Source organism: Cnephaeus nilssonii (genome assembly GCF_951640355.1).
Source record: "Cnephaeus nilssonii genome assembly, chromosome: 7".
Classification (NCBI taxonomy): domain Eukaryota; kingdom Metazoa; phylum Chordata; class Mammalia; order Chiroptera; family Vespertilionidae; genus Cnephaeus; species Cnephaeus nilssonii.
The window spans coordinates 36,859,887-36,921,469 of NC_137078.1; the positions used below are offsets into that span (position 1 = coordinate 36,859,887).

The window sequence follows — 61,583 nt, forward strand, 5'->3', positions numbered from 1 at the left end:
GAGAGAAACATCGATCAGCTGCCTCCTGCACACCTTCCACTGGGGATGTGCCTGCAACCAAGGTACATGCCCTTGACCGGAATTGAACCTGGGACCTTCCAGTCTGCAGGCCAACGCTCCATCCACTGAGCCAAACCGGTTAGGGCAAGAGAAATGACAAATTTATTCAATATACTTAGGAATCCTAAGAAAGTTCTTATAAAGTATATGCAAAGACCTACAGAGTCATTTTTCTAATTTTGTGGCTCTCATGTAATAGCAGTTTGCAACCATTTAAAAAATATAAATGCCAAGCAGTTTGGGGCAATGCAGAAGAAGAAGAAAATGAAGGTTACTCAAGGTGCCGAGGTGACAACATGAGGTCCCCTGAGGAAGTTAACAATGAAGCCCAGCAGATGGTAGAAAAGCAAGAAGTTGAAGCTACTCCCTCAACAATGTTTCTAGCTATGCTAGCATTGGTTAGCTTCCAGTCTTCTATAAAGTTTTGCTCAGCCAAGTCTGAGGACTCTGAGTAAATGTACACCAGCTGCAAAAGAAACTTTCATTTTGTAGCTGTAAATGTTAACATGACTGTAGTTTGATTTATCTCTTATTGCTGTGTTGCATTGGCATTGTTTTGTTATTATTTTAATAGCCAGAGTTTTGTTCTTGACATTCAAGTTTTAAAATGTTAATATGTTTGTAGTTTGGTTTTTTGCATTGGCATTGTTTTGTTATTGTTTTAATAACCAGAGCTTTGTTCTTGATATTTAAGTTTTACTTTTATTATAGTAGCTTAAAAAAAACCAGGGGGAGATGTAGGGAGCAGATATAGGGTCAAGCCTCAGACTGACCTATGGCAGGGCCACAAACAAGTCCCATCTTGGAGGGCAGAGCCCTCTTAGCATATTTAAGTTTAACCTTATAGCCTGCACTAGTTCCTTCCTAGGTAGCTAATGGGCTGTGGGTGGTACTACAAGTGCTGCCAAAACAAGGTGAAACTCACAAGAACATTGTAACCATGTTGACCACTTCCTTGTTTTGCTTTGACTATAAAATAAAGCCTCGGCTTGCAGGCTGGATCTTTTCGGTGTCCTCATTCAGGCACAGCAGATCCACCAAGCCCCAGCTGTATTCTCTTGTCTGTTTTCTTTAATCCTTTACCGTCCCTGCTCAGGTCCACCCTTGGCCATGCTGGCATGTCACAATTTAGAAGAGAGCTGAAAATTGAGTTATATGTGTTTGTAGGAGAGGATGTAGTTCAGAACAAAGGAATCTAGGCAGGTAAAGGGACATGGGAGATTTGAAAAGTGGTGAGGACAATGAATTTATACTTCATTGAGGTTCAAGAGCATTTATGTAGGGTTGTAGAAGAAGGGCTCACAATACAAAAAAGAAACTGTTGGGCAAAGAATTGAATTTGTAATGGCAAGTTTCATATGTGGAAATGTTATTTTTAACTACAAAATTTTACCCTGTGTTGTAGTTAGGGTTCTACAAACAAACAAATAAAAAACCCCAGAACCAAAAGGATGTGTGTATATATATAGAAAGAAATTTATTGAAAGGAATTGGCTCAAATAATTATGGAGGTTATCAAGTCCAAAACCTGCAAGGTGGGCCATCAAGCCCAGGAGAGCTTATGTTCCATTTCTAGTCTGAAGGACAGGAAGAGCCAAAGTTGCACATGAAGTTCAAAGTCTATTAGAGATTTTAGTATACAGGTTACAAATAAATGCAACCTGAAACTCCCACCCAGATAAAAATATAAAGCATTACTTGAATCCCAATAATTTTTCTACTTCTCCTTACCCATGATTAACTACTACTCTGACTTCTATCACCAAGCAAAGTTTAGTCTGTCTTAACTTAATATAACACAACTTCATGTACTCTTTTCTGAGTTCTTTGCTTAATGTTTTGTTTGTGACAGTCATCCCTGTTGCACACAAAAGTTCATTCTTTTCATTGCTCTACAAAACATTTCTCAGCCCTAGCACACTTGACATTTTGGGCTGCAAATTTTTTTGTATGGGGCTATCTTGGGCATTGTAGGATGTTTAACAGGCAGCCCTGGCCTCTAAATACAAGATGCCACAGCATCTGTACTTCTAAATAACACAGTTGTGACAACCAAATATGTTTCCAGTCATTACTAAATGTCAGCTGGGGGCAAATCACCATCTTTAGGAGCTATTGATATGGAATCATTAAAATCATGTCTTTATTCTGTCACATCCCAATCTCATAATAAGTATTTCAGAGTCTAAGCAGACATAAGAGCTGAGAAAAGTATGGAAGAAGGGGTCACTTAACAATGCCTGAGGAAGATGTCTTCTTTATCTCAAAACAGTTTAACCTGCCTGACTCTCTGTGGAAAAGTTAAAAGCAGCATGATCCAAACCACTGACTCACTTATAATTTATCAGGTCTCAGTTGTTGTAGCTTTATTAATGAGTAAGGAAGTATGTACTACTTTGTTAAAAACTTTAATGTTTTTTTATTTTGTTGTTAATCCTCTCCTGAGGTTATTTTTTTTCCCATTGATTTTTTAGGGATAGTGGAAGAGAAAGGGAAAGACAGAAAGAAACATTAACGTGAGAGAAACACATGGATTGGTTGGCTCCTGTAGGAGTCCTGACCAGGACCTGGGCCAAGGAGGAGCCTGACACCCAGAAAGTGGCCTTTATCAGAATGGAATCTGGTAGTCCAATGTTCTATCCACAAAGCAACACTGCCAAGGGCAATTTTTTATTTTTATTTAGAATGATAGTAAGTAAATAATTCAATTCAGAGTAAATTCCAAATCCTCAATGTTAACACAAAGCAAATTTTAGCACAACCTAAAAAGTTCCTTGGTTTTGCATAATACATTTCTTACTTAGAGACAGTGGTTTTGTTTGAATGACAGAAAAATCAAAGGCAAACCTAGCACAGATGGTGATGGTGATGATAATGATAATGATAATTGTGATAACAAGGATGATAGAAACAAATATAGTATTAACAAGAGCGCACCTTCATCAGTTCATGTTATCTGTATTGTTGATGAATTTTGATATATTTTCAAGGTTAAAATGCAGAAAAAACTCAAATATAATCATGGATGACTTCAAATGGGTACTTTTAAACATGACTGCATCAATCACTCAATGCATATATACTCACCACTGACCATGGCCAAGCATTGGGGAGGCTTTGAGGATTCTATGATATGCACAGCAGACATGGTCCCTGTGCTCATGCATTGTTTTTATTTCAGAAGGAAGACATTAAAACAAGTTATACAAACAAATGTAATATTTGAATGCCTAATAGGCATTGTAAAGGAATCATACAGAGGGCTATGAGTAAGTGTAGGAAGGAGACTGAATTTGGACTACTAATTCAGTAATCCTTCCTTGGAAAAATAAGGTTAAGATAAACTTTTGGTTAAACACATCTGGGAAAAATGTGAGGGAAGAGAGTTTCAGACAGAGGAGAGTTTGTGTACAAAAGTCCTATTTGGTGAAGTGTTGGGTGTGTTTGGTATCTGAAGCTGAGATAACATATGATGAGGCGAGGGGCAGGCAGGAGTCAGAATATGTAGGATCTTGCAGCATTGTATGAAGAATGCAAGCTTTTAATGCTTTAGGACTGTGTAGAAAAAAAGTGACAGGACAAATTGTTTTAATAAACTCATTGTGACTACTGTGTAAATATGAATTAGGACTGCCAAAACTGATTATTCCTGGTCATGCATTTGGACCTAAAAATAGGCCAACTGGCAGCTTCTTAAAATCACCAGCCTGTTTGTTAAAGATTTATAATGCTGAAAACAAATAAAGAAATAATACATACATAGATAAATAATAACAAAGTGCCATACATTTGCTCTGAAAATGACAATGAAAGTTGTTGGAACTCTTAAATAATGATTTTTTTCTTTCTCCTTTCCAATTTTACCCCTTTATTGTCATTCTCCCTCCCACAGCTTTAGTAAAATATAATTGACTATATATATATATATATATATATATATATATATATATATATATATATATACACACACACACACACACACCAGTGTGTGGTGAACAGTAATTAGGTTTTAAAATGATGTAATCTAAAGGTTTCCCAGCAAGAAAAAGCAATCTTGTAAGTCAATTAAGGCCACTGGAAATGGCATTTCCTGGAAACGTAATTCAGATGAAACTGAAAGCAGGGAAGAGCGACTTTTATCACAGGTTCATTTCCAAAAAAACAGCTGCCTTTCTGTAGGAACAATTCTTGAGCCTGGTTTTGACAATCTAAATTCATTGCAGAGGATATAGAAGATGTCAGCAGAAATTCACAGATCTACTCCCAGGACCAAACTTGAATTACAACTAAAATACAAAAAAACCAACCAACCAACCAACCAACCAAACAAACAAACAAAAAAAACACCACCAACAACAAAAAACAACCCACCCAGAATAATCAACAGAAGACTACCTGGAGAGAAATCTGATAACCAAGGACAGAAAGTGGAGACCACATAGAGACTGGTAGAAAAGTGGAGGCATGAAAGAGCTGGCCAGGCTCCCACAGATAGCAACTGAAGTTCCAGAGAGTTGTCTCAGCTGTGGGGGTTTGCCACTGAGAACTCTGGGGTCAAATCCCCAAGCTGGGCCCCCCAGCAGAGAGCACCAATATTGAGAAAGGTGCCCACATAACATCTGGCTGTGAAAAACAGCAGGGTTGCTCTCTGCCAAGGAAAGTTGGCTGGAGATGCAGGCAACCTCTTAAAGGGCCAATACACAACATCTTGAGTGCAGCCATTCACATTGGGCTCTGGCAGAGGGAGGGCAAGTAGACTGGAACTGTACGAATGTAATTCATGGTTGGGGAATTTGAGGTTAGAGTTCAGAAGGCAGACATCATGGTTTCATGTGTTCAGTCATTCCCTCATGCTATAGAGGTCATCTTTCTCAGGTAAACTTTTACTATCCTACCATATTTGTCTGGGGGGAAAACAGTTGACCCATCCTATTGAAAAATCCCTTGTTCCACCCTGTGGTTTCTGGGGAACATTAAAAGACTGTGAATAATAATTAACATCCAGGTAGAAGCAGTTGTTCCTTCCTGTTGGAAAACCTATCACCCAAAGGTTGTGATGATTGTTTGAGCCTACTCCAGAGGAATCCAATCATTCTGTAGGCAGAGGTGGTTCTCTAGAGGCTTTGAGGCTTTGCCTGATCTAATTAGTCAGAAACATCAGTTTGGGTCCTTGCCACAAACACCATCCTAGACTGTTCAGTGAATAAAAGCCAGTGGAAACCCAAGCACCTGTAGCTGACACCTATGGGACCAGCTTTGTCGGGGAAGGAAGTACAGCTCAGAACAGGGTCAATCAAAGTGTGAGATTCAAGGCAGACTCAGCCTCTGGGCTAAGGAATCCATGAGAATTTGACAACTGGCACAATGATACTGGGATTGAACCTCACTGGCAGCAAGTCAAAGAGGACAACCATGCCACACATGGGACATCAACAATAAAGTCCCAATTACAACAGGAGAGCCCAAACCACACACACAAGGGGATTCCTAGAGCATCCAGCTCAGATGAACAAAGAGACCACATCACTGAACCCCTCAAAACACCTACAAAAGGCAATCCTACAAAAACTGGGAGGCTTAGCAGTTCTATCTTATACATGGAAATAAATACAAAGAGAGCTAAAATGGGGAGACAAAGAAACAATCCCCAAATGAGAGAAAAGAGGAATCTACAGAGAAAGAACTAAATGAGATAGAAGCAAGTAACTTATCAGACATAGAGTTCAAAACAATGGTTTAAAAGATGCTTAAGAAACACAGTGCAAATTACAACAGCATGAAAAGGGAATTAAAGGCCATTAACAAGAACCATACTGAAATCAAGAATGACATATCTGACATGAAGGACACACTGAAAGGGATTAAAAGTAGATTGAATGAAACAGAGGACTGAATCAGTGATTTGGAAGACAAGGTAGAAATAAATACCCAATTAGAGCAGCAAAAAGAAAAATGCATTAAAAAGCAGGAAGATAGCTAAAGGGGCTTCTGGGATAACATGAAACATAACAACATCCATATTATAGGAATAACAGATGGGGAAGAGGATGAGCAAGGAACAGAGAACCAGTTTAAAGAAATAATGACAGAAAACTTCCCCAACCTAGTGAAGGAAATTTTAACAAAATTTCAGGAGGCACAGAGAGTGCCAAACAAGATGAACTCAGAGACCCACACCTAGACACATCATAATTAGAATGGCAAATGTTGAAGACAAAGAAAGAATCTTAAGGACAACAAGACACACAGAGAGAAAATTACATACAAAGAAGTTCCCATTAGAATTTCAACTGACTTAATCCAGAGAAAAACTTCAGGCCAGAAGGGAGTGGTATGAATAAGGTGACCAGATTTTAACATTGGTAAAGCGGGACACCATTGACGGGGAGGGAAGGGGGGGTTCTTTTTTTTTTTTTAATATATTTTATTGATTTTTTACAGAGAGGAAGAGAGAGGGATAGAGAGTTAGAAACATCGATGAGAGAGAAACATCGATCAGCTGCCTCTTGCACACCCCCTACTGGGGATGTGCCCGCAACCAAGGTACATGCCCTTGACCTGATCGAACCCGGGACCCTTGAGTCCGCAGGCCGACGCTCTATCCACTGAGCCAAACCGGTTTCGGCCCGGGGGGCGGGGGGGGGTTCTTGATTAAAAATTTGGTCTATATTGTAATCGCTTTTGGTTTTTTTAATAAAAGGAAATTCACTTCTTAGATCATCGTTGAATTTGCATCCTCTTTTCTTACTCATTATATTAAAAATCTAAAAAAAAATAATTTAAAATTATATTATAAATTATTATATACATATTGCTTAAAAACACAGTAATTAGGTACATAATTACATGAACATATTTTATTGTTACTTTATAAATTAAATTAATTTGATTGTTATAAAGTAACTATATTTTAAAAATTATTTTAATCCTATATTTCTTTCTAAATAATAATAATACTAACTTGTTTTATTTTTCCTCTGAATTTGCTGTAACGTAAGTCGTAAGTGTCACTTTCAAGGCCGGCGCTAGACTTTTTGCCGCCACTATAAAATATAAATAATACGAGTACTGTCTGCTAAATTCAAGAAAATTTATGTATTTATGAAATAAATAAATAAATAAATAAATAAATTACTTACCTAAATTATCTGAATAGCTGATTTGTAATGACATCACTTGTTTAACTAGCTTACTAGCACGCAGTATGATGTGTATCGTCTGAGAGACAGTTACAAAATGTTTTCGTCGTTGCCAATCCCAAAAAAATGCTATTGTTCATTAAGTCTAAACAATGGTGGTCGAATTTTAACAACTGATCAACAATGCGAACTTTGATAAGCAGTTCTCGATAATCAGTTCTCAACAATTATTTGTTATTATTAAAGTTTAACATTATAAAATTAACAAAAATAATATAAAACTCATATCCTGGCTAAATAGCCACATGGCCGCCGAAAACCATATATTCCCTTCCCGTTCTCCCACCGTTCCCTAGCTTGTCGTGCATTCTTTCCAAACATCGGGACTTTTTTAAAACGCGGCGGGACGTGGGACAAATTGTTAAAAATCGGGACTGTCCCGCCAAAAGCGGGACGTCTGGTCACCTTAGGTATGAAGTACTCTAAGTAATTGAAAGCAAGGGCCTAAATCCAAGACTACTGTATCCAGTGAGGCTATCATTTAAAATTGAAGGCAAAGTAAAATCTTTTCAGACATAAAAAGATTAAAGGGGTACATTACCTCCAAATCATCAATGCAAGAAATGTTAAAGGGACTGCTTTAAGAAGAAGAAAAGGACAGAGAGAGGATCATAGGTATAAAGAAAATACAAATGGTAATAAAAAATACCTATCAATAATAGCCTTAAAGGTAAATGGATCAAATGCTCAAGTCAAAAGACATAGAAAGAATGAATAGATAAGAAAACACGATCCATATATATGCTGTCTACAAGAGTCCCACCTCAGAACCAAAGATATACACAGACTGGGAGGGAAGGGATGGAAAAATATATTCCATGCAAATGGAAAGGAAAAGAAGATTGGAGTAGCAATACTTATGTCAGACAAAATAGACTTCAAAACAATGGCTATAACAAGAGACAAAGAAGGCCACTTCATAATACTAACAGGAAAGATTCAACAAGAAAATATAACCGTTGTAAACATATATGCATCCAATATAGGAACACCCAAGTACTTAAAAACACTCTTGATGGACTTTAAGACAGCAATACAATCATAGTGGGGTCTTTAACACCCCACTGACAATACTGGATAGATCTTACAGACAAAAATCAACAAGGAAGCAGAGACCTTAAATTTCACACTAGATCAGATGGATCTAATTGATATTTATAGAACATTGCACCCTAAATCACCAGAATATACATTCTTCTCAAGTGTACATGGAACATTTTCAAAGATAGACCACATATTAGGGCACAAAACAAGTCAATAAAAATTCAAGGAGATTGATAAAATACCAAGCATCTTCTCAGATCACGATGGCATAAAGTTAGAAATTAAGTACAATAAAAAAAACTCCAAACACTCAAATACATGGAGACTAAATAGCATGTTATTAAACAATGAATAGATTGCTAATGAGATCAAGCAAGAAATTAAAAACTTCCTGGAAACAAATGAAAATGAACACACAACCACCAAAACCTTATGCAAAAGCAGTCCTGAGAGGGAAGTTCATAGCACTACAGGCCTACCTCAAGCTACAAGAAAGAACACTAATAAACTATCTAATGCTACAACTAAATGAATTCAAAAGAGAAGAACAAGAAAAGCCCAGAGGAAGTAGAAGGAAGGAAATAATAACAATCAGAATGGAAATACATTACATAGAGAGTAAAAAATACAGTATAAAAAATCAATATATCTTAGAGGTGATTCTTTGAAAAGATTGCAAGATTGATGAACCCCTAGCCAGACTCATCAAGAAACACAGAGAGAAGAACCAAATAAATAAAATTGAAAATGAAAGAGGCAATATAACAATGGTACCACATAAATACAAAAGATTGTAAGCAAATACTATGAACAACTATATGCCAACAAACTGGACAAGCTGGGTGAAATGGACAAATTCCTATAAAGGTAAATCTTCCAAAATTCTTTCTGAATTCTTTCTGATTCAATCAGGAAGTATCAGGAAACCTGAATAGGTCAATAACAATTGATGAAATTGAAGCAATAATTAAAAATCTTCCAGCAAACAAAAGTCCTGAACTGGATGGATTTACAGGTGAATTTTACCAAATATTCAAAGAAAAATTATCACCCATCCTCCTCAAACTATTCCAAAAAAATTCAAGAGAAAGGAATACTTCTAAGCTCTTTTTGGAAGTCAGAATTATCCGGATTCCAAAACCAGATAAAGACACTACATAGAAAGAGAATTACAGGCCAATATCCCTGATGGACACAGATGCTAAAATCCTCAACAAAATATTTGCAAATAGGTTCCAGATCCATATTAAAAAGAGTACATGTCATGATCAATTGGGATTTTTTTCCAAGGATACAAGGATGGCACAATATTTGCAAATCAATAAATGTGATACATCACATAAACAAATTGAAAGATAAAAACCATATGATCATATCAATAGATACAGAAAAAACATTCAACAAAATCCAGCACCCTTTTTTTGCTTTATTGATTAAGGTGTTACTATGTGTCCTTATCCCCCAATTGCCACTTCCACGCCCCCACTCATGCCCTCACCCACCTGTTGTCTGTGTCCATTGGTTAGGCTTATATGCATGCATACAGTCCTTTGATTGATGCATGATTCTTTTCAAAGAATCACCTCTAGGATATATTGATCTTTTGTACTGTATTTTTTACTCTCCCTCTTACACCCTCCGTCCCCTACCTTCCCTCTGAGGTTTGATGGTCTGATTGATGCTTCTCTGTTTCTGGATCTGTTTTGATCATCAGTTTATGTTATTCATTATATTCCACAAATGAGTGAGATCATGTTATATTTATCTTTCTCTGACTGGCTTATTTCACTTAGCATAATGCTCTCCAGTTCCACCCATGTTGTTGCAAATGGTAAGAATTCCTTCTTTTATACAGAGGTGTAGTATTCCATTGTGTAGATGTACCACAGTTTTTTAATCCACTCATCTGGTGATGGGCATATAAGCTGTTCCCAAATCTTAGCTATTGTAAATTGTGCTGCTATGAACATAGGGGCACATATATCCTTTCTGATTGGTGTTTCTAGTTTCTTGGGGTGTATTCCTAGAAATGGGATCACTGGGTCAAATGGGAGTTCCATTTTTAGTTTTTTTTTGAAGAAACTCCATACTGTTCTCCACAGTGGCTGCACTAGTCTGCATTCCCATCAGCATTGCATGAGGGTTCCTTTTTCTCTGCATCCTCGCCAGCACTTGTCTTTGTTGATTTGTTGATGATAGCCATTCTTACAGGTGTGAGATGGTAGTATTTTCTTTGCTACTTCATAACTGTAATTTTGCTACTGTTATGAATCGTAATGTAAATATCTGTGTTTTCCAATGGTCTTAGGCTCTACAGCAGCGGTTCTCAACCCACAGGTTAACAATAGCAAAATTACAGTTATAAAGTAGTAACAAAAGTAATTTTATGGTTGGGGGTCACCACAACATGAGGAACTGTATTAAAGGGTTGTGGCATTAGAAAGGTTGAGAACCACTGATCTAAGTGTTGTGTCACGTGGGGGCTGCTCTGCATGTGGCAGCGGCTCCTCACGTGGCAGCTGCTCCTTGAGCAGTCATGGCAGCAGCTGCTCCTTAGTTGGTGGTGGCTCCTCTGATGGGCTCTGCTCTCATCAGTGGTGGTTCCTCCTGCTGGGGCAGGGGGGAAGGCTGCTCATGCAGCTGCTACTCCTCAGATGGGGCCAGCACCCTTTTTTGATTAAAAAAACTCTGATTATTAGGAATAGAGGTATTATAACTGAACGTAATAAAGACCATACCTGGTATATGACAAACCTACAGCCAACATAATACTCAATGGGCTATATGATAAACCTACTGCCAACATAATACTCAATGGGCTATATGATAAACCTACTGCCAACATAATACTCAATGGAAAAACTTAAACACTGGAATAAAACAAGGTTGTCCGCTTTCACCACTCTTATTCAACATAGTACTGGAAATCCTAGCCACAGCAATCAGACAAGAAGAAGAGACAACAGGCATACAAATTGGAAAGGAGGAACTAAAACTCTCATTATTCACAGATGACATGATTATGTACATAGAAACTCTAAAGACTCTGTAGTAAACTATTAGACTTACTAAATGAATTTGGCAAGATGGCAGGATACAAAATCAACATCCACAAATTGATGGCATTTTTATACACCAATAATGAATTCTTAGGAAGTGCTGTGGGACATTTATACTATGAAACACTATGCAGCTGTAAAAAACAGGGATCTCTTATCCTTTAGGATAGCATAAATGGACTTGGAAAATATTATGCTAAGTGAAATAATCCAAACTGTGGAAGACAAATATCATATGATCTCACTTATTTGTGAAATCTAATGAACAAAATAGATTGACCAACAAAATAAGACCTTCGAGTGTCCCCCCCACAACCCATGTGGTTCAGGGTTCAGGTTCAGGGTTCAGGCTCTGGAGGAGGCCGCACACAAATGAAAGAGACTAGACAAGAAAATATGAATTTGGGAATTGGGGGCCAGGCGGAAGCCCAACTCAAGGGGAAGGACTCCACTTTGCTCTGGCCTTGCTATCCCTTTTATTCAGGTTATGGGATACACCCATAGCCCTTAGGGCAGGCAATTCCAGTAATAGCTCCATGATAGCCAATTAGCAAGGATTTACATGAGACTAAAAGGTGGAAGTTGCTTTAGCTACCATTGTCTCAGCTAAACAGTGGGTGCTTGGCTCTGACCTTTCAGAGCTTCAAGGTTGACCATCCTTCCGGGTTCCTTGTCCACACCTCTCTGCTAGTGAAGACAATGGGCGGCTTCCAACAAAGACCTAAAGCATGGAGGCATGGAACAGACGGACATACCTCAATGTGGGGTCGGGGTAATGAGAAGAGATAAACCAAAGAATTTATATACTTATATGCATAGCCCATGGATATGGGCAATAGGTAGTGAAGACCTTGGGGGTAGAAAGGGGCTGGGAGGAGGGGCCAAAAGTGAGGGTGGAAATGGGTGATTTTGGTAATACTATCAACAATAACAAATATATTTTTTAAAAAAGAAAAAAGTGTTTGCAGACTGCAACCTATAGGCCAAATCTAGCTTGATACTTCTTTTTGTAAATGAAATTTTATTAGAACACAGACAAAACACACACAAACTATAGCAGAATGTATAAAAGTGTTCAGACAATAAAAGCACTCTCCCTAATGTGCTTTGCACTCTCTCTTTGAATCTACATTCTTCCACTAGGGTCCACTTATATTTCTTGAACAAAAAAATTCATGAAATATGCAACTGCTGCTTGTTTGGGAACTTGACTGCAACTCCAGAGAGCTATGGGGTATTTAATTTACACTGTATGCGCCTGTCCTCCTGTGGTACATTTTACCACAGAGTTTACAAAACAAAAGTGGGCACTATTTGCACATTCAGAATTGTTCACATACAGCCTCCTTCTTTCTTATAGCAGAATAGGTATTGGGATACCATTTTACAAAAAGATTTAAAAAATGTTTATTATTTTAACATTTGACCCCCAATTCCCTTTTTAGAAATTATTTTAGAGAGCGTCGAAGGAAGAGGGAGAGAGAGAGAAACATCAATGTGAGAGAGAAACACTTAAGCCCACCAGGACCAGGGATCAAACCCACAACCTGGTTATGTGCCCTGACTGGTAATTGAAACCACAACTGTTCTGTGCATGGGATGACAGTCAAACCAGCTGAGCCATCCTGGCCAGGGCTGACTCCCAATTCTTGATAGACAAGAAGATGTGTGTTTGTAAAAATTCATTAATATGTCTATTGAAGCAGAGGGGAGAATATAAGGATGTAAGTGTCAGCAGAAACCTCAATAATAAAAATTGGTGCCCAGTTGCTTTGTTAGAGAAAGTTTAGTTGCTCTAAATGCAGGGTAGTGTGTTAAGGATAGACTAGGGTAGGGGGAGGAAAGAGGAACCAGCAAGGCAAAAGGGGCTGGGCTTCGGTGGGATGAAGAGCTGTGATGGGCAAAGAAATCATAGGGCAAAAGATGTTCTCCCCCATTTTCAATAAAATCTATTACACTCACATAAGCTTTTTGGGTAGTCTTGCATTTGGCAACGAGGTTATAGGAGATGATATATACAGTTCTATGTCTGATTGAAGTGCCATCCAGGAGAGGTCATTTCTGCAAAAGTCATGCTGTGAGGAATGAGACAGCGACACACCATAGTCTCAGCTAGTCCTTGAAATTCCCCAAATGTCACGAGAAATAATGGGAATCATTCCTTGGTCTGCTTTGCCCTTTAGGATGCCAGGTAATTGGAGACATATGTTTGAATTTGAGAAAGTGGTTTTTATTCCAATGAATAACCTAAGCAGAATGAAGTCTATCATGAAGTAGCAAACAAGAGCTTTGAGAGTGAACTCCTAGGTAAGGGAATGGAGGTTCAGCCACATAGTTTTGGACTATTCCAAGTTCATAACTATGTCTCATGTGTTCAGACAGAGTGTCTTAGAGCCCGAGTTCCCAGCACAAAATTTGCTCTGAGATAAAAACTAGAGAATGCACTACAGATTATGTGCTGCCAAAAACTAAGGATATTCCTATAGATAGTAAAAAAAACGAAAGCAGTATAAATGTGCTTGAGTGGGTAAAGCCAAATATTATAACTGTGGTAAAAATGTGGCCATTCAAGAATACACAAACCCATACAATTGACACACTTACTTATTTTACGAGCTAAAGAATACCCTGAGAAGGGTTAATGAAAATATCAAAGTTACAATTTAAACTTAAGATTGTCTTCAAAACATACATTTTTGCCCTACTATTTAGCTGCACAGTCAAATCTCCCTTCCCAAATGTCTCCCATCTTGAACAATTTGGTTCTTGAACAAGCTGTTCATGGAAAAAATAATTCGGTCATTGGACAAAACTTTTATGCTGATACATCAGCTTAACAAAAAAGTGTCTCTCAGGACACAAACAAAGGAGAAAATCTGAGTCAGTTTACTGCTAAACCTTGTGTTGTTAATATCTCAGGAAATTGTGCTGTGAATATTTTGTGTATGTGTGTGTTTTTTTCTTTTCTTTTTTCTTCTTTTTGCTTTGGTTGCTGATGAAATGGATAATTAGCACAATTTTAAAATACTAAGCGGCCATCAAGAGTGCCAATGTTGTTAAGGGTGTTAAAGAAACAATGATCACAGGTAACTGAAGAGGTAGGAAAACTGTTGTTGATTTGGATAAATTAAAAGCAGTTAGCATTTTGGAGGAGTGATACGTGAAAAAGTGAAGTTGTCACAACCTGACCTCCTGAAAGACCCCTGGGACCAGTATTGAAAGTGATGGATTTAAGGCTAGTAGGGGCTGGTTCGATAAATTTAAGAAAATAAGTACTTGTTTATAGATTAAACAGTACATTAGACCTGTACTGTATAGAAGAAAGGTTATAACGAGGAATCATTTGGGAGTCTGGAATGAATCAATTCAATTTACATTATTTCTAAAGGGAAAAAAATGATTTGGTTTTTGAACAAACCACTTCTTGAACAGCATTCAGGAATGAATTAACTTTGAGAACCAAGGTCGCACTGAATATAGTACAGCTGGTCTAGTGAAAGAACAAATGAGTGAATGAAAAGTGACTCCTAAATCCCTCTAAAGACACCATCTTCTTCATTCTTATAGCACATCCAATAAAGGTTGATTCAGTAGGCTTTTATTCCTTTACATTCCAAGGAGAAGTCTGGCATTAGCTCCTGGAAGATAACCTTGAATCCCTTGGAATATCCTGTCTAATAAGAATTTTTTGAATATGTGGAGGCTTTGGCCATACCAGGTAGTTTATGCTGACAATGTGATTTGCAGTGAAAGTCTAGGTAAACTATTTCAGTTTGACTTCGAAAGGGACTGGAGTCCACACAATTAAATTCAGCCACTGAGCCCTCCATGCCTACTTGACTGCCTCCAATTATAATACTGGATACCAGGGCTTGGGTGAACTGCCCTGGTTAGCAATATCCCATACATGTTGTCACACACGTGATTCTGGGAGGATTGGATGCTGTCTGTACAACTCTCCTGGGAGAAGACAACTGGAGGTCTGTGCCTGGTCTCTCCTGGACTCGAGCCTATGCACCTTTTGCTGGTTTTAATTTGTTGAATTTCACTCTTATGAATTGTCCTTTTGCATAAAACCTTCCTAGAGCTCTGAGTGTCCTTGTAGTAAATCATTGAAATGGAGGGCTGGTCTTGGGGACTCTTGAGTCTAGTTGATTTTCCAAATGATTCACTGAAACATGGGAAAGTCATGGTTTGGGAAAAAACCATGAATGAATGGAAGTGACTAGGATGGTCTCAATGTGTCCCAATGAATAGGGCCTTACTCCTCATTATCTATAAATTGTAAATATAAAAATTTAACAGGGTTCTTTGCTATAACCATCAGAGACTTCTGAAATAAATTCATCCCATCTTCAAAGTCCCAGATTTGACTTGATATAAAATATGATATGATGAAAGTTCTAAATTTTGCTGCATTTGTTTCTAGATCTGTCTGCATCACCCTACAAAGCACAGAAGAAAATTCTTCTTTGACCCAACATGGAGTTTGATAATCAGTTTTCCCTATAGGGTCAGCATTCCATATATTTTAGAAGTAGGTGGTTAAACAACCTCAATTAGGATTGAGAATTCATTAGCATCAAACCAACATTTCCTCTCAAAGAGCATCATGTGAGTAAAATATATTACAGGGATAGTTTTCAGGCCTGGATTATTAACAATCTCTTCCCATGCCCAATGAAAAGATGCTGAGGAAATCTTAGGAAGGTTCAAATCCTAAGTCCAAATATATGCAAATATTGGGAATAAGCATAAATGCTTAGCCACTGATATTAAATACAAACCCCAAATCTTGATAATTAAAGATTTTTAAAAGCCAAAGGAACTGCTTTATGAAGACTTTAGAATGAAATCTGAAGAGTAAAGGACCAGAAATATAAACTACAAAAAAGGGATCGAAAGAACTAAGCAATGAAAGCTCAGTGTTGGCAACTTCCCCAATGAAGTTGGCAGTGTATTCTGTATGGGACTATATTGTACTGCTAGGATAGTTATTGTAGAGAAAACATTTATGAGCAGGCTTTAGAATTCCTGTTAAGGAATTTTTAATAGTATAATTTTGTGGCTAACTTTTGAAGTATATGTGTCATGCTTTTTATTTTTTTCATTCAAAGAAAGTTTTAAAAATAAAATGTAATTTCTAAAAGCTATAAGGATCTGTAATACAGAAAATAAATTGCATGTTGAGGAAATAATTAATATAAAGAAATGAGAACCAAGTTAAAAGATACAGTGGAAGAAAGACTGAATTTGCAGTATCATAAAAATAAATAAAATACCTTAGACTAAAATAGTCAAGCTGTAGGTAATATGTGAAGAAATGTTAAAATGTTACTGAAAAAAAGATAGACATAAATATGTCAATCTTTATAAGTGAATGAATGCATTTATTTATTTTTATTTTTAAAATATATATTTTTTATTTTTTACAGAGAGGAAGGGGGAGGGATAGAGAGTTAGAAACATTGATGAGAGAGAAACATTAATCAGCTGCTTCCTGCACACCTCTTACTGGGGATGTGCCCACAACCAAGGTACATGCCCTTGACTGGAATCAAACCTGGGACCCTTCAGTCTGCAGGCAGACACTCTATCCACTAAACCAAACTGGTTAGGGTGAATGAATGCATTTAATATATTTGAAATAAATATGGCACAAAGATTTGTTTGGAAGTAGAAATACTTAATTTAAACTAAGTATGGAAACACTAAAAGCAAGAAACTCTGATGGAATTTTGAAACAAAGATGATAAATGTGGGAGGACACACAGTAATCACATAATAAAACATTCCAACAATTAACACAAAGGTACTGACCCATAAATATTTAAAGAGCAACAAAATAGACTTGAAACTTCAGAAGAGGACTCAAATTCATAAGAGAATTCAGTACATGATGGACTTGGTGTTTTGAATTATGGAATATTCAGTAAATAGTATCTGGAGAACAGGTAGCCATATGAAAAAATACAAAGTTGGAGATTCTTTTATAACTTTTAACAAAAATAAAAGTTTTTATTTATTTTTATTTTTCATGTTGCACCAGACAGATCATGGTGCAACATGAAAATGTGAACTCAAAACAAAGATGCTACCTGAGCTTAAAACAATAGTATTGTAGCCCAGTCAGCATGGCTCAGTGGTTGAGTATTGACCTATGAACCAGGAGGTCATGGGTTCAATTCCCGGTCAGGGCACATGCCTGGGTTCAGTGCTTGATGTCCAGTGGGGGGCATGCAGGAGGCAGCCAATCAATGATTCTCTCTCATCATTGATATTTCTATCTCTATCTCCCCCTCTCCCTTTCTCTTTGATATCAATCAATAAAAATATATATTAAAAATAGTATTGCAGTAAAGAGGAACCATTGAACTGTGACATTAAATAAAGACATAAAATAAAAGGTTAATAAATTCACCTACATAAAATTATGAAATTCTTTGTGAGAATACTAGAGGACTGGTGCATGAAAATTCATGAACTGGGAGGAAGGGACTCCCTCAGCCCAACCTGCCCCCTCTCACAATCCAGAAGACCTCAGGGGATGTCCTCCTCTGTGGGGGGTGACTGGGCTGATCAGGGGAAGGCACTGCCCTCATCACCCTGCTGCTGCTGCCACTGCTGGCCTCTGCAGCTGCCAGCCCTCAGGCATCATTTCTTAGTGTTGGCCCTGCCCCCGGCCCACTGGTGGTTGGGGAGCAATCTGGGGCCAGGCCAGCTGGTAGAGGGGCTGTGGGAGGTTGAGGCACAGCAGGTTGAACCCTGTCCAGCCTCTGTAGAGGTGTGGCACTGGGATGAGGCCCGCTGCTGCCTCTATGGCTGCCTCTGTGGAAGGGGCAGCATTGAGACCAGGCTGTGCCATGGCCTATCCCGCGCTACCTCTGCTGAAGGGGGCATGGCACCACCTTCTCCTGTGGCACTACCTCTTGGAAAGGGGTTGCGGTGCTGGACCAACCCGCAGCACTGCCCACCTCTCCCGTGTGCCCTCTGCAAAAGGGGCCATGGCGCTGGACTGGCCTACGCCCCCCCTCTCCCGTGCCACAGCCTCTCCCACCCCTTAGCACTAGCAGCCACCATGGCTGCTGGCCCCCAGCCCTTGCAGTCACTGTGGCTTTGTCTGGAAGGACATCCAGAAGACGTCTGGTCTAATTAACATATTACCCTTTTATTAGTATAGATATAAGCAAAACAAAAATACACATATCATGTGAAGAAAATATTTTGTAATCTATGTCAGGCAAGAAGATAATTTCCTTATGTTCTAAAGAGCCCCCCCCCCCTTTCTCTCTCTCTCTCTCTCTCTCTCTCTCTCTCTCTCTCTCTCTCTATATATATATATATATATATATATATATATATATATATATATACATTCTATATCATAAAAGGCTAATATGCAAATTGACTGAATGGCAGAACAACTGATCGCTATCCTGTGCACTGACCACCAAGGAGCTGATGCTTAACGCAGGAGCTGCCCCCTGGTGGTCAGTGCACCAGAAGCCAGGCTCAAGTTGGCGAGGGCAGTGGGGGTGGCGGGATTGGGCTTAAGCCATCAGTCAGACATTCCCTGAGGGCTCCCAAACTGTGAGAGGGTGCAGGCAGGGCTGAGGGATCCCCCTGAGTGCATGAATTTTGTGCATCAGGCCTCTAGTATATATATAACTTCCCTGGGACCTTTTTACCCAATATCCACTCCATCCTGATCCAAGATAGTCACCATAATGACTTTTCTCATCAAAGACTAAGTTTGTCTATTTGCAATTTTCTCAAGGAGGGGAGTGTGGGACTAGATTAATCAAAGATCTTATATGGACATCAACAATAGGGTGGTGAAGGTCTGAGGTGGGGCAGGAACCAAGTGGAGGGGGCAATGGAAGGGAAAGGGGGACATTGTAATGCTCTCAACAATAAAGATTAAATAAAATGAAACTTTTCTTGTCTAAGAATTTCCACTAGTCCACCAAGCTGAGTACACTTGGTGCCAAATAAATACACTTTCAACAACAAAGTGATTGGTCATTTTTTTCTGGAGTTAAAATAATAAAACATGCAAACATTTCATTTCAGTTAAATCAAATCTTATTAACCTCCATCAGTTTAAGAACTCATTTTAATAATTCTTCCTTTACCAATATTACACTTTTTGACTTATAATTATAGAATATATTTTTAAAATATACTTTTAAAAATAGAATCCAACTGGCTTTTATTTGACACAGAACACAATAGGACTGCAGGAATAGAAAATTGAAAAGACAAAGCAGAAAAGACCAGGTTCTATCTAACTTATTATTAAGTAACAGAAGGGAAAGTTATTAAATGAATAACAACACAGTTGAGCTTGATGGAAGAATATTCTTTGTCTAGTGCCCATACTTCTGGAATTCCCACTCTCCGTTGTCCAGTGGACGCATGTGCCATGTTTTGAGCCCAGAGAGATGTAGTGGAGGTGAAAAGCATGATGACAGACTCCCCACGCATGGGTGCACTCTTCAGAAGAGGCAGAGGCCTGGTGAGCCTGCATTCTATAAAGATCCACAATGTGGTTCCTGCAGATGGCACAGTTATCAACCACAGTATCCCAGGCCCAGAGGGCTACCGCATCCCACTTTTTCACTTCAAAGCACTTCTTGCCGGTGTGCTGTGGGTGCCACTCAGGGTGTCCACTCCCATTGTTGTTGTCATGTTGGAAACACATGGTCTGTCCAAAGATATTTTTTCTTGCAATTAATTTCCCACCATGGAAGCTTGTAAAAGACTCCAAATGTATTTATCTTCAATGATAATAATATTAATGAATTAAAAATAAGTTAATAAGCATTAAATATGATAAATAATACTAAAATAACAACAATGATAAAATATTAACTCTAAGGCTAAAAGAATTATCTAGAATTATATTCTTCAAAGTCTAGACTCATATTTTATTATTGTAGCCTCCTGGAACAAATAAGAAGAATAACAATAAAGAAAAAAGAGAGAGAACGTTAGGGCAGGCTCTTGGATCCAGTTGATAAGAAAGGACGCTCCCTGAGAGGGTAGATAATAGCATTACTGGCCTACCTCAAAACACAAAAAACCTGTAAAAATTATTTAAATCTACAACTTAAAGAGTTAGAATGAGAGCAGCAAGAAAAGCCTAGAGTGAGCATTAAGAAGAAAATAATAAAGATCAGAGTGGAAATAAATGACATAGAGACAAAAAAAAAAAATACAAAAGATCAATGAAAACAAGAGCTGGTTCTTTGAAAGGATGAACAAGATTGATGAACCTCTAGCCAGGCTCACCAAGAAGCAAAGAGGACCCAAATGAACAAAATCAGAAATGAACAAAATAACAACAGACCCCACATAAATACAAAGGATTATAAAAAAAAAATACTATGAGCAACTCTATTACAATAAAACTGGTCAACCTAGAAGAACTGGACATATTCCTAGAAAAATACTGAGAAGGAAAACCCCTATTTTGTAAAACTACTGTTTGGAATTCTCTGCTGTTGTTTTAGACAGACTCTTATTCTAAAAAATAACCTTGCTTTAGCCTGCTTGAATAATGAGGAAGATAAACTTAGCTGCCTGACCTTGTAGACCAGACACTAGATATGTTCATAATCTCAATGCCATGCCAGGTGTACTTTTTAATTGGATAGAACTGTGTTGTTTTCAAGGCCAGCAGCGAGATAACCACTAAGTGCACATAGGGCTGGCTCCTTAATAAAAAGGGAAGTTCTGCGTGGAGCTTTGCTTAGAATTTGAATTCATTTTCTCTAAGCCCACCATGGTGAATAAAGTGGACCTCCAAACTCTCCTCCTGCACTGTTTTATTGTTCCAAATCTCTGTAACAATACAACCTTTCAAAACTCAATCAGGAAGCAACTAAAAATCTCAATAGGCCAATAACTAAGGAGGAAATTGAAGCAGTCATCACAAAACTCCCAGCAAACAAAAGCCCTGGACCAGATGGCTTCACAGGAGAGTTTTACCAACCATTCAAAGAAGCACTAAAATCTATCCTCTTCAGACTATTTCAAACAATTCAAGAGGAACCCTTCCAAGCTCATTCTATGAATCCAGCATTAACCTAATCTCAAAACCAGAAAAAGACACTACATAGAAAGAGAATTACAGGCCAATATCTCTAATGAACATAGATGGTAAAATCCTCAACAAAATTCTAGCAAATGGGATCCAGCATTACATTAGAAAGATCATACACCATGACCAAGTGGGATTTATTCCATGGATGCAAGTCTGGTACAACATCCGCAAATCAATAAATGTGATACATCACATAAACAAATTGAGAGATAAAATCACGTAATCCTATCAATTGATGCAAAAAAAATGCATTTGACAAAATCCAACACAATTTCTTGATAAAAACTCACAGCAAAGTGGGAATAGAAGGATCATATCTCAACATAATAAGAGCCTTATATGACAAACCTACAGCCAACATCATACTCAATGGGTGAAAACTAAAACCATTTTCCCTAAGAACAGGAAGAAGACATGGATGCCCACTTTCACCACTCCTGTTCGACATAGTGCTGGAAAAGAAGAAGAAGAAGAAAGAAGAAGAAGAAGGAGGAGAAGAAGGAGGAGGAGGAGGAGGAGGAGGAGGAGGAGGAGGAGAAGAAGAAGAAGAAGAAGAAGAAGAATCATCCAATTGGAAAAGAAGTAAAACTGTCATTATTACCAGATGACATGATATTGTACATAGAAAACCCTAAAGACTCCATCAAAAAACTAATAGACTTAAATGAATTTGGCAATGTAGCAGGATACAAAATTAACACTCAGTTTTATACATCAATAATGAACTCACAGAAAGAGAAACTAAAAAAAAAAAATCCCATTTACCATTGTACCAAAAATAATTAAGATACCTAGGAATAAACTTAACGAAAGAAACTATACTCAGAAAACTAGGACATTGAAAAAGAGATGGAGGAAGACAAAAACAAGTGGAAGAATATACCGTGTTCATGGATTAGTAGAATCAGCATCATTAAAATGTCTATACTACCCAAAGCAATCTATAGATTCAATGCACTCCTATTAAAAAAAGAATGGCAAATTTCACAGATCTACAACAAACCCTCCAAAATTTCACATGGAATAAAAAAAGATCCCAAATAGCCACAGCAATCCTGAGAAAGAAGAACTAAGTTGGAGGGATCACAATACCAGGTATCAAGCTATATTACCAAGTCACAGTTCTCAAAACTGCCTGGTACTGGCATAAGAACAGACATATAGATCAATGCAACAGAACAGAGAAACCAGAAATCGACCAAAGCCATTATGCTCAATTAATATTTGACAAAGGAGATAAGAGCATACAATGGAGTCAAGATAGTCTCTTCAATAAATGATGTTGGGAAAATTAGACAGATACATGCAAAAAAATGAAACTAGACCACCAACTCACACCATACACAAAAATAAATTCAAAATGGATAAAAGACTTAAATGTAAGCCATGAAATCATAAAAATCTTAGAAGGATCTATAGGCAGCAAAATATCAAACATATTGGTGAAAGTGGAATTAACATTTTAATGTCTTTGAAACCAAATCAGAATATTCTAGGCAGAGAAAAATAGGCAATGAAACTAACCTAAAGTTGTTCTAATAACACAACTCCCACCTATATCCATCCAGAAGACAATAGGTGTTAACAACAAAAAAAAAATACTTTGATTACACAGTTTTTTAAAAATAGTCTAACAGAGTGGAATCCTTTATAATTACATATTTTTTCTGAATTATTATTCAGATGAAAATGCAAATATGGGGAATGAAACTTAATAGACAAAAAAAAACACACCAGAAAACAGATAATATCTGTGGCACTTGTCAACTTTTAAAAACTTGTTGATGGTTATGACTTCTTTGTTCATTTTGAATGTTCACTTTTGAGTTTGTATTTTTATATTGTTTCACTGAAAGAAACACTCAAAATATAAACTCAGGACCCTTACAGTCCCCCCCCAGAGCCACCACAAAGAAAAACAACACACAACAGTAAGTGGGAGAATATGCTACAAAATACTAGGGTCTATCTCCTAATAGGAAAAATAGGAGTTTTATGCACAGAGTTATTGATAATGAAGAAGGATAAATTAATAATAAGTTTTTTAAAATGCCAGAAATGAAAAGGCAGTCTTAGCATAAAATTACAACAACAATAAGAAAAACCTCAGTGCCTTTCCACAGTACTTCTGAGAGGCACGCTGCAGACCTGTCAGCCTGCTGTTGCTGGCTCACATTCAGCCCTGCAGCGCCCTGTTGGCTGTGGGGTCAGGAAGACACAAGCCCCTAGAGGGGGAGGTGCCAGCCAGGGATTCCCAAGCGGGTGTGGGGAAATGTCGTCCACCCTGCATGCCTTCGCGGGGAGGGAGAGAGGGGATGAAAATCCAACACGGGACTTCCCAGAAAACGATGTGTCCTTTCGGTTTCGGTTTTTCCCAATCCCACTGAAAACTGCTTCGCGATCATATTCGGCTTCATTTTCAGCTCCTAAAGAGAACTGTGAGCACCCTGCGGAGCCAGACTCCGGAGGAGCAAGGCAGCAAGAGGCAAGAACTTATCCGCTGTCTGCCGCTTAGGAGACAGGTAACTTCGCTCAGAGACTTGGATTTCCTTCACATGTTCCTTAGGTAACATCAACAAGAACAATGCATGCTCCAGCTCAGCACACCTGGCTCTGGAGGCAAAGGCTCCCCCCTGTCAGCCCTGGAGGCAGCTGGCCGATGGTGGGGGCAGAGGAGGGGTGGCCCGCGGGGCTATAAGCTGGAGGCAGCTCAGCCCCTCTGTTTGGATGGAAGGCTGATGCAAAGTGGCAGCGGGCACAGCTTGTTCCTGGGATGTCCTGCTCCCTCTATGGCACCCTCCCAGGCTGCACAAAGAGCCCTGCCTGGGAGAAGGAGGGGTGCACCCTACATCACCTTCTAGAAGGGGCTGAAGTCCTTTCTCTGACTGAGGAACCAAACCTGTCCTTTCCTAAGAAGCTCTGGTTGCAGTCACTTCCCCCATCTTCCCCTCCCCATCTCAGACATTTCCCTGATGTCTGTGGGACATTGAAAAAACAGAGGGAAGATGATCCTTAACATACAATTTAAACATGAAAACATTCTTTATTGCATTCACTGTATTTAGTATTCCAAAGATTCTATAAAGTGGTATTTAGATGAAAGAATTCATTCTCACATATCTTAATCAACTATTAAAAATACCTATAAGGTCTAAGCCAGGTTTTTATTCTGTAGTTTACAAATGTTTAGACCCTACCAAAAAATTACATCAATTATTGTTTTTAGGTTCAGTTGTTTTGCTGAGTCCTCTGTAAGAATGAAAACAAAATTCCTCAGCTTTTTTTTTTTTTTTAACTTCTGTAAACTAGCAACAGAAAAGTGGGAGGAGGAGAGGGAGCAAGGAGGAGTGGGAAGGACCTGGGAGCTTGTTCTGGGACACACTGACCCGAGGAGCTGTGGGACAGAAGTTCAAGTTCAACTTTCTTTTGCAAGCAACTTGGTCCTGAGCTTAAACCTCTCACTTTCTGATTCAAAATGGACTGAGGAATGGGAGGTATGAACGAACACCCGTAGCTTGTAGCCTGGACTGCAGGGCTCAGCTGCTGGCTTTAGCTTCCCCATTAGGGGCAGTGGTAGTTGTGGGGTGACAGTTTAGTAGCACTTCACATAACCAGGACAGCAGCAAGTGGAGCAGAGAATGTGGCTGCATGGAGAGATGAGAGATTAGGGTCTCCTGGCTGCTTAATGGGATGGGGTGGGGCATAGAGGCAGCTTCTTCATGCATGAGCTCAGTGTTCCTCATTGTAATATGCACTAGGTTGGACTTATGGTCCTATTCTAATTCCACATTAGATTCACTGCGTACACAGCATTTAAAATTTTACATTTTTAGTTTATTTATTTATTTTTCTAAAGAGCAGACCTGTTGTCTGTGTCCATTAGTTAGGCTTATATGCATGCCTCTCAGAGCCAAGTCTGCTCTTTATTTATTGGATGGAAATTGGGATGCCTTTATTTATTGGATGGAAAAAGAGAAAGAGGGAGGGAGGAAGGAAGGAAGGAAGGAATGGAGGGAGGGAGGGAGGGAGGGAGGGGGAGGGAGGGAGGGAGGGAGGGAGGGAGGGGGAGGGAGGGAGGGAGGGAGGGAGGGAGGGAGGGAGGGAGGGAGGGAGGAAGGAAGGAAGGAAGGAAGGAAGGAAGGAAGGAAGGAAGGAAGGAAGGAAGAAAGAAAGAAAGAAAGAAAGAAAGAAAGAAAGAAAGAAAGAAAGAAAGAAAGAAAGAAAGAAAGAAAGAAAGGGCCAGACACAGATGGGCTGCCTTATGATTGTGGCCTCACCCCCAGCTCCCAGTCACATCCTTAAAGGTTGGGAAAGGAGCATGCTGTCCCCTGACAAGGCTATAATTCACTCCTCAGGCTCAAACTTGCTTAGGACACCGCCCAGCAGCCATGTCCAGGAATTATGCAGACTCACTTGATATTTTTACATGGATAGTTTTTATTTATTTATAGAGTTTGTTTTATTTATCTTTTTTTTCTTTATTGATTAAGGTATTACTTTGTGTCCTTATCCCCCAATTGCCACCTCCACGCCCCCACTCATGCCCTCACCCACCTGTTGTCTGTGTCCATTAGTTAGGCTTATATGCATGCCTTATATGTCAGTCCTTTGATTGATCTCTCCCTCTTACACCCTCTGTCCCCTACCTTCCCTCTGAGGTTTGATGGTCTGATCGATGCTTCTCTGTCTCTGGATCAATTTTTGTTCATCAGTTTATGTTGTTCATTATATTCCACAAATGAGTGAGATCATGTTATATTTATCTTTCTCTGACTGACTTATTTCGCTTAGCATAGTGCTCTCCAGGTCCATCCATGCTGTTGCAAATGGTAGGAGTTCCTTCCTTTTTATAGCAGCATTGCATTCCATTGCGTAGATGTACCACTGGTTTTTTCTAAAGTTTTACATATATCTCCTTTTCCCCCAATTGACCCCCTCCCCCATCCCTTCCAGCCCGGGCAAGCTCCCACCACCCCAGTGTCTGTGTCCATTGGTTATGCTAATATGCATGCATATAAGTCCTTTGGTTGCTCTCTAACCCCCCTCCCCTAATATTTGTCTCTAGATCTATCTATTCTTGTTCATCAAATTATGTTGATCATTATATCCTACATATGAATGAGATCATGTGATATTTATGTTTCTCCGACTGGCTTATTTTGCTTAGCATAATGCCCTCCAGTTCCATCCGTGTTGTTGTAAATGATAAAAGTTCCTTCTTTTTAATAGCGTCATAGTATTCCATTGTATAGATGTACCACAGTTTTTTAATACACTCATCTGTTGATGGGCACTTAGGCTGTTTCCAAATCTTAGCTATTGTAAATTATGCTGCTATGAACATAGGGGTGCATATATCCTTTCTGATTGGTGTTTCTAGTTTCTTGGGATATATTCCTAGAAGTGGGATCACTGGGTCAAATGGGAGTTCCATTTTTAGTTTTTCGAGAAAACTCCATGCTATTCTCCACAGTGGCTGCCCCAGTCTGCATTCCTACCAGCAGTGCATGAGGGTTCCTTTTTCTCTGCATCCTTGCCAGCACTTGTCCTTTGTTGATTTGTTGATGATAACCATTCTGACAGGTGTGAGATGGTACCTCATTGACATTTTGAACTGCATCACTCAGATGATTAGTGACTTTGAGCATGTTTTCATATATCTCCTGGCCTCCTGTATGTCCTCTTTCGAAAAGTGTCTATTTAGGTCTGATGGTCATTTTTTTATTGGATTGTTTAACTTCCCTTTGCTAAGTTGTATGAGTTCCCTGTAAATGTTGGAGATTAAACCCTTGTCAGAGATAACATTGGCTAATATGTTCTTCCATGCATTGGATTTTCTTGTTGTTTTGTTAATGGTTTCTTTTGCTGTGCAGAAGCTTTTTATTTTGATGTAGTCCCATTTGTTTATTTTGTCTTTAGTTTCCATTGCCCTAAGGGTTGCATCTGTGAAGATAATGCTTGGCCATATGTCTGAGATTTTGCTGCCTATGGATTTCTCTAAGATTTTTATGATTTCCCATCTTACGTTTAAGTCCTTTATCTATTTTGAGTTTATTTTTGTGCACGGTGTAAGTTGGTGGTCTAGTTTAATTTTTTTTGCATGTATCTGTCCAATTTTCCCAACACCATTTATTGAAGTGACTATCTTGACTCCATTGTATGTCCTTGCCTCCTTTGTCAAATATTAATTAAGCATAGTGGTTTGGGTCGATTTCTGGTTTCTCTATTCTATTCCATTGGTCTATATGCCTGTTCTTGTGCCAGTACCAGGCCATTTTGAGAACAGTGGCTTTGTAATATAGCTTGATATCTGGTATTGAGATCCCTCCTAGTTTGTTCTTTCTCAGGATTGCTGAAGTTTTCAGGGTTTTATTTAATTCTAGATGAATTTTTGGATAATTTGTTCTAGGTCTGTGAAATATGCCATTGGTACTTTAAATGGGAGTGCATTGGGTAGTATGAACATGTTAATGATATTGATTCTATCAATCCATGAACATGGTATGTTGTTCCCTCTATGTTTTCCTCTGTCTCTTTTTCCAGTGTCCTGTAGTTTTCTGAGTATAGGTCTTTTACCTCCTTAGTTAACTTTATTCCGAGGTATCTTAATTTTGTTGGTGCAATGGTAAATGGAGGTTTTTTTTTTTAACCTCTCTTCCTGTAAGTTCACTATTGGTGTATAAAAATGCCATAAATTTTGGGTGTTAATTTTGTATCCTGCTACATTGCTGAATTCATTGATTAAGTCTAATAATTTTTGATGGAGTCTTTAAGTTTTTCTATGTACAGTATCATGTCATTTTCGAATAATGACAATTTTACTTCTTCTTTTCCAATTTGGATGCCTTTTATTTCATCCTTTTCACTGATCGCTATGGCTAGCACTTCCAGCACTATGTCGAAGAGGAGTGGTGAATGTGGGCATCCCTGTCTTTTCCTGTTCTTAGGTGAAATGGTTTTAATTTTTGCCCATTGAGTATGATGTTGGCTGTAGGTTTGTCATATAACGCTTTTATTAGGTTGATCTATGATCCCTCTATTCCCTTTGCTGAGAGTTATTATCAAGAAAGGGTGTTGAATTTTGTCAAATGCTTTTTCTGCATCAATTGATAGGACTATGTGATTTTTATTTCTCAATTTTTTATGTGATATATCATTTTTATTGATTTTCAGATATTGTACCATCCTTGCATCCCTGGGATAAATTCTACTTGGTCATGGTGTATGATCTTTCTGATATAATGCTGGATCCGATTTGATAGAATTTTGTTGAGGATTTTGGCATTTATGTTCATGAGGGATATTGGCCTGTAATTCTCTTTCTTTGTGTTGTCTTTATCTGGTTTTGGTATTAGGGTAATGCTGGCTTCATAGAAAGAGCTTGGAAGTGTTCCTTCCTCTGAATTGTTTCAAATAATCTGAGGAGCATAGGTTTTATTTCTTCTTTGAATGTTTGGTAAAACTCTCCTGTGAAGCTGTCTGGTCCCGTGCTTTTGTTTGCTGGAAGGTTTTTGATGACTGGTTCAATTTCCTTCATAATTATTGGCCTATTGAGATTTTTAGATTCTTCCTGATTGAGTTTTGGAAGGTTGCATTTTTCTAGGAATATGTCCATTTCTTCTAGGTTGTCTAGTTTTTTTAATAGAGTTGTTAATAGTATTTTTTTGCAATCCTTTGTATTTCTGTGGGGTCTGTTGTTATTTTGCCTCTTTCATTTCTGATTTTGTTTATTTGGGTTCTCTCTCTTTGCTTCTTGGTGAGCATGGCTAGAGGTTTATCAATCTTGTTCATCCTTTCAAAGAACCAGCTCTTGTTTTCATGGATCATTTGTATTTTTGTATTTTTTTTGTCTCTATGTCATTTATTTCTGCTCTGATCCTTCCTTCTGCTCACTCTGGGCTTTTCTTGTTTCTCTCTTTCTAATTCTTTAAGTTGTAGAATTAGATAATTTATTACCAGTTTTACTTGTTTTTTTATTTTTATTTATTTATTTTTTTTAGGTAGGCCTGTAGAGCTGTCACCTTCCCTCTCATGACTGCTTTCACTGTGTCCATAGATTATGGGTTTTTGTGTTTTCATTTGTTTCCAGGATGTTTTTTACTTCTTCTTTGATCTCTTTGGTAACCCAATCATTGTTTAATAGCATGCTATTCAACCTCCAAGTGTTTGAAATTTTTTGATTGTTTTATTGTAGTTTATTTCTAATATTATGCTATTGTGGTCTGTGAAGATGCTTGATCTGATTTAAATCTTCTTGAATTTGGAGACTTTGCCTGTGACCCAATATGTGGTCTATCTTTGAAAATGTCCCATGTGCACTTGAGAAGAACGTATATTCCATTCCTTTCTGGCCTGATGTGTTTCTGTTGAGAAATCATTTGATAGTCTAATGGGGGATCCTTTGTAACTTTCTGTCTCTCTCTTGCAGCCTTTAAGATTCTCTCTTTGTCTGAACGTTTGCCATCATAATTACGTTGAGTCTTGGTGTGGGTCTTTTTGGGTTCATCTTCTTTTGGATTCTCTGTGCTTCTGTGACCTTTTTCTTCCCTAAATCAGGGAAGTTTTCTGATATTATTACTTCAAATAGTTTGCTAACCCTTGTTCCTCTTCTTGTCATTCTGACACCCCTATTATTTGTATGTTACTTTGTTTCATGTTGTCCCAAAGCTCTCTTAGGCTCTCCTCCTGGCCTTTAATTTTTCTCTCCAATTGTTTGGGTGTGTTTTGCTGCTCTATTTTCTAATTTGCTAATTCACACCTCTGCTTCTCCTAGTCTACTATTGAAACTTTCCATAGTGTTTTTTTTTTTTTTATTGTAGCTATATTACTCTTTATTTCCTCTAGAGTCTTACATAAGTTGCTGATTTTTTCAATCACAAGGATATTTTTAACAGGACATGGAGGTTGCAAAAATTGGGAGGAGTTCTTGTTATTCTTTATTGACAGTTTTATTAATATACACTTTTTATTGGCTTATAACATCAATCTATTTTTAAATTTTGATGCACACTTAATTTTGAAAAACAAAATAGATATCACATGACTCAGTTTCTCTAAACAGGGAATGACTGTTAAACTTATGGCCTTAATGATTTTGAAAACTTATAAGAAAGGAGAAAAATCAAAAGTTGTGTTTCTTCTGGAGCCCCAAACTCCTTCAGTCCCTTCAGTATCGTAAATGGAGCCATAGATATTACATTTTATTGGTCTGTCATATGTCAAAACAAATTGTCAGGCTAAAACCTCAGATTGTGATGAATACTAGTCATACTCATCACTAGTTCTATAGCTGTTCTCAACAACTAGGACCACAAGACAGATTGATGCATGAAACCTATGGCTTAAAATACCTTGACTTTGTCCCCAGGTCGCTCTGGTCCTTCCTCAGAATCTGCCTCACTATCCTCTTAGCAGCTGGTTAAGCCTTATGTTTGGGGAGAGGATGTTCACATGAGGTGATGGCTTTACTTCTCAGTGGTGATCCTGGCATAGGGTAGAGCCACTCTACTGCATTATAAGATGTTGCTGCCCAGTGCCAGCAATAACATTCAGTCTGAGTTCCTCACAGCATTGGGAACACTATGGCCCTTGCAGTGATTCACTGCAAGTATAGAACCAAAAATAGATGAATTTTTCATTGCAGGTCCTGGCTTATGCTTACTATGACAGGAACAAAGTAGAATACTTATATTGTCCTGAGATGGAGGGTGCTTTGCACAACTCTGCCTCAGAGAATAGCATTGTAATCTTATTTCTACTGGGATGTTCTTTTAGGTTTGCAGGTTGCCATGGCATCTAGACCCAACATGATGGCCCCCATTTGCCTGGTGGAAAACTACAATGAGCATCTGTCAGTGAATCAGGAAGCTCTAGAGATTCTTGACCAGATTTCTCAGCCAGTGGTGGTCGTGGCCATTGTAGGACTGTATCGTACAGGCAAATCCTACTTGATGAATAAGCTTGCAGGACAGAATCACGGTGAGTGGTATCTTAGGTAGAGGACAATTCTTTGACTCTAGCTATATCACAGTTTCTTAGTTTTCTTCATTAGTCACATGAAAAAAAAAAGAGCTAAATTCCTTTCAATAAACAAACCTTCTAATTCTAATTCTTACTAATAAATTATGACCTTAATTAGTGTTATCTCAGGCCAGGGCCAATTTTGTTACTCTAACTAAATCATAGCTTATTAGTTTTCTTCCCTGATTACATGAAGTGAGAACTAAACTCCTCTCAATAAACCAAATTTCTAAGTCTAATTTTCATCACTAAATTATTACTTTAATATATTCTCTTGCCATATTTATAGTTTTACTTCTGTTAAGGAAAATCACTCCTAGTAATACATAGACTCCTTTTTTTTTACCTGTGCCAATGAGGTCTTAAAATTGTGCCTCCTCTCTTGCTCATAATATGTTTTACTCTCTCTATAGAATTTTGCTTTTCCTATGAATATATAAAGATAATTGCATATCTATCACCATGTTTAAAGATTTTTGTGAGTTCACATCCCATTGTTCTTAACAACCTCTCCCACAACATTTGCCATTTTTATTTTTATCACTTTGATTGGAAAAATATTATCTGAATTTCTTTTTCTTTAGATGTCTCTCTTCTATCCACTTCTATTCGGCCTTTACTGGGCCATTTTTGAAATGCTCTTATTGTGGTATTCAATGACTTTTATTACCGTATTTTCCGGCATATAAAATGACTTTTTAACCCAGGAAAATCTTCTCAAAAGTCGGGGTTGTCTTATATGCCGAGTGTCATCTTATAGGGCAGGTATATCCCAAACTCTATATTTTAACTGGAAAAGTTGGGGGTCGTCTTATATGCCCAGTCATCTTATACGCCGGAAAATATGGTATGTCTGATTCATGGATGCATTTCACCTCCATTTTGAGCTCTTGCTGGGTATCATTTTCACAGTTAACATTCATCTCCTCCTTTGAATAGATGACACACAAAGTAAAGCATTCTTACAAAATAGAGAAAGCACCATCTTATATTCTGGGGTACTTCCATTCCAAAAAGTCTGATTTTGTAGTCCCTTGGCTGCTTAGTTTGTCTATTGTCACTGTGGGTTCAGTCTCCCTTTTATTTATAGGTTTCCCTTTGGGCTCTACGGTGCAGTCTCAAACCAAGGGCATCTGGATGTGGTGTGTGCCTCACCCCAATAAGCCTGATTATACTCTGGTCCTTCTAGACACCGAGGGCCTGGGTGATGTGGAAAAGGTAAGGCAGAGAGTCACAGATAAAATGATTTCAACCTGGATATTCTCATAATGAACTCTTTAATTTAACTGCTTGATCTGTTTGTGAAATCTAGAAATCCAACTACACATCAGGCAAATGCTCGCTTGTTTGACTCTTATTTCTAGGTAAGGTGTCATGGTACATTGAGTAAATTTTTTCTATTTCTCAGCAATGCATGACTAATTTGATTCAATTGCTGAACACCATATCCCTGGGTCTCTAAGTTAGTACTGTAGATACTAGTGACCCATGTAAAAGCCCTGCCCTCAAAAAGTCTGCAGTTCTTAAAAAAAAAAAAAAAAAAGTCTGCAGTTCTCTGGTGAAGTTCACCAAGTACTCACCAAGCATTCTGGAAGACTTTGAGACAGCTCTGAATGAGATGGTTCTATAAAAGCATGTGTTTGTCCTACAACATTTTAAGATGGGTCTTTGATATTTTAGTTTTCTACTAAAGGATGAAATGAATGATTTTTACTTTTCTGCTTTAGTTTGAGACTTATTTGGAAACTAGAGGCCTGGTGCACAAAATTCGTGCACTGGGGTGGTGTCCCTCAGCCTAGCCTGTGCCCTTTTGCCGTCTGGGACCCTTTGCTTCTTACACCCGCCTGCTTGCCGTTGCTTCTTACTGCTTGGCTTGCTGCTCCTTAGAGCTGCTGCAGAGGCAAGAGAAGCTTCTGCCACTGCTGCTGGGCTCGCCAGCTGTGAGCCCGGCCTTTGGCTGAGCAGTGCTTCCCCTGTGGGAGCGCACTGTCCACCAGGGGACAGCTTTTGCATTGAGCGTCTGCCCCCTGGTAGTCAGTGTGCATCATAGGTTCCAGTCCTTCTGGTCATTCAGCCATAATGGTCGCTTAGGCTTTTATTATATAGGTAGTACCTAAATTTCTACAACTTTTTATTTCTACCCAAAGAAGACTTAGAAATTTTGTGTTTATTTTTATGTATATATCAAACAGTCTTGCTGTCTGTATAACCTATTGTTTGTCATAAGTGCCACTTCTTATTGTAATCATTTTTTTAAATTGGGCTTTGGAATATAAATGGACAAATCAGCATTTCCCTCAAAATTTTTCTAGGCATTTTCCACTTTTGCTCTGGTGAAAATTTAGACAGTGTTTATAATAGAATGAAAATTCTGTATTGTGCCGTTATTTAGATCTGCTGTATTTATTCAAACAAATTAACCTCTCCTTTAAGGTCCTTCATTTGTTTGCACTAGACTCACTATCCAGTTTTAACTTCTTGACCTACCCTCTGTTCCAGTCAGATCAAATAACTACTTTTATTGAAAAGACTTCTGTATGTGGCCATGTCTACTTTTGTTTCTGTGGGTCTTTCCATGTGCAAGATACCTTCACTTATTCAAATTCACACTCTGCTAAGTCTTTAATTTTCAATCAAGATGCTGAGGAAGACTTTATGTTATGTAAAATTTTATAGCTTTCAGAGCTCTGGTCTTCCATGCTAGACTTGTAAATTTTAATTTAATACTTCTTAAAATTTATATTCATTATTGAAAGTATTACATATTTTTTCCTTCTTCCCCTCCTATTGACCACGTCTTCCTCACACCTATCTCCTCTGCAGACCTTCAGCATGCTATTGTCAGTGTCCATGTTTTGTGCATATATGCATGTAAGTTCTTCGGTTGATATTATCTCTTCCTCCCCCCCTTAATTTACTATTAGAACTACAGGTTCCAATGCTTATATACATTACTTTGATGTAGCATCCTATAGATATTATCCTTGTTATATTCCTTGCTATGTTCATCATGGCTTTGAAATAGTCACCTTGAAAGTAATATTTGTCGCCGAAACCGGTTTGGCTCAGTGGATAGAGCATCGGCCTGCGGACTGAAAGGTCCCAGGTTTGATTCCGGTCAAGGACATGTACCTTGGTTGTGGGCACATCCCCAGTGGGGGATGTGCAGGAGGCAGCTGATCAATGTTTCTCTCTCATCGATGTTTCTGGCTCTCTGTCCCTCTCCCTTCCTCTTTGTGAAAAATCAATAAAATATATATTAAAAAAAAAGAAAGTAATATTTGTCATTTTAAACTGACTTCTATTTTAACAACAGTGGACATATTCAGTAGTTTCTCATAAACACTTCTTGGATATATCCCCAGTTATGTTAACTATGGAGTATTTTATATAGCCCATGACCAACAAATATATGTAGAATAAATATGTACTAACATCATTCATTTAACATAAAGCACACCAGGTGCTGCACTAAGTTATTTTATACGTTATTTTATTTCATCCAATTCATTAAAAAGAAAACTCTGTGATTATAAAAATCACATTCACAAGTAATGTTTTTGTAATTGCTAAAGCTCATATGTATATTTATTCCCATCTTCAAACTTACTTGTTTGCATGGTGAGTACATTATCTGAAATAAAAGGAAGGACTGTTAGACTTAGTGTCTGAATGAATTTCTATAGGGTAAACCACTGAATGTCTTGCCCTAATGTACTTCTAGGGAGACCCTAAGAATGACTCATGGATCTTTGCCCTGGCCGTGCTTCTGAGTAGCAGTTTCGTCTACAACAGCATGAGCACCATCAACCACCAGGCCCTGGAGCAGCTGCAGTATCCTTCCAGGAACCAGACCTCCATGTGTCATGGAGGCTGTGGGAATGGAGATCCAGTCAGTTTCTCCTTTCCTCTTACTTAGTTGCTTTTGGTAGACCAAAAGGAACCAGAGTGAAAGAGAGTGTTTGTAATACTATTTTTTTTTTTTAATTAGAGAAATGTGGGAATTGTGTGTAGAAAGTTTATTTTCCTTAGCCAGGTCCTAGTTATGTGACAGAGTTGACAGAACTCATCAGGGCAAAGTCCTCCCCTACACCAGATGAAGTAGACGATTCAATAGAGTTTGTGAGTTTCTTTCCAGACTTTATCTGGACCGTACGGGATTTCACCCTGGAGCTGAAGTTAAATGGTCACCCTATCACAGCAGATGAGTACCTGGAGAATGCCTTGAAGCTGATTCCAGGTAACATAGTGTGGCTGGGCAGTGGATGGTCCAATACAGGGTGGAAGGTACTAAATATCATGTCTGGAGTTGCATTTGTACTTGAGACTAGCTGTCTGCAGAAATGGTGGCTGGGAATGGGTTGAAAAGCTCTATGGACTGGAGTTTAAGTTTACTTAGAAAAGTGGAGCCTAAAGCAGAGTAAAACTATTCATAACCCATTTGTTCTTTACACATTGGAACTGAGAATCCAACTGTAACTTTGAATACAGAGTTGCTAAAGCCTTCTAAAAAGCAGACATTTATGTTTATTATTTTAGCTTCTGCTTTTCTATGTTGAGGAAAACAACTGATCAAATACTTGTTTGGCATAAAATTACAATGAAAAGCCTACTAATGAAAAAATGTCTTTCATGTAATTAGACATAATTCTTCTAAAATGGGCATATAATTTTCTAATATCTTTATACATATGTTATTTATAAAAATGACTTTATGTTCTCATAAACCTGAAGTAGTATATTTTGTCTTTTCAATCTACCCATTTGTGTAATTTTTGATAATTATCAGAATATAATTTTAATTTGTATATCAAAGATTTTTTATTTTTAAATAATTTTATTTTATTTATTTAAATTTTATTTTATTTAAAGTATTACAAATAGTAGTACTTATATCTCCTTTTTTTCCTCATTGACCTCCCCCTGGCCTCCCCTAACCCCAGGCACATGACTTCATCCTCACCCCCAGTGTCTTGTGTCTATTGGTTATGCTTATATGCATGCATACAAGCCCTTCGATTGAGCTCTTACCCCTCCCCCACACCCTCCCCTGCCTTCCCGCTGTAGTTTGACAGTGTGTTGGATGCTTTTATGCCTTTGTATCTATTTTTGTTCATCCTATCTAATAAAAGAGTAATATTCAAATTGACCATCACTCCAAGACACAAGATGGCCACCCCCATGTGGTCAAAGATGGCTGTCTCCATGTGGACACAAGATGGCCACCACAAGATGGCCTCCAGGGGAGGGCAGTTGTGGGCAGTTAGGGATGACCAGCCCAGCAGAGGAGGGCAGTTGGGGGAGACCAGGCCAGCAAAGGAGGCCAGTTGGGGGGAACCCAGGCCTACAGGGAGGGGCAATTAGGAGGGACCAGGTCAGCAGGGTAAGGCAGTTGGGGAGGACCAGGACTGCAGGGAGTGCAGTTGGGGGGGGCAGGCCTGTAGGGGAGAGAAGTTGGGGGAGACCAGGCCTGCAGGGGAGGGCAGTTGCGGGGGGACCAGGCCTGGAGTGGAGGGCAGTTGGGGAGGACCAGGCCTGCAGGGGAGGACAGTTGTGGGGGACCCAGGCCTGCAGGACAGTTGGGGGTGACCAGCCTAGCAGGAGAGGGCAGTTAGGGGTAACCTGGCCAGCAGGGGAAGGCAGTTGGGGGCAATCAGCCTGCAGGGGAGGCCAGTTAGGGGCAATTGGGCTGGCCAGTGAGCAATTAGGCATTGATCAGGCTGGCAGAGGAGTGGTTAGGGGGTGATCAAGCTGGCAGGCAGAGCGGTTAGGGGCAATCAGGCAGAGGCAGGCGAGTGGTTGGGAGCCAGCAGTCCCAGTGGGATTGGGCCTAAACAGGCGGTCAGACATCCCTCAAGGGGTCCCAGATTGGACAGGGTTCAGGCTGGGCTGAGGGACCCCTCTCCCCCATGCACAAATTTCTTGCATCGGGCCTCTAGTGAGTTTATAATGTTCTTTATATTCCACAAATGAGTGAAATCATGTTATATTTATCTTTCACTGACTGGCTTATTTCACTTAGCATAATGCTCTCCAGTTCCAACCATGCTGTTGCAAATGGTAAGAGTTCCTTCTTTTTTATAAGAGCATAGTATTCCATTGCATAGATGTACCACAGTTTTTTAATCCACTCATCTGCTGATGGGCATATAGGCTGTTTCCAAATCTTAGCTATTGTGAATTGTGCTGCTATGAACATAAGGGCACATATATCCTTTCTGATTGGTGTTTCTAGTGTCTTGGGATATATTCCTAGAAGTGATATTACTGGGTCAAATGGGAGTTCCATTTAATTTTTTGAAGAAACGCCATACTGTTTTCCACAGTGGCTGCACCAATCTGCATCCCACCAGCAGTGAAGGAGGGTGCTTTTTCTCCACATCCTAGCCAGCACTTGTTGTTTGTTGATTTGTTGATGATAGCCATTCTGGTAGGTGTGAGATGGTACCTCATTGTTGTTTTGATTTGCATCTCTTGGATAATTAGTGACATTGAGCATGTTTTCATATGTCTCTTGACTTTCTATATGTCCTCTTTCAAAAAGTACGTATTTAGTTTTTTTTTTGCCCGTTTTTTGATTGGATTGTTTACCTTCCTTTTGTTAAGTTATATGAGTTCCCTGTAAATGTTGGAGATTAAAGTCTTAAATCAGAGATAACATAGGCAAATATGTTCTCCCATGAAGTGGGCTTTCTTGTTTTGTTGATGGTTTCTTTTGCTGTACAGAAACTTTTTATTTTGATGTAGTCCCATTGTTTATTTTCTCATTAGTTTCCATTGCCCTAGAAGCTCTATCAATAAAGATATTGCTACGACAAATGTCTTCTACTTTAGTGCCTATGGATTTTTCTAAGATTTTTATGGTTTCCCATCTTATGTTTAAGTCCTTTATCCATTTTGAGTTTATTTTTATGTGTGGCTTACGTTGGAGGACTAGTTTATTTTGCATGTATCTGTCCAATTTTCCCAACACCATTTATTGAAGAGACTATCTTGACTCCATTGTATGTTCTTGCCTCCTTTGTCAAATATTAATTGAGCATAGTGACTTGTGTCAATTTCTTGGTTCTCTGTTCTGTTCCACTGGTCTATATGTCTGTTCTTGTGCAAGTACCAGGCAATTTTGAAAACAGTGGCTTTGTAGTATAGCTTGATATCTGGTATTGAGATCCCTCCCACATTGTTCTTCTTTCTCAAGATTGTTGCAACTATTTGGGGTCTTTTTTTATTCAAGATGAATTTTTGGAGAGTCTGTCCTAGGTCTTTGAAGTATGTAGTTGGTATTTTAATGAGGATTGCATTGAATTTATAGATTGCTTTGAGTAGTATGGTCATTTTAATAATGTTGATTCTACCAAATCCATGAACATGGTATATTCTTCCATTTGTTCATGTCTTCCTTTATCTCTTTTTTCAGTGTCCTAAAATTTTCTGAGTACAGGTCCTTTATCTCCTTGGTTAAATTTATTCCTAGGTATCTTAATTTTTTTTGTTACAATGGTAAATGTGATTGCTTTTTTACTTTCTCTTGCTGTGATTTCATTAGTTGTGTATAGAAAAGCCATATACTTCTTGGTGCTAATTTTGTCTCCTGCTACATTGCTGAATTCATTTATTAAATCTAGTAGTTTTTTGATGGAGTCTTTGGGGTTTTCTATGTACAATATCAATGTCACCTGTGAAAAAGGACAGTTTTACTTCTTCTTTTCCAATTTGGATGCCTTTTATTTCTTCTTCTTATCTAATAGCAATGGCTAGTACTTCCAGTACTGTGTCAAACAGGAGTGGTGAGAGTGGGCATCCCTGTCTTGTTCCTGTTTTTAGGGAAAATGGTTTTAGTTTTTGCCTATTGAGTATCATCCTTTTATCCCACCTTGCTGAGCGTTTTTATCAAGAAAGAGTGTTGGATTTTGTCAAATGCTTTTTTTGCATCAATGGATATGATTATATGGTTTTTATCTCTCAGTTTGTTTATGTGATGTATCACATTTATTGATTTGCAGATATTGTACTATCCTTGCATCCTTGGAATAAATCCCACTTGGTCATGGTGTATGATCTTTCTAATGTAATGCTGGATTTGATTTGCTAGAATTTTGTTAAGAATTTTGGCATCTATGTTCATGAGGGATATTGGCCCATAATTCTTTCTTTGTTTTTTTCTTTATCTGGTTTTGGGATTAGGGTAATATTGGCTTCATAGAAATAGCTTGAAAGTGTTCCTTCCTCTTGAATTGTTTGAATAGTCTGAGGGAGATAGGTTTTATTTCTTCTCTGAATTTTTGATAAAAGTCCCCTGTGAAGCTGTCTGGTCCAGGGCTTTTGATTATTGGAAGTTTTTTTTGATTACTGCTTCAATTTCCTCCATAGTTATCAGCCTATTCAATTTTTTTTATTCCTACTGGTTGAGTGTTGGAAGGTCATATTTTTCTAGGAATATGTGCATTTCTTCTATTTTTACAAGTTTGTTGGAATAGAGTTGTTCATAATATTTTTTTGTAATCCTTTATATTTCTATGGGGTCTGTTGTTATTTTGCATCTTTCATTTCTGATTTTGTTTGGCTCCTCTCTCTTTGCTTCTTGGTAAGCCTGGCTAGAGGTTCATCAATCTTGTTTATCCTTTAAAAGAACCAGCTCTTAGTTTCATTGACCTTTTGTATTTATTTATTTTTTTTGTCTCTATGTCATTTATTTCTGCTCTGATCTTTATTATTTCCTTCCTTCTGCTCACTCTGGGGCTTTTCTTGTTACTCTCTAATTCTTCAAGTTGCAGAGTTAGATGGTTTATTACCAGTATTTCGAGGTAGGCCTGAAATACTATAAACTTCCCCCTTCAGGATTGCTTTCAGTATGTCCCAAAGATTTTGGATTGTTGTGTTTTCATTGTCATTTGTTTCCAAGATGCTTTTTATTTCTTCTTTGATCTATTTGGCAACCCACTCACTGTTTAGTAGTATGCTATTCAGCCTCCAAGTGTTTGAATTTTTGTGATTGTTTTTATTGTAGTTGATTTCTAATTTTATGCCATTCTGATCTGAGAACATGCTTGATATGATTTCAATCATTTTGGATTTGGAGAGGCTTTGCCTGTGTCTCAATAAGTGGTCTATATTTGGAAATGTCCCATGTGCGCTTGAGAAGAATATATATTCTGTAGTTTTGGGGTAGAATGTTCTAAAGATGTTGATTAAGTTTATCTGATCTAGTGAGTCATTTAGCATTGCTGTTTCTTTTCTAATTTTTTGTCTCAAGGATTTATCCAGTGATATTAATGGGATGTTAAATTCTCCTACATTGATTGTAATACTATCAATTTCTCCCCTGATATCTCAGAAGTTTTTTTATATATTAGGGTGCTCCTGCATTGGGTGCATATATAGTATATTTAACAGACTTATATCCTCTTGTTGTATCGATCTCTTTAGAATTATGAAGTGGCCTACCTTGTCTCTTGTTATGGCCTTCATTTTGAGGTCTATTTTGTCAGATATAAGTATTGCTACCCCAGTATATTTTTCATTTCCATTTGCCTGATAGATATTTTTCCATCCCTTCACTTTCAGTCTGTGTGAGTCCCTTGTTCTGAGGTGGTTCTTCTGAAGACAGCATATATATATTGGTCATGTTTTCTTATCCATTCAGTCACTCCATGTCTTTTGATTGGAGCATTTAATTTTTTAAGTTTAATGTTATTATTGATTGGTACTTGTTTGTAGACATTTCTGTACTTTATGCCTGTGTGTTCCTCCCTATCTATTTCTTCTTTTCACAGTATTCCCTTTAGCATTTCTTGCATTTCTGGCTTGCTAGTGATAAACTCCCTTAGCATTTCTTTTTGTCTGCCAAGCTCCTGATTTCTCCTTCAATTTTGATTGATAGTCTTGCTGGATAGAATATTCTTGGATTTAGTCCTTTGCTTTGCATCACTTTGTATACTTCATTCCATTACCTTCTAGTTTGGTTTGTTCCTGTTGAGAAATCATTTGATAATCTGATGGGGGATCCTTTGTAGGTAACTGTCTGTCTCTATCTTGCAGCCTTTAAGATTCTCTCTTTGTCATTAACATTTGCCATTGTAATTATGACGTGTTTTGGTGTGGATCTTTTTTGGATTCATCTTTCTTGGGAATCTCTGTACTTGTGAGACTTTTTTTCCCCCCATATCAGGGAATTTTTCTGTCATTATTTCTTCAAATAGATTCTCTAGTCCTTGCTCCTCTTCTTGTCCTTCTGGTACCCCTGTTATGCGTATGTTACTTCATTTTGTGTTGTCCCAAAGTTCCCTTATGCTCTCCTTCTGTTTTTTTTTTTAATTTTTTTTCTCCAGTTGGAGTTCTGATTGGGCTTGTTTCTCTACCTTATCTTCTAACTCACTAATTCCTCTTATTCTTCTGGTTTACCGTTGAAACCTTCCATAACATTTTTGATTGTAGCTATGTCACTTTTGATTTCTTCCTTATTTTTGCATAGGTTGTTGATTCTCTCATCCATCCACTTTATGAACTGTATGACCATTACTCTGAATTCTTTTTCTGTCATATTGCATGTCTCCGTTTCACTTATTTCCTTTCTTGGTGATTCCTCTTTTTCTTTCTTCTGGGGATTGTTTCCTTGTCTTTCCATTCTAACTATCATCAGAAGGTCCAAACGCTGAGTTGCGGGGGCCCTGCGCCATGTGCAGTGGAAACGTCGCACCACCAGAGTGTCACTGAAGAGCTCCGACAACGAGACCTGTGGCTGCTGTGGGTCAGTGGGTGCCACATGTGCCAAGAATCAGAGTCATTGGTGCTCAGTGCAGCCTCATGCGTGCACCTAGAATCAGGATCTCACATGCGCCGTGCTGAAAAAAAATAAGTCCCCGTAGTCATGCACCAAAAATCAGAGTCCTCTGGCATATGCAGAGTCCCCTTATGTATGCGCCGAGAATTAAGTATTGGAGTCTCTGCCACTTGGTGCGACCTTGCGCTGAGAATCAGGTTCCCTGTGTGCATTTGTGCCAAGAATTGGAGTCACCGGAGCTCAGTTTGCGTGCACTGAGAATTAGGGATCTCATGTGCGTGCAATGAGAAACAGAGTCCCAGCATGTGAGTGCTGAGAGTCAACTTACTGGTTCAGTGCTGCCTTTTCCTGTGCATTGGATAGGCACGACTGTGGTGTCTGGCGGTTGGCAGCTGTGAATTGGGAAGACTCAGTTTTTGCTGCTGTGACCTTGTGCCCTTGATGGGATTCATCAGCCCAGCAGCGGCTCACAGAGGCACCCGGTGGTCGTTTGCCATGGCAGAGCACTCAGAAAGGCCCCGGCGCTGAAGCTGTTTTACCTGTCGTGTCTGTGGGCAAGCAGCCAGGAAGGAGGGGGTTCCAATTTCCATTGCTGGGGTGTGTTCCCTTGTTTGGCTACAAGTGCACCCAATGGGGGCTCACAGTGGCACTGAACAGCCACTTTTGAGGCGGTGGGCTCAGGAGGCCTGCACAATGGAAAGGCACTACTGTGGTGTCTGGAGGTCGACAGCCAGGGAGAGGGAAGTCACACTTACTGCTGTGGGAGCCATGCACCCTTGGAGGTGGAAGTCCTAGGGATCTGCAGGTCTGTGGGCAGGGCAATAGGATTTTGACTGGAGTGACTGCAGGGTCACGGGCAGTGTCCAAGGCCAGTCTGGGTGGTGGTGCTGATGAGTTCCTAGAAGAGGCTGCTGTCCCCTTCAAGATGACAAGGGCTCTGTGCCCCAGCCCCACAGTCCAGGGAGTGCCGCTGGCGACGGTAGGTGCTCCCTGTCCAGGAAAGCCCGGTCTGCCAGCCCCTGATATTCCTGCTGGATTTTATTGTCCCTCACTCACTGACATCTATTTTCAATTGTAGTTTACACTCAATATCATTTTGTATTATTTTCAAATATATAGCACAATAGTCAGATAACACATACTTTACAGTGAGTTCCCCCCTATATTTCAAGTACCCACCTGGTACCATGCATAGATAGTACAATATTATTTACTATATTCCGTATGCTGTTTTTTACATCCCCATGAATATTTTCTAAATACCAACTTATATTTGTTAATGCCTTCACTTTTTTCACCCCCCCCTCATGCAGCCATCAATTTTTTTCTCTATATGTATTAGTCTGTATCAATTTTGTTTGTTTGTTTTTTTTAGAATCCACAAATAAGTGAAGTCATATGATATTTGTCTTTCTCTGTGTAACTTATTTCACTGAGCACAGTACTCTCTAGATTCATCCATGATATCTCAAATGGTATGATTTCATTCTTTATTATGATTGAGTAGTATTCCATTGTGTATATTACCACCTGTACTTTATCTACTTGTCTATTTTGGGGCACTTAGGTTACTTCCATATCGTGGCTATTGTAAATAATGCTGCAATGAATATAGGAATCATATATTCTTTTTGAATTCGTGTTTTGGATTTCTTCAAATATAACCAGTAAGTGAAGTCACTGGGCCATAAGGTAGCTCTATTTTTAATTCTTTTGAGAAACCTCCATTCTCTTTTCCATAGTAGCTGCACAAATCTGCATTCCCACCAACAGTGCACAATGGTTCCCTTTTTTTTCACATCCTCAGCAACCCTTATTTCTTGTTTATTTATTAATTAGGACAGGCATGAGGTGATATCTCATTGTTGTTTTAACTTGCATTTCTCTGATGATTAGCAATGTTGAACATCTTTTCATATGTGTATTGGCCTTCATGTCTGAGATTTTACTGTCAATGTTTTATTCTAGTAGATTTATGGTTTTGAGTCTTACATTTAAGTCTTTAATCTATTTTGAGTTTATTCTTGTATATGGTGTAAGAAGGTGGTGTAGTTTCACTTCTTTTGCACATATTTGTCCAATTTTCCAACACCATGCACCAATTAGGCTGCCTTTACCCCATTATATGTTGTTTTACCTCCTTTGTCATCTATTAATTGATTGTAATTGCATGGGTTTATTTCTGGGCACTCTGTTGTGTTCAATTGATTTATATGTCTGTTTTTATTCCAGCACTATGCTGCTTAGATTACCACAGTATTGTATTATAGTTTGGTATCAGGTAGCGTAATACTTCCAACTTTATTCTTTCTCAGTATGTCTGTGACTATTCAGGCTCTTTTATGGTTTCATATACATTTTTGGATTATTTCTTGTAGTGATGTGAAAAACACCATTGGTATTTTGAGATAGATTGTGTTGAATCTATAGATTTCTCTGGGCATTATAGACATTTTAATTATGTTAATTCTTTCTACCTGTATCATAGCTTTTTTTTCAATTTCCCCATATGTACCCATGCTACAATTTCAAAATAATAAAAATATTTGAATGGGTTACATTTACATAAACATGTAGGTATCTGATGAACCCTTGAAAGAAATTGCACTTCTGATTTATACACTCTTGATTTCATGTTTCTATTTATGATTTCTCAAAACAATGAGAAATGGGCTACACAGAACAGCAAAGCTATGAAATGAATATAATTCTTTACCTTAAAGAGTTTAGAGACTAATGGTGATATCTTAAAATTATGTTTTCGCTACATTTACTCTTCACTCTTCAGATGATTTTACTTTTTTAAAAGCTAATGTTGTACACATTATTTCTAGCATCTAAACAGTTTTCTTTAGATAATCTGATGTTATTTCCAACATTGCTTCATTAAGTCTTATTTGAGCTCTTCATTTTGATCCACAGCTTCATTTTCCCATGAGATCAAGTAGACCAAAAACTTACATTTGACCCATGTTTCTGTTATTCATTCAGTAGCTAATATTGTCAATATAGACAATACTCTACCATTTTAGGTCCGATAGCAACAATAGGTTGCTGTAGTTGTTTTTTAAGCATACTTAATCTCTTCCAAAATTTTTCCCCAAAGTTGTATCATCGGTAAATATGATGTTAAAGAAGCATTTGGATGTCCATGCTAAAGGAGTTATAACCAGAAGTTATACAGAGAGAATATGGCAAAGATACAAAAATCCCTGTCATAAAAATCTTTAGATCCTCTGTCCTCAGACTGCTCCTACTGTAATACCTGTTTTTATTTTTGTTTGTTTTATCTTTCAGGCAGGAATCCCAAAGCCCAAATATCCAATCTCCCCAGAGAGTGCATCCGGCATTTCTTTCCAAAACGAAAGTGTTTTGTCTTTGACCGGCCAATAAATGACAAAGAACTCCTAGCCAATATTGAGAAGGTTGCAGACAACCAACTGGATCCTAACTTTAAGGAACAAACAATGAATTTCTGTTCTTACATCCTCACCCAGACGAGGACCAAGACCCTCAGGAAGGGAATCACAATCACTGGGAAACGTGAGTCTCCATTTCACATTTTGTGGGGCCTCATAATTGTTGAATATATTATAGGATGTGTTCTCCAGGATTTGTGTTTGATAAATTATGGGTCTACAGATATTCATACTCCACGAAGACACGTGTATACTTATCATACTTTTGGGTGTTTTTAAATTCCTCTCCAAAGTTACAACCATTGACAGCAAAATATATAGCATCCATACATATAAAAAGTGTTCTACTAATAATGAATCACTAACTGGGTGTAAAAACAGAATACACTATTTCCTTAATTGAAGTCATTTATAATGAATGAGATTTGCAAGAAGAATACAAAAGATATTTTGGAGGTTTAGAGCAAATTAACAATGCACCTTAGCCCATAAAGCTCTGAAAATTTATAGGAAGCTTCAGAATTCAGAAAAAATATAGGATCACATTTACCCTGCCTCATCTGTTTACCTATGTAAGCAATTTGCTTCTAAGATTTTCAATGGGAAATTATGTTTTCCAGATATCCTTTAGTATGTTAGATGAAGGAATATATTGAATTATGTTAGTTTGTGGTCTAAAGAAACATAAAAATTAAGAGTCAATGGGACAATAGTGTTACTGGAGGAAATATGTTCTTCTGTGGTGTTGTGTGAAAGGAATTTAAGGGACCCTTGATGTAGGAGGAGTTTTAAACAATAATGGCAAGGTTTATTAAAGTGAAAAGCAAAGTACACTCTCAGGGAGACAGAGAGCTGGCGGGCTAGAGAGCAGCTACTGCCCTGAAGTATTTGTTAAGCTTCCCCATATATATTTGGGTTTGGGAAAGAGCAGGCTTTCTTTAAAACTATCCAATCTCATTCCTGTTTTCTTCAAGGCTTGTGCCCTTCCCCTATGCAATCTTTCCCCCAGTTTGTCCCCCCCCCCACTAATGGTCCACATTTTGGCTCCTATTGAACATGCTTCATAGTTCTGCTTGGTCATTTGGCTCCTATTGTGCAGGTACTTAGTAAAGGAATTCTTTCTGCACCATTTTTTCCCCATCCTGGTTAATTGGGTGGACTCCCCAAGGTGTTTGTAAGACTATTTTTTTCTATTGAATCAGGCTTTATCAGATGTCTCATTCCATTAGGCCCCTAGTCTCTTGTTAATATCTAACTAACTGCGTAGACCAATAATAGTAGAAGGAAGTAGTGTGTGTGTGTGTGTGTGTGTGTGTGTGTGCATTTGTGTGTGTGTATACATGTGCACATATGTGTGTGTTTGGTTGTGAGAGACAGACAGATAGATTTAGAAATGTAGTCTTCGAATCATAGATCCTATTGAGTAATATCCCTTAAATTTCCTGGCTTATTAGGGCTAAGGACTCTGGTGGTGACTTATGTGGATGCCATCAACAGTGGAGCAGTGCCTTGTTTGGAGAATGCAGTGACAACTCTCGCCCAAATTGAGAACTCAGGGGCTGTGCAGAAGGCAGCCGACCACTACAGTGAGAAGATGGCCCAGAGAGTGAACTTCCCCACAGACACCCTGCAGGAACTGCTGTACCTGCATGCAGCCTGTGAGAGGGAAGCCATTGCAATCTTCATGGAGAACTCCTTCAAGGATGACAACCAGGAGTTCCTGCAAAATCTTGTGGTACTTTGTCTTATTATTTATTTACCCTTTGTGACTCTCCCCTTGAAAAATGAAGCCTAGAAGAGCTTTTCTGACCCAAGTCCTCCTCTCTCACTCATTGATTGTGTGGTCTGGATTCTTATGAAGGATACAGTTTAAAAAGACTGCATTTTCTTCTTCCTCTCCCCACCAAACCTCAGGTACTTTATGTAAAAATTTCTCTGGTCTCCGATGCATAATCAGTATAGATACCTTTTTGAACTGAATACTTATATTGAATTCAAGCCTGCCCTGAACACCCAAAAGTCATTACTCGGCTAGTCACTTTATTGAGGGACTCTCCCACTCTCAGGAACCAAATGTCTCTTAACAGCCCCTCCATACCGGGCTATTTTCAACTCCTATGGCTTCTTGTTGTATCATTGTGTCATTGAAGATGGAATTAACAAAAGTTACAGCTGCAGGGAGCCATAGAGATGAGGGAATTCAACATCAACATTTTTGATGAGGAACCTGAGACCCAGGAAGATTGGAAGCTTTTCCATGGCTCACATGGAATTTTCTGGGTTGTGAGTAAAGGAAGCCTTGTAATTCCTGTTTTATTCCATGTCCTTCTCCAACAAAATGCTTTTCTTATGAGGACCACATCTAGACTTCCCTCCACCAGATTCTTTGGAATTTTTTCTCCTCTGTTCCTTTCTCCTGGTGACAGCCCTCTATACTTCCCTTGCAGGAAATCATAAAGGATAAGCAGGATAAGTTCTTGCTGCAGAATGAAGAGACATCTGTTAAATACTGCCAGGATAAACTTGAGCAGCTTTCCAAGTCCCTAATGGAAAGTATTTCAGCAGGCATTTTCTCTGTTCCTGGTGGTCACAAGCTCTACATGGAAACCAAGAAAAGGATTGAACAGGACTACTGGCAAGTGCCCAGGAAAGGAGTGAAGGTGAGGAATAATGGGAGCATAGGGATCCTACAGATTAAAGTCAAGAGGGTCTCCTGGAAATCGGTCACAGAACCGGTTGTGGATAATATGAGAGCATGGGGATATCATGACTGTTTTAGTGTTAAAGGCCCATAATTTGGTCTTTCTTCCTAAAGAGAGTCACAATGTCCATTCTCAAAAAAGAATATGGATTTCTGAAATCCATAAAAGACAGAAGATAAATAATCATTTTCCATCCAACAATATGACATTCAGTGAGTCAAAGGCAAACAATTTACAAGTTAAAGTCAACGTTTTTATATTCAAAACTTATCAAAAGAGAAAAGGAATTCAATCATGTACATAATTGCATACATCATTAAAATACTTATGAATCTGAGATAGTAGGCTATATAGGTGGTAGTACCAACTAATAATATTAAAATAATAATGATAATAATGCAATTAATATTTATTGAACTCTTAATGTTAAGACATAATATTGAGGTTTTATCCTAGAATTTTAATTTTATCCTTCAACTAGCATTAAGAGGCATCTATACATTTTGTAAACATTTCACACATCTGAACTGAGAGACACAGGTGGGTTAAAATGACTTGCTTAAAGGTACAGCCAGCAAGTGTCAGAGGAGAACAGCAACACTAATTGGAGACGACATTTCTCCCTGGAAGGTAAATATACAAAAGCACCAGAGCCAGTGGTTTTGCAGCACTGAACATGGTTCTCACTGACTGGAATGTAGAGTGAATAGAAGAATGTAGCACTAGGAGAGAGACTTCAGGGGGTATGAAGAGCTTCTGGTCTCTCTAATGAGATTGGAAACTGCGTGGAGACATGATGCAGTTTTAATCAGGAAGGAAAAATTACATGGACATAGTTATTTTGAAGCCTATTCTTCCCAGTGAACATCAAAGTTCTTTGTTCCTTCTTGTCCCCTCAGGCAAATGAGGTTCTCCAGAGGTTCCTGCAGTCACAGGCAGCAATAGAGAATTCCATCCTGCAGGCAGATAAAGCGCTCACAGATGGGGAGAAGGCCATGGCAGGTAAGTGCAGGGCTGGGCTCACAATGGGTGGAAGGTACCTGCAGTGTCCTTTGACAGCTGTGAGAACAAAACCTCCTGAGACAAGGAGCTTTCTGTCCTTCTGTGGGACACACTCTCTAACTCTGAAAACACCAGGGCACCTCAGCCAGCCAGGGCCTTTCCCATAACACTGAAATGTGCTCTCGATGGTGTGGCAAAGGGAGCAATTCAGATTCTTCCACCTCCCCTTCCAGTTTGGCTTGTTCTCAGAGCTCAGGAGGGTAGAGATTAGTCCTCACCTAATTTTCTTCCCTCTCTCAAACCTCCCTGGGGCAGCGGAGCGGGCCAAGAAGGAGGCAGCTGAGAAGGAACAGGAGCTGATGAGACAGAAACTACAGGAGCAGCAGCAACAGATGGAGGCACAGAAGAGGAGTCTCGAGGAAAATATATTGCAACTGAAGGAGAAGATGGAGAAGGAAAGAGAGACTATAGTAAAAGAGCAGAATATGATGTTGGAGCATAAATTAAAGGTAAGTCCTGCTGTGGCCTCAGTAGTGTTCCACGGTCATTGTCCTGGTACGTCAGGTGGGATGGAGAATGTTATAGCAAGACCATGGAGGCAACACCATTGCCATTTACTACTTGTGATTTGCTAAAGTATTGAATCTTCCCCTTGTCCCCTTTCTTTGTAAAAATTATTTTTTAAATATACTCTGTGCATAGACTCTGGAGTGGTCAGGACAAGCATCTCATCTCTGAATACTTAGACAATATAAATAGGTTCTGAGGTGTGATTTTTAGGTTATTTTAAAATGACTTATTTGGCCTGAATAAATAGCTATTTGAAACACATGTATTTATTATGACCACCAACTGGTTTGCTTTACCAAGATCATTGCCTATTATCAGGAACCCTGCTACCACCCAAAGACTCTAAGGTAGATCTATGCTGACAATAAACTATTAGAAATTCCATATTAAAAATACAGGGATATGACAGCTTCAAACTTGCTGCATGGTTCCCAGGTGTGGAGAATCTACCCAAGTCATCTTATGGCAAAAGAAGAATTCCTCATTGGCTATCTGAACGTGTTTATAATAGGGTTCTAGAGCAATGTGTAGTTTCCCATTATTTCTACATTTGGTTGGCCATATTATTCCAAGTGGGACTGAGAATTGGTACCAGCAGACTAAGGTTACTGCTCAACTGATATTATGACTGGCACACATTACATTTGTCCTCAGGCCAGGCTTAGCATCCTAGCAAAACCCTATGGATATGTGAATATTTGTAAACTAATCTTTCTTTCAATGTTTAGGTCCATGACAGGATTATTCCTTATTGGAAAATTATCCTTGATTGTGTAAGAGAGAACAATTTTAAGAGTGAAAGGAAAGAGTTATTAAATATAAAATGAAATTCTTGAAAAACATGAGAATTTAAAATGTTTTATTTCCCTTCTCACTTTTTTTAGGTTCAAGAAGATCTGCTTAAGGAGGGATTTAAAAAGAAATCTGAAGAGATGAATGCAGAGATCAATCATTTGAAAAATATGATTGATACTTCTCAAAAAGATACTACTCACTGGATTGAAAAAGCCTTAGATGTCATTTCAATGTTGTGTGTTCCTGGTAAACCTATTCATAATATTGTGAGAGGCATTTTTTCACCGATGAAAAAGAAATAATTATCCTTTGAAATAAATTATAGACTGTGGGTATATGCTATGGATTGTTTTTTGTGTGTACTCTTTTCAATTTCATTCATCAAAGTCTTAAACAAAAAAAGGTGCCTACTAAAGGATATCAATGCCTAGCCCTCATGAGATAGAATTAATGCTCCTATGCTTTGATATAGCATGTTTACTTTATGAAATGTGCATGTTTAAATAAATATACTTACAAACAATTAATCAACTTATCACTTTAAGTGACAAAAGATTGGAAACTACTAAAACATTCATCTATATAAATTGGTAATATAATTTAACATGTGCACATGCTGGAATAATATGCAGCCAGTAAATTCAGCTCTATTTTTATAAATATATAAAATGTTGAAAATACATTGTAAAGTGAAAAAAAGGAGGTACACAAGAAGTGTATAATGTGTTTACTGGAAAAAATGTAAATACTGTGTGCAATCATAGGTATTTGTACACACTGAATACCTATGGGAGCCCTCAAAGAAGTAATATCAGTTCCAACTCGGGAGAAGTGGGTGGGGTCAGGGTAAACATGTCACTTGTTTTTCAGTATATACTCTTTCTTTTGAATCCTGTAAAAAAAAATCATAAATAAATAAATAACAAAGAAATGTAAAGTACAATACAAATAATGATAATAATAACAAGAAAATGTAAAAAATGGCTATTAGATCATGAAAGTTCTCACTGCTTCTAGAAATGACACCAGCCTGCAAAAGTAGGTATTTCAGCTTAAGTCAAAGTATACAAAGTATAAAATTTGCATCCTCATCTTGTTTCCTTTTAGGCCTGGTTCTCAATCCATTATATTTGCTTCAAAACTAAGACATACACTTGCCTGTCTCACTTGGAAATATCAGCTAGAGTAACTTCTACTTCCCATCCTGAATTATACTTCTAAGGTGTTAGAAACAAATTACCAAACATAAAAACATCTCTGGTGAGAGAGATCCTGTCATCCTTAAAAGTGCAGTGGTGGCCTCTATGCTCTAATCAAGGGCCAAAGACACATGTGCCACTTCAGAACTGGATGGCCTGTTGGTGTTGGAGATAAACCTTGTCACACGGAGGCCAGGTTTTGGCATGTAAATGCCATCAGTATCATGGTTTGCCTTAGCTCAGGCTGCTAGAAAAAGTTACCGTATATTGTGTGTCTTAGAAAGCAAATATTTCTTTCTTCTAGTTTTGGAGGCTATTAGTTTGAGATCAGTTGCCAGCATTGGGTGTTCTTGGTCTGAATTCTCTTGATTTGCAGAGGGCTGCTTTCTTGTTGTGTCTTCACATGGTGGAAAGGGTTGGGAGGAGTTTTCATGATCTTTATAATTAGGGTAGTCAAACTGCAGTGCAAGAACTAGAGTGTAAGTTAGTGAAATATAATTGTCAATCTAGATGTATGGTGGCAAAAAATAACTTTCAAAAATGGGTGCAAAATTTATATTTGGAGGAGAATTTTTCTTGAAAAAGTCTGAAATGTTCTAAATATTTTAGTTCAGGCGAAAATAAAGATATCCTAAATATAATGTCTGCATTATAAAAGTGGATGCAGATCCAAAACTGTAATATATATGTGAAACAACAAATATATTGACTGTGTAAAAATATCATAATAATGTACTCTGGGATTAAAAGAGAACAGATAAAATTAACATAAAATAATTCCCAAAGACTCTGGATGTAAATCAAGTATTACTCGGTCCTTGAATTGTTTTGAAGAGACTAAGAAGCGAGTAATTTTGGGTTTCATGATTTAAGACTAAAGATTGCCATTTATAATGTAATCAGTTAAAGAACAGAGAAAGTTTCCAATTTCTATACTAGGAGACATAAAAATGATTTTCATACATCTCAATAAGTAAAAAACAACAACAAACAGATGAAAAAAGTCAAGTAAAGTTAGAAAATATTTTGAAAACATGATGATCAACTAAGCCTAATGTACGAATGTAGAACCCTACAGCCAACAATAGTAGAATATGCTTTTTTTGTAACGCACACTAAGAAACGTCAGATGAATTTTACCTGTACCAAACCACAAAGCAGGGTTAGTTGTCTTATGTCAGATTCTCTAGAAGCCGAGCCCTGGTGGCGGGTTCTTGTTCATGTGATTTTTGACGGTGTGCTTTCAATAGAAGGGGTCTAAGGGAAGCAAGAGAGGGCAAGAAAATAGAAATGAAAAGAGGCTATGGTTGCAGGCAAAAAATGGCTTCAAGCTGATCCACTGGGATTTCTGTAGCACAAATAGCTTGAGAGTTTGTCCCTCCTTGAATCTAAGTGCTAGATATTTGTACCCCAACAGGCATTATGTTGGGGGCCATCCATCTTGAGCAGAGCAACCACTGTGCTGCTCAGGGAAATTTTCCAAAGAAAAAAGCAGCTGTGAGCTTTTTAGCAACGAACATGCACAATGCCTTGTAAGATGATCTAACTGAGGCACTAGCAGCAAACAGTACCCGTATAAAGATTAGTATTTGCATACCTCCCTTGTGCCATGGTCTATGTATGCCACACTTACCACCACTGGTGGGGTCCTGTCATCTAGGCAGCCAGTTACCTAGTTCTAGAATCCCTTTATAGAAACTTATTTTTCAGACCTCTGTGGGTACAATCTACTGCTGGTTGAATTCCCTAGAAATCAAATACTACGACTGAAATTTGTATGTAAAATTTTTCTATGGAACACTACTGGAAAGAGCACTTATGAAAGGATGTGGAAGGAAATGGGACTGGGAAGGAAGGGAAAGTTAGCCACAGTCTTAACAATTGCTTCACCCATTTCAATGAAGAACTCTGGTCATCAGTAGTTCTTTCTTTTCCCATGTTTTTAAGAGATCAGTCATGGAATGATGAACACCCTAAGAAGAGTCAAGACTTTGGGCAAGGAAGCTGAAAATTGAGTTACATGTGTTTGTAGGAGAGGATGTAGTTTAGAACCAAGGAATCTTAGAAAGTTAAGGGACATGGGAGAGGTGAAAAGTGGTGAGAACAATGGATATATGTACTCCATTGAGGTTCAAGAGCATTCATGTAGGGTTGTAGAAGAAGGGCTCACAATAAAAAAAAAGAATGCCATGTGCAAAGAATTGAATTTGTAATGGCAAGTTTCATATGTGGAAATGTTATTGTTAATTCCAAAATTTGACCCTGTGTTGTAGTTAGGGTTCTACAAACAAACAAACAAACAAAAACAGAACCAAAAGGATGTGTGTATATATAGAAAGAAATTTATTGAAGGAATTGGCTCAAATAATTATGGAGGTTATCAAGTCCAAAACCTGCAAGGTGGGCCAGCAGGCCCAGGAGAGCTGATGCTCCAATTCTAGTCTGAAGGCCAGGAAGAGCCAAAGTTGCAGATGAAGTTCAAAGTCTACTGGAGACTTTATATGCAGGTACCTATTATTTACAAATAAATGCATCCTTGAAACTCCCACACAGATAAAAATATAAAGCATTACTTTAATCTCAGTAATGTTTCTACTACTGCTTATCCATGATTAACTGCTACTCTGACTACTACACCAAGCAAAGTTTAGTCTGTCTTAACTTCATATAACACAACTTCATGTACTCTTTTCTGAGTTCTTTGCTCAATGTTTTGTTTGTGACAGTCATCCTTGTTGCAAACAGAAGTTCATTCTCTTCATTGCTCCACAAAACATTTCTCAACTTTAGCACTCTTGATATTTTGGGCTGGAAATATATATATATATATATATATATATATATATATATATATATATATATATATACACACACACACACACACACACACACACAAGGGGCCCAGTGCACGAAATTCATGCACTGGGAGGGGGGTCCCTCAGCCCAGCCTGCCCCTCTTACATACTGGGAGCCCTCAGGGTATGTCCTACTGAGGCAACCAGGCTGATAAGGGGAAGGCACCAGCCCCATCACCCCGCTGCTGCAGCCACTGCCAGTCACCACTGCCACCAAGGTGTTTTCATCAATACGGACTCCAGTCCCTTCACCATGGAAAAATGACAACTTTCTTTAGGCATTTTCAAGATGTGTCTTTCATAGGATATTACATTTCTTTCTTTTTTATTTTATTCTCACCTGAGGATATGTTTTTCATCGATTTTTAGAGAATGTGGAAGAGAAAGGAAAAGACAGAGAGAAACATCAAAATGAGAGGAACACCGTGATTGGTTGCCTCCTGTATGAGCCCTGACCTGGGCCCCGGCCAGGGAGGAGCCTGTAACCTAGGTACATGCCCTTGAATCGAACCGGACCCTGTGATTTCTTAGCCCTCCAGCAGCGGACCTTCATTTTTTTCTCCAGGAGTGTGGTGGAAAAACCCTAGATCACCTTTTTGGATTCTTATACCCAAGTTACTAAGAATATTACCAGTAGCATACAGAGAGCTTAGCCAATGAGTGGTCAGAAAAGGTGCTTCCTCTGTAGTTAACACTGATCACCTCCGATCTCAGGCTCCTCCCCTGCCAAGGCCTAAAGCCTTGAGGCCTGGGCAGGGGCCCCTCAGCTCCCTCTGATCTCCAGCTCTGCCCCTGTCCAGGAGCCCCCAAGCCTCGAGGCCTGGGCAGGGGCCCTCTAGCTCCCTCCAATCGCCCGGTTCTGCCTCGGCCCAAGCCCCAAGCCTCTGGCTGGGGCTTGGGGCCTGGGCAGGGGACCCCCAGCTCCTTCCGATCTCCAGCTCCACCCCTGCCAAGGCCTAAGGCCTCGAGGCCTGGGCAGGGGCCCCTCAGCTTCCTCCGATCTCCAGCTCTGCCCTTGCCCAGAAGCCTCCAAGCCTTGAGGCCTGGGCAGGAAACCCCCAGCTCCTTTCGATCGCCTGGCTCCACCCCTGCCCAGGAGCCTCTGGCTCTGATCCTTCCCAAATGCTCAGGACCCACGGGGGGCCTACCTCGGAGTGCTCTGGGTACTGAGAAAGTTCCTGGGACCCAGGCTGCTGGGCACCTACATATGCAAATTAACCTCCATCTTTGTTGGGTTAATTTGCATACTCACTCTGATGGGCTGTGGGCATTGCGGAGGTACGGTCAATTTACATACTTGTCTATTATTAGGTATGATGATATATATAAATAATGTGCGGGAGCTGTCTTGGGCATTGTAGGATGTTTAACAGGCAGCCCTGGCATCTAACCACAAGATGCCACAGTATCTGTACTTCTAAACAACCCAGATGTGACAACCAAATATGTTTCTAGTCATTACTAAATGTCAGCTGGGGTCAAATCACCACCTGTAGGAGCTATTGATTGGAATCATTAAAACTGTCTCTATTCAATCACATCCCAATCTCATAATAGGTATTCCAGAGTCTAAATAGACATAAGGTCTGAGAAAAGTATGAAAGAAGGGGCCACTTAACAATGCCTAAGGAAAATGTCTTTTTATCTCAAAACTAGAGGCCCAGTGCATGATTGAATCATGCATGTGTAGGGTCCCCTACACGCTTTCGCTTTTCGCGGTGGAGCTGGGTGCCTGTCCACTGGTGCACCAGACCTTTCAGAAGCCTCCAGCTCGGCGGAGGCTTCTGAAAGGCCTGGTGCCAGAGCAGACAGGCACCCAGCTCCCTCACTTTTGATGATCCGCAGCCGCTGAGGGGGGCTACCCTGCTGTTGAGAGGCGCAGGGGCCGGGACTCCCGCCCCCTGCACCTCTCAACGGCCGCTGAGGGGGGCTGCCGCAGACACCTGGCTACCCTGCCGATGAGAGGCACAGCTGGGTGTCTGCGGCAGGCCTCCTCAGCGGCCGCGGATCTGGCCGTTGACAGGCACAGGGGGCGGGAGTAGCAGGGTAGCCCCCCTCAGTGGCAGTGGATCCGTGCCTCTCAATGGCCGGATAGGCCACCCCGAGTCCCGCCCCCCAGCCTCCCGCCGCCCAATCATGGGCGTAGCGGAGTGACGGTAATTTACATGTTACTCTATTATTAGATAGGATATGTTTAACCTGCCTGACTCTCTGTGGAAAAGTTAAAAGCAGCATGATCCAAACCACTGACTCACTTATACTTTATCAGGTCTCAGTTCTATTTTTGTTGTGGCTTTATTAATGAGTAAGGAAGTATGTGCTACTTTATTAAAATTTTTAGTGTTTTTTTTGTTAATCCTCACTTGGGGTTATTTTTTCTATTGATTTTTAGGGAGAGTGGAAGAGAGAGGGAAAGACAGAAAGAAACATTGATGTGAGAGAAACACATTGATTGGTTGCCTCCTTCTGCACGAGCCCTGAGCAGAACCTGCAGCAGGGAGGAGCCTGCAACCCAGTAAATGCCCTTAACTGAAAAGGAACTCAGACCCTTTGGTGTGCAGGCCAACGTTCTATCCACTAGGCCAAAATGCCAAAGGCGTTTTTTAATTTTTATTTAGAATTAGAGGCCCAGTGCATGAAATTCATGCATGGTGGGGGATGTCCCTCAGCCCAGCCTGCACCCTCTCCAATCTGAGACCCCTTGAGGGATGTCCGACTGCCCGTTTAGGCCCGATCCCATGGGACCTAAAAAAGGCAGTCGGACATCCCTCTCACAATCCAGGACTGCTGACTTCTAACTGCTCGTCTGCCTGCCCTCATGATTGCCCCTAACGGCTTCTGCCTGCCAGCCTGATCACCCCCTAACCACTCCCCTATCAGCCTGATTGATGCCTAACTGCTTCCCTGCCAGCCTGTTTGCCCCTAACTTCCCTTCCCTGCAGGCCTGGTCCCCCCCCAACTGCTCTCCCCTGCAGGCCTGGGTCCCCACCAACTGCCCTTCCCTGCAGGCCTGGTTACCCACATCTTCCCTCCTCTGCCAGCCTGGTTACCCCTAACTGCCCTCCCCTGAAGGCTTGATTGCCCCCAACTGCCCTCCCTTGCAGGCCTGGTCCTTCCCAACTGCCCTCCCCTGCTTGCCTGATTGCCCACAACTGCCCTGCCTTGCAGGCCTGGTCCCTCCCAACTGTCCTCACCTGCTGGCCATCTTGTGGTGGCCATCTTGTGTCCATATGGGGGCAGGATCTTTGACCACATGGGGGCAGCTATCTTGTATGTTGGAGTGATGGTCAAACTGTATATTACTCTTTTATTAGATAGGATAGAGGCCTGGTGCATGGGTGGGGGCCAGCTGGTTTTCCCTGAAGGGTGTCCCGGATCAGGGTGGGGGTTCCCTTGGGGTGTGGGGCAGCCTGGGAGAGGGGCCTGTGGTTGTTTGCAGGCTGGCCACACACCCCAGTGACCCAAGTGTAGGCCCTGGTATCTGGGATTTATTTATCTTCTACAATTGAAACTTTGTAGCCTGGAGCAGAGCCAAGCCTTCTGCTTGTTCCGTGGTGGCAGCCGTTTCTGTTGGGATTTATGTATCTTCAATAATTGAAACTTTGTAGCCTGGAGTGGAGGCCTAAGCTGGCCAGGGCTGCAGAAGCTTGGCTTCCTCCATTGCCAGGGACAACCCTAGCATCCTGCTCTTCCAGCTCCCTGGCTGCCGCCATTTCTGTTTGGATATATAATTGAAACTCTGTAGCATTGAGTGGAGGTCTAGGCTGGCAAGGGCAGGCAGAAAGCTTGGTTTCCTCCATTCCCAGGGAAACCCAAGCCTCCCTCCTGCTCTCTGTGGCCACAGCCATCTTGGTTGGGTTTATTTGCATATTTGCTCCTGATTGGCTTGTGGCCGTAGCAGAGGTATGGTCAATTTGCATATTACTCTTTTATTAGATAGGATGACAGTAAGTAAATAATTTAATTCAGAATAAAATCCAAATCTTTAATGTCAACACAAAGCAAATTTTAGCACAACCTAAAAAGTTCCTTGGTTTTACAATATACATTTTTTACTTAGAGACAGTGGTTTTGTTTGAATGACAGAACAATCAAAGGCAAACCTAACACATATAGTGATGGTGATGATAATGATAATGATGATTGTGATAATAAGGATGATAGCAACAAATATAGTATTAACTAGAGGCCCAGTGCACAAAATTTGTGCACGGAGGGGGGGGGGGAGTTGTCCTACTGGGATCAGGTCTAAACGGGCAGTCGGATATCTCTCTCACAATCCAGGACTGCTGGCTCCCAACAGCTTGCCTGCCTTCCTTCCTGATTGCCCCTAACCACTTCTGCCTCCCAGCCTGATCACCCCTAACCACTCCCCTGACAGCCTGATTGATGCCTAACTGCATCCCTGCCAGCCTGATTGCCCTTAACTGCCCTCCCCTACAGACCTGGTCACCCCTAACTGCCTTCCCCTGCAGGCCTGATCACCCCTAACTGCCCTCCCCTGCAGGCCTGGTCCCCCCCAAACTGCTCTCCCCTGCTGGCCTTCTTGGGGTGGCCATCTTGTGTCCACATGGGGGCAGGATCTTTGACCACATAGGGGCAGCCATCTTGTGTGTTGGAGTGATGGTCAATTTGCATATTGCTCTTTTATTAGATAGGATAGAGGCCTGGTGCATGGGTGGAGGCTGGCTGGTTTGCCCTGAAGGGTGTCCCAGATCAGGGTGGGGGTTCCCTTGGGGCATGGGGTGGCCTGGGTGAGGGGCCTGTGGTTGTTTGCAGGCCAGCCACGCCCCGCAGTGACCCAAGTGTAGGCCCTGGTATCTGGGATTTATTTATCTTCTACAATTGAAACTTTGTAGCCTTGAGTTGAGACCAAGGCAGGTCAGGGCTGGGGAAGCTTGGCTTCCTCCATTACTGGGGGCAACTCAAACCTCCTGCTCTCTCCAGCTCCGTGGCTGCCACCATTTTTGTTGGGATTTATTTATCTTCTATAATTGGAACTTTGTAGCCTTAAGCAGAGGCCAAGGCAGGCCAGGTATGGGGAAGCTGGGCTTCCTCCATCGCCAGGGGCAACTCAGGCCTTCTGCTCTCTCCAACTCCATGGCTGCCGCAATTTTGGTTGGGATTTATTTTTCTTCTATAATTGAAACTTTGTAGCCTTGAGTGGAGGCCTGGGCCCGCCAGGATGTGCAGAAAGCTTGGCTTCCTCCATTGCTGGAGAAATGCAAGCCTCCTGCTTGCTGCAGCTCCGTGGCCACAGCCATCTTGGTTGGGTTAATTTGCATACTCACTCCTGATTGGCTGGTGAGGGTGGCTTGTGGGTGTAGTGGAGTGATGATTAATTTGCATATTACTCTTTTATTAGATAGGACAAAAGCTCACTTTTATCAGTTCATGTTTTCTGTATTATTGATGAATTTTGATGTTTTTGCGAGTTTACAATGCAGAAAAAAACCCTCAAATATAATCCTGGATGACATCAAATGGGTACTTTTAAACATGACTGCATTTAATCACTTAGTGCATGTGTACTGACCACTGACCATAGCTGAGCATTGGGGAAGGCATTGGGAAGGCATTGAGGAGTCCATGATCAGCATAGCAGACATGGTCCTTGTGCTCATGCAGTATTTCTATATCAGAAAGAAGACATTAAAACAAGTTATACAAACAAATGTAATATTTGAATGCCTAATAGGCATTGTAAAGGAATCATACAGAGTGCTATGCGTAAGTGTAGAAAGGAAACTGGATTTGGACCATTCAGCCAGCAATCCTTCATTGGAAAAATGAAGTTTAAGATAAATTTTTGGTGAACACAATTAGAAAAAATGTTTGGGAAGAGAATTTCAGACAGAGGAGAGTTTGTGTACAAAAGTCCTGTTTGGTGATGTGTTGGGTGTGTTTGGTCTCTGAAGCTGAGATAACATGTGATGAGGAGAGGGACAGGGAGGAGTCAGAATATGAAGGATCTTGCAGCCATTGTATGGAGAATGCAAGCTTTTAATGCTTTAAGACTTTGTGTAGAAAAATGTGACAAGACAATTTGTTTTAATAAACTCATTTTCACTTCTGTGTAAATATGAACCAGGACCGCCAAAACTGATTATTCCTGGCCATGCATTCAGACCTAAAAATAGGCCAACTGGCAGCTTCTTAAAATTACCAGCCTGTTTGTTAAAGATTTAAAATACTAAAAACAAATTAAGAAATAATACATACATACATACATAATGAAGTGCCATACATTTGCTCTGGAAAATGACTAAGATAGTTGCTGGAACTCTTAAATACAATTATTTTTCTCTTTCTCCTCTACATTTTTACCCCTTTATTGTCATTCTTCCTGCCCCAGCTTTAGTAAAATATAATTGACATATATGTAGCATTGTATGAGTATACGGTGAACAGTAATTAAGTTTTAAAATGTTGTAATCTAAAGGTTTTCCAGCCAGAAAAAGCAATCTTGTAGGTCAATTAAGGCCACTAGAAATGGCATTTACTGGAAACCTAATGAAAGAGATGAAAGAGAAAGCAGGGAAGAGCAACTTCCAAAAAATCAGCTGCCTTTCTGTAGGAACAATACTTGAGCCTGATTTTGACTATTTAAATCCATTGCAAAAGATACAGAAAATGTCAGTGGAGTAAGTGGAAGTTCACAGACATGCTACCAGGTCACAACTGAAATTATAACTAAAATACAAAAAAAAAACCCACCCTGAATAACCAACTGAAGACTAGCTGGAGAGAAGTCTGGTAACCAAGGATGGA

The 61,583-nt window shown here is 39.5% G+C and overlaps 1 protein-coding gene and 1 pseudogene across 4 annotated transcripts; one reads left to right on the forward strand and one right to left on the reverse strand.

Moving 5' to 3' along the window:
* Positions 1-19,731: 19,731 nt before the first annotated feature.
* Positions 19,732-20,053, reverse strand: LOC307102849 (E3 ubiquitin-protein ligase RBX1-like; annotated as a pseudogene). Its single transcript has one exon. The product of its transcript is annotated as an E3 ubiquitin-protein ligase RBX1-like (transcript).
* Positions 20,054-23,853: 3,800 nt separating this feature from the next.
* On the forward strand, positions 23,854-51,093 carry LOC307103646 (guanylate-binding protein 6-like). Of its 3 annotated transcripts, none has more exons than XM_079778091.1 (11): positions 23,854-23,992; positions 31,245-31,448; positions 32,581-32,708; positions 35,215-35,324; positions 35,534-35,730; positions 45,568-45,813; positions 47,144-47,424; positions 48,137-48,349; positions 49,291-49,393; positions 49,709-49,902; positions 50,848-51,093. In XM_079778091.1, exons 2-11 carry the CDS (start codon positions 31,259-31,261, stop codon positions 51,058-51,060), a joined length of 1,875 nt encoding a protein of 624 aa, XP_079634217.1. In that variant the 5' UTR covers positions 23,854-23,992; positions 31,245-31,258; the 3' UTR covers positions 51,061-51,093. The 3 variants fall into 3 exon arrangements, with proteins under 3 accessions (XP_079634217.1, XP_079634218.1, XP_079634216.1); XM_079778090.1 differs by lacking the exon at positions 23,854-23,992 and adding an exon at positions 24,829-24,964; XM_079778092.1 differs by lacking the exons at positions 31,245-31,448; positions 32,581-32,708 and having other exon boundaries at positions 23,884-23,992.
* The last annotated feature ends 10,490 nt before the right edge of the window (positions 51,094-61,583 follow it).

Bases quoted from the DNA above. Each gene is read 5' to 3' on its own strand.
- LOC307103646 (XM_079778090.1), top strand. The intron at 32,709-35,214 runs GTAAGGCAGAGA...ATGTACTTCTAG, and splicing joins GCCTGGGTGATGTGGAAAAG to GGAGACCCTAAGAATGACTC. The intron at 49,394-49,708 runs GTAAGTGCAGGG...TCCCTGGGGCAG, and splicing joins TGGGGAGAAGGCCATGGCAG to CGGAGCGGGCCAAGAAGGAG.